This window comes from Lethenteron reissneri, chromosome 25, assembly GCF_015708825.2.
Source record: "Lethenteron reissneri isolate LAM-NWPU_2019-01 chromosome 25, ASM1570882v1, whole genome shotgun sequence".
Classification (NCBI taxonomy): domain Eukaryota; kingdom Metazoa; phylum Chordata; class Hyperoartia; order Petromyzontiformes; family Petromyzontidae; genus Lethenteron; species Lethenteron reissneri.
The window spans coordinates 3,284,206-3,356,294 of record NC_083803.1 but is presented as its reverse complement, the minus strand read 5'-3'; the positions used below and the strand labels follow the sequence as shown (position 1 = coordinate 3,356,294).

General features: G+C 44.7%; 3 protein-coding genes across 3 annotated transcripts; 1 reads left to right on the top strand and 2 right to left on the bottom strand.

The window, feature by feature from the left end:
* Positions 1 to 33,422: 33,422 nt before the first annotated feature.
* PPP1R36 (protein phosphatase 1 regulatory subunit 36) lies at positions 33,423 to 45,344 on the bottom strand. Its single transcript, XM_061558923.1, has 11 exons — positions 44,976 to 45,344; positions 42,220 to 42,284; positions 40,651 to 40,737; positions 39,523 to 39,638; positions 39,324 to 39,393; positions 37,818 to 37,916; positions 37,241 to 37,381; positions 36,330 to 36,372; positions 35,815 to 36,020; positions 35,289 to 35,489; positions 33,423 to 34,580 (listed from the first exon to the last, which is right to left on the bottom strand). The coding sequence occupies exons 1-11, from the start codon at positions 44,991 to 44,993 to the stop codon at positions 34,430 to 34,432; spliced, it is 1,197 nt and encodes a 398-aa protein (XP_061414907.1). The 5' UTR covers positions 44,994 to 45,344; the 3' UTR covers positions 33,423 to 34,429.
* A 917-nt stretch (positions 45,345 to 46,261) lies between these two features.
* ARMT1 (acidic residue methyltransferase 1) lies at positions 46,262 to 50,657 on the bottom strand. The gene is made up of 5 exons (XM_061558922.1): positions 50,532 to 50,657; positions 48,771 to 48,876; positions 48,046 to 48,278; positions 47,770 to 47,935; positions 46,262 to 47,617 (listed from the first exon to the last, which is right to left on the bottom strand). The coding sequence occupies exons 1-5, from the start codon at positions 50,570 to 50,572 to the stop codon at positions 46,844 to 46,846; spliced, it is 1,320 nt and encodes a 439-aa protein (XP_061414906.1). The 5' UTR covers positions 50,573 to 50,657; the 3' UTR covers positions 46,262 to 46,843.
* Positions 50,658 to 55,916: 5,259 nt separating this feature from the next.
* LOC133347031 (zinc finger and BTB domain-containing protein 2-like) lies at positions 55,917 to 67,212 on the top strand. Its single transcript, XM_061558921.1, has 5 exons — positions 55,917 to 56,253; positions 61,919 to 62,136; positions 62,430 to 63,330; positions 63,519 to 63,795; positions 64,004 to 67,212. The coding sequence occupies exons 2-5, from the start codon at positions 61,964 to 61,966 to the stop codon at positions 64,474 to 64,476; spliced, it is 1,824 nt and encodes a 607-aa protein (XP_061414905.1). The 5' UTR covers positions 55,917 to 56,253; positions 61,919 to 61,963; the 3' UTR covers positions 64,477 to 67,212.
* Positions 67,213 to 72,089: the final 4,877 nt, after the last annotated feature.

Sequence of the window (72,089 nt, the reverse complement as noted above, 5' to 3'; positions counted from 1 at the left end):
GGATACTGTGAGAAGAAATTAAACTGCAAACTTTAAATATGAACTTCGATCATGATCCCAACTTAGCAGATACTCCCTACAGGGAAAATTTAAATTTAAAACAGATGCCAGGTAAACTTAAATTATATATTCGCTCAGCATCTACTTTAACATTACTAACCCTTTATAACCTCTGAAGACAACCACAGGAAACTTTCATTTCCATCCTGGTCAGTATAGAACAACGTTTGTCAGACACTCAAACACTGCTGGATTGCACTGAGCTACAAAGAAAATGTTAACAGATTTGACACTTCGTGAGCAATTATTGAACTGTGCTCTCCTTTTTTTCCCTCTTGCTTCCAAAACGGTCTCGTGGCAAATGAAGGTCACCCTGTAACAGTGAAGACAAAAGCCTCCTTGCGGCCTTGAGGAGGGCTCCCATTTAACGGTCAAAGGCAATATCATTGCTCTTATTATTGATCAAACATCGCGTCCTTTTCTGCAGTAAAACGACCTCATCACTTTAGTTGCCAAATGTGTGATTGTATTGAAATGGTGTGCATTAGCTGAAGAGAATACATATAATTGCAGACATGGACTGTGTGAGCAGATGTCACCACACTGCTCAAAGTGGATCTGTGAAGGTGGCGCAACGGTTCTGGAGGACGTGGCCAGGAATCAAATTCACTGGATTCATCACACAGTGCGATAAACCACTGGGTCACTTTGCCACCCCTGACGAGAATATATGGAAGGAATTATACCGCTCCGCCCACCACATGCTATTACCATGCAGGATAATACGTAGCCAAGCTACTTCCAGCTGCACAAACGCCCTTTTATGTGGCTCACAAAGTGCCTCTATAGGTACCATTTGTGTATTGTTTACATTGGTCATTTGCTTAATAATAAAAGCATTTTGTGAAGGTAATGAGAACTGTATATCAAAAGCCACATTCACATTGGCACACTGTTATAAAACTGTAATGTAGACTGCTGGCATAATAATGTCGAATGAGCAGAAGGGGGCAACATGGATTTTTAAATGTACAGTATATTTTTTGTTAATGGAGGGGATGGAATGGTGGAGCAGTGGTTGCGCATGAATAGCAACAGAGGTGAGCGGTAACTGAGCCAGTCTCGGTCTCGCCAACCCAGGCTGACCAGCGTGGTAGAGTACGGTGCAAACAATCCCAATGACTGACAGTGTGGGGAAGCCTTAATCCAGCAGTGCGTTGACAAAGGGGTGGAAATTAAAAACGTTTAAACATTGAAAATTAATACAAGTGAACGCTTAATGATGAAAGTGGCCTTTTGGTAACGTGTGACAATCATACTTTATATGTACGAAAGTATATTATGTGTATGCCGCACATGCACGTGTATTCACACGATAGATCTGTACACATACTTGACCTTTAATGTGGAAGTGAGCCTTTGCCAAGTACAGCAATGGCAAAGGGAATTTGGTTTGGATGCACTTGTGTGTTCCAGTAAAGGCAGTGACACTCGCACAACAAACGAGTGGTATGAGTGCTAAGTAGAGAAACAACAAATCCCTATTCAAGTGAAGTACATTTCACCTTCTCATTTGGATTACACCTACATACCGATTACAATTCCACCCTCTGCCTACTCCACAAAGATGCTGTTCCCTGATCAGGCTAAGTGTTACAAGGGCTCTATTTTTAGCGGCCATACTCAGCTGTGACAATGCACACTGTGTAAGCTTGGGACCCTGAGATGTCCAACGGCAGGGCAGGCGTATAAGCAGCTGAGACAGTCAGGCTGTGGCAGATGGAGCCCTCTTTCACAGCCCAGCAGTGGAGCTTGTCTGCGCAGTGGGGCGTTCACAAGGCCAGGTCCACAATGGCCAGCAACACAGGCGCCCTTTATTGAAGGGTCCCAAACCCTAGTGGTAAAAGTCTTAGATAATTGGGTTTCGCTTACGCATGGTCACACCTACAAAATGAAGTCATTTTTTTTTCACTTTTTATTTGCAACCTATTCTTACTTTTCAGAGGTCTGCTTGCCCATTTTCTATGGCACGGAATGTAATTTATTAGTGGCTACAGTGGTGTAATGTAGCACAGTTTCATTTGGCAGGTTGCTGTAATAGGGACATCATTTTATCCCAGCAGCAATGAAAGTAATGGGCACTGTATAAGCTCAAGAGAGCTGGGAATTATTTCATTGAGCTTTATTTAAGTGCACGTATTTACACTTAAAAATGAAGTGCACATTTTCTAACTAACTCTGTAACGCAATCACTATAATTAAGAACTCATTACAAATGTCTTTGTTAACGAAAAGTTAATAAACTATCAAAAAGTACAAAGAGTAACGTTTTAAAACGTTTAAAATTTCACGCAAAATTACACTGGCTAAAAAAATATTGCTGGCCGTATGCTGATCCTGGGGATTGAGAGAAACACCAAAGAGTTAGAAAACGATGAGGCAGTGAGACGGAAAGGACACGGTGCAGAGATTCACCCGTCAGCAATGTCGAAAACACCACCACATGCGTCTTCAGCACGGAGGAAGGGGGTTCTGCCAGATCATACTCCAGCGGGCTGCAAACGGCAGTCTACCGGGAGGGGAAAACCCATTATGTTAGCAATGGACAAACCAATATGTGTTCCGCACAAGATGGAGAATTGGATGTTTTCAAATGTAAGGCTGGAATATGTCGGAGCAAAGGAGACCCTGGCTTGTGGTGTTGCAGCCCCAGTCGCTGATTGAGTTACACCTCTGCAGTGCTTCTTAGGGCAACACCTGACAAACGTTGCACATTGGAGGCATACTCAATAGTTAATGCTCGTCTTCCCAGGGTACACAATCTAAAAATACCCCGAAGAGTTGGTCAATCTAAAAGCCAGCTGTGCTACGAGTGGAAATCTGGTATGAACCTGCAAATAGCTAATGCTGTACATGATTGAGGGTTTGGGTTTTCAGATAAGCAGAAATGTACCGAGGCTTGGTTAGGTAAGTTTAAAGGGAACAGTGCTGCAGCAAAATGGACCCTGGAGATCACTAACATTGGTGGCCATTATCCCAGAGCCATTTGAAAATGACTCAACGGTCCATTTGAGTTTGTGTGTGATTGGCTGCAAAGAAGATTGGTTGATGAGGCAGTGTCATCAACTGCCAAGGTGCATGAGCTCAGGATGTTTAGAGAGTTTAATACGAGGTGAGGTTACGTAACAGTTCCTTGGGAAGCCTGCGAGAAGCTAGGCCAAGCACTGAATAAAGAGCTCTGGACAAGAACACTTGGGGTGTCATTACTAAAATTACACGAAAATATCAAAGCTGAATTATTATTAACCCACACCACTGCACTTAGCATATTACATTTGACAATTAGTGTGATGTCCCTGTGTAAAATGTTTTGAGAATTAAACTGTAGTAGTCTTATCGCAATGACCATTTCACACAGGAAGACCAACTTAACGGAGCCGATGCTGACAAGTAAATTTCTTTAATATGAGCCACACACTGCCACACGCTAATGACATAACCCACGACCAATAGCCATAATTCAAGCAACTGTGGCAGCTGCTAACCATATCACACTGTGAAATACGGAGCAAAAAAGCGCAATCTCCAACAAAACGCAAGCTCCCAATCTCCTTTCCATATAGTCGCAGCTAAACATAATAAGTCAGAGGCAAATTCTACAATCAGCAATTTAAAATACAGTCCTGTACTTACATAATTAAAAGCAATAAATAAGGAACAAAAATCTACAGTAGATTTCGTCTCATTCATCCTCTCCCCCGCCCCCCAATAGTGACTTCCAGAACAAAATTAGATTTTGGAGGCCGAGTATGCTGACAGATGAGCAGGTGTTTGCTTGATTAATTGGCTGGGTGGTCACTGCAGGCAGGGCCGATTGCCGAATTGGGAATCCTGCGCGCAATCCACTCCGTTTTATGTCTCGGCGTGTGTGTGGCTCTGAGTGATGTCGCGAGTCGCCGCTCCCACAATGCCTCAAATTAATTCCAACAAGCATCACAAACCCTGGTCATGCGGCGCTCAACGTGGTAGAATATTTAAATAAATCATTCCACATACCTGAATATAATTGATTCAGACTGGGATTGAACTCAAAATGAAGTGTGATTTTTTTTGGTATAGGTTCAGGAAGACTGAATGCTTAAATAATGCTGTATTTAGCTTTTAGAGTTTAGCTGTTGGCCTATGATATGTAGAATGTGTGTACTGTAAAACATAGAAAACATACAGTGCGTTGCAGCTGTGAATAAAAGCACTATGCAATAATTCTCAGGAATCCCATTTTTTAAATAAACTACCACCTACTGTGTACATTCCTGCTGGGCATATCAGTCAACCGAGAACACCCGGCCATGGGCAGACAGCTGCTTTACCCCCCCCCCCCCCGTCCCTGAACAGCACGCATAGATACGTTTATTTTAGGTGATAAACTAAGGAAACATTTAAAACTAGGAACGTGGAGACACATTGAGGGCATCCCATTGGAGGAGGCAGAGTTGTCTCATCATCCAGGTCAGGTGTCTCATTGAGTCTAGACGGAAGGAGGCAATTTACATTCACGTGGCTATCACCTCAACCCAGCACCCCCTGGTGTGGATGAAAATAAAACACGTGGCAGACAGCACTGTCTCCTGAAACGAGAATAATCAATGCCCCATTACCGATTGTAAGGTATTTAAAAGTGTGTTCGTTGCCACTGTGCTGTCTGTTTGCGTAAAGGAGGGAGTGCTGCGAGTATTACAGCACGCGAAATTGGGTTGGGGGGGGGCATGCAGAGAAAGGGCCCCATGCCTGGGGAGAGGAGGCGAGGGGGACGTGATGTGGGGGGCCCACAGGGGGCTAGTCCAAGCCACCAGATGCCAGGCCATTGTCTTGCGATTGGGCACAGGGCTCTCAGAGCACTCAGCAGGTTCCTCCTGTGGTCTTCCTACTCATTCTTTGGGGGCTTTAAAGACGGTCATTTTGTGAAGTGGACCGCATGTGGCTAAAGCTGGTCTCTTACCACGTCCAACGGAGCTGCTGTCCTTCGTTTAATGATGATGTGCCGCAGCTGGTTGTTTAAAACTCGTACTACGGCAGGGGAAAGTGCTGGATGCACACAGATGGCTGGAGGCAATTCCAAAAAAACCATTACTACACGCGTTCAAAATCACTGTTGAGGCATTGTTAGCCAGTTGCTTTCACCAACTAGAACAATAACGACTCATCAATTATCATAATCATCTTTAATTGACTATTTATAACCATGTAAGGAGTGAATATACATTTTTTTTTAAAGAAACCTGTATCAAAATGTACGGCAATGCTATGGTTGGAAACATACTTGAGCAAATAGCAATACCGACAGTCCTCGACTTACAAACTCCTGACTTATGAACCAGCTTCCATGAAATATAAAAGAAACTACGTACATTGAATTAAAACGCGAACTTGCACTTGCAAACTGAACTGCAGAACTATTTTGTTCAGCAGAGTAATCATCTGCAAGATGTAACGAGTCGGCCTTGCGCTGGCAGTGAGTGTTTGTGCATGATTGAAAGTGAGTGGGGAGCAGTAGCGTGGCAGTTAGTGCACTGCGCTACGAACCCGGAGTTCGATTCCCGCTGATGAATGGGGGCTCTGGACGGGTGCGAGGGGCTGGTAACCCCTCCACCTTCAATTAACTTACCGTTAAACCACGACGACTACATTTAATTAATAAGCTTGTGCCGGAGGCCCCGGGGGGACAGGCGTCTATGACGTCTCCTGGCCAAACCCCATTTGGTGGAGCCAGGAAACTGAATCCTTATCCTCGGGGCTCCTCCATAATCAACAAAAAACCACTACGTGTGGCCACGTGGAATGTTCGAATGCTCACTGCAGAGGAGAGGCTGCCACTCCTCTGTCGGGAGCTGGACCGGTACCGCCTGGATCTCTGTGTTATTCAGGAGGTCCGGTGGACCGGCTCTGGCTCCTGCGACCATGAGGGGTGGACAGTCCTCTTCTCGGGGCAGGAGACTGCCAAACAACAGGGAGTGGCTCTTCTTCTTAACAGAAGAATGAAGGGGGTGTGGGAGCGTGGCGGTGAGGTGTGGCAAGCTGTAAGCCCCAGGCTACTTTGGGCTCACCTTCCTATCAACCAGAGGCGAAAAGTGGTGGCCGTGGTTACTTATGCCCCCACTGAAGACGAACATCCGTGGAGGGATGCAGGCAAGGCCGATGAGTCAGATGCCTTCTATGACCTCCTGTCACAGGTGCTAGCTAAAGTGGGCCCTCGGGACAGAGTCATCTTGTTGGGTGACTTCAATGCCCGAGTTTGTCATGATGCTGGCACCTGGTCTGGAGTGATTGGAAGGCATGGGCCAAATCAGCTCAATAACAACGGCAGGAGGCTGCTAGATTTTTGTGCAGCCCATGGGCTTGCAATTACCAACACACTGTTCCGGCATCGGCGCATCCACACAACATCATGGATGCATGCCGGGTCCAAGCAAGAACATCTGCTGGATTACATCGTGATGGAATAGCGGATGCGTGCCCATGTCCTTGACACCAGGACCTACCGTGGAGCTGATCTGCCCACTGACCATCGACTTGTCATCTGTAAAATGCGCCTGCCATTCTTCCACTCCGGTGGTGGGTGTACACCCAGGACCCCATTCAAACCCTTAGTGGCATGGTCTCAGCTAGCTGTTGAAAAGTTTCAAGCGAGAATTTCATCATCGCTTGCGGCTGGGGTTGGCATTGTCCCCCACTCCTCCTGATGTCGAGGGAAAATGGGCGAGGTTTAGGACTATGGCTCATGCAATGGCTGCTTTGGGTACAACGTCCAGACCTCCCCAGAGACCCTGGCTATCAGAGGAGGCGTTCAAGCTGATTGAGAAAAAGCGACAGGCCCACTCTCATCGGCTACAGCATCCTACGTCGGAGAATGAGGAGGCTTACCGCAGCCTTCGCTCGGAGATTCGGAGAGCCGTAAGGTGCTGCAGGGATGGGTGGTGGTCGCGGGTTGCTGGGGAGATGGAGCCTGCCTCAGTGGCCCGTGATCACAAATTGCTCTTTAATTCCATCAAAAAAGTAACCTGCAGCGCCACACCTATTACCATCATTAGGGGAAGGAACGGTGATCCAATCTCCGACCCCCAGGAACAGGTTTGCAGATTTGCTGAGCATTTCTGTGAGGTCCTGGGGGAGGGGACATCCCTCAGCCTGGATAACAACGTGGGACAGAGTGGGGACGACCCTGCCGAGGCTGCGGTGCCTCAAATATTGGAAGAAGTCACCCCCTGTGAGTGGCTGGCTGAGGTGCCATCTGTTGAGGAAGTATTGAAGGTGATCCAGAGTCTGAGACCAGGAAAGGCACCGGGCAGAGATGATCTCCCAAGCGAAATTCTGAGGGAGGGTGGCGTTTGTGCAGACTGCCCTACTTGACATAACAACAGTCTAGACCACTGGACGGGTTCCGCAGGACTGGAAGGATGCCCTGGTGGTCCCCCTCTCTAAGAAGAGGGACCGCACAGACTGTAACAACTACAGAGGCATCTCACTCCTCAGTGTGCCGGGAAAGGTCCTGGCAAGGATTATTCAACATCGCCTTGCTAGGCACGCTGAGGAGAGGCTTGCGGAGCCCCAATGTGGTTTCAGGAAAGGGCGGGCTGCACGGATGCCATATTTTATGTCCATCTGCTACAGCAGACGTGTATAGAATTCCAACAAGACCTACATCTCTGCTTTATTGATCTGGTCAAGGCCTATGATACCATCAGTAGGCCTGGGCTCTGGATTGTTCTTTGTGCTTTCGGAGTCCCTGACCCTCTGCTTACGATCATTAAGGACCTTCATGATGGTGAGCGGGCCCAGGTAAAACTACGTGGCCGGGAGTCGGAGCTATTCGCTGTCCACCTTGGGGTGCGACAGGGATGTTCTCTGGCTCCCACATTATTTAACATCTATTTTGACCACGTAGTTCGTGAGACCTTCAATAGCTGTACCGGAGGAATTTGCATCTGGTACAGATACAATGGGAGGCTGATCGATGCCCGGGTGCAATCAAGGGATGGCTCCCTATTGCTCAACCATGTTATGTATGCCGATTATCTGGTAATCGCTGCTCATTCAGAGGAGGAGTTGGAGACGCTGCTGCTGAACCTGGAGCGTGCCACTAAGAGGTGGGGCCGTACCATCAGCCCCACCAAAACGAAGCACCTGCCTGGGTATTTTGTACCATCGGACACTCCACCCCCACAATCTCCCAATTGGTGATGGGGCGGTTGTGGAGAGAGTGGACAGTTTCCCATATCTGGGCAGTGTACATATGACAGGCTCCGGTTTAACAGCGGAGGTCTCACTCCGAATCAGTCGAGTGGCATTATCTTTTCATCGGTTGCGTAACGCTGTGTGGCAGCTACCTGGTCTGTCGCTCCGCACGAAGCTTCACGTCTTCTCGGCCACAGTCATTCCCTCCCTTCTCTACGCTTGCGAAACGTGGACCCCCCTAATGGAATATCTTCGCCGGTTAAAAACATTGAGGCTGGCCTGCCTACGATCCATCCTGGGTTTAACCAGGCTTGATTGTGTGAGCTCACAAATCCTTGAAAGATCTGGACAAAGTCCCATCGGTGAGCTCCTCCAGCAGGCAAGGCTGCGTTGGCTGGGCCATGTAGCCCGCATGCCCAGTCACCGCATGCCTAAACAGCTTTTGTTCGGCCGGATCGAGGGGGCTAAACGGGCGTGGCACGGGCTAGAGAAGAGATGGAGTGATCTGGTACAGGAGGATGTGGAGCTGAGTGGACTTGTCGATGACTGGAACCAGCGGTGTCAAGATCGGCCTCTGTGGAGGCTCGTGAAGGACGCTACTGGGCAGTTGGAGGCAGTCGCCCCTCCAACAACAACGGAGGGCGGAGGAGCGACGCTCACAACGAGTGGAGCGCCGGGTGGCTAAAGCACAGCAAGTTGGCACAGTAGGGGGCACAGGTGGTACATCAGCCAGTCATCTTTGTCAGTCGACCCGTGGCACCTGGGTCTGCCCCGTGACCTCCTGCCAGCGGACGTTCGAGACTTCACGTGGCCTCAAGGTGCACATAGCCTGGCACAAGCGCCACTTAGTGGCGAATAGTGGTTGTTGTTGTTGTGTGAATATGTGCGCGTCTGCCCCTATGTGTGTGTGTGCGGGGAGGGGTCATACAATGTTTAGCGCACTGCCCTACCAACCCGGCTACCTGAGTTCGATTCCCACTCATGACCAGTGGGTCCTGGGCCTCCCCTAGGTTGACTCAGCAGTGTATTTTCATCGGGTGCATAACGCTGCGTGGAAGCTTTTGGTATGTCACTCCACACGAAGCTTCGAGTCTTCTCGGCCACGGTCATACCCTCCCTTCTCTATGCTCGCGAAACGTGGACTCCCCTAATGGAACATCTACGCTGGTTAGAAACATTCAGGCTGTTAGAAACATTCACACACTGTGTGTTAGCCGACTATCTGCGTTTCATTACATTACACTCTCTAATTTGACAAAAATTTTTGTCAAACTCCCTACTTGTCTCCCTAAATTTCTCCTTGTCTGTTCCACACTTAACTTATAATTTAACCATCTTTGGAAGAACGTTAATCAACCAGGCTATGCGTTAACTGTGTGTTAACCGACCCTCTGTGTTGCATTACATTACTCTTCTTAATTTTACGAAATTTGCTTTCTCAAACTTTCGATTTTCTCCTCTCTGGAAAACAGCAGCAGTAACAACAAAAACACTCACAAGGCCCACCAGGTTTTACAACTCTGTAGGCTCATGACTGCATTTCCGAAAATGTAATTTTGCATTCATGCGGTTGAACTTCATAAAAATTCACACAACCTTTCAATGAACCCCCCCCCCATGCTTAATGATGTAGCATTTTATCCATGGAAAGCAATTACTCTAATAGCCCGCAGATACGTAATTGTGTTGCTGCAATTTTTAATTTGGTGACATTTTAAAACTCACAAAATAGATGTTCTTAAAGTTTTAATTCTAAGGATAAAAAGTGTGGCTCAAGAGAAAATTATGTGGCGTTAACTCCTTAGGGAACCAAAGTTGTTTTTGGTGTTGATACGTGATATGATTCCTAATTTTGTGTGTTGCATTGCACTATGTCTGACCTCAGTTTGCTTTTGTTGACCTTTTCCAAAAGCATGTTCTGCCAGGCAGCACTGTGGTAGTGTGCTCCACTCATAATCAGAAGGTCCCAAGGTCAAATCCAAATCGTTGGTTGACTCAGCCTGTAATCCTTCCTGGCTCGATAATATCAAGGCTGCTGTGTGTGGGAAATCAACAGCGTCTGTACTATGGAAAGGCTGCCCACCAATAGCGTTGAGCACCGCCCATTAGTGATTTTAGAATGAAGACACCTTGACTTGAGCTTTTCAAAAATGACAGCCCAACATTACCAATGAACCAAGTCAGTTATTACTTCATAAACACAGTCCATGACTAAACACACAATTCTCAAGCATGCATCACTGAGGCACATTGGTAATTTATAGATTTCAAAATAATTATTCAAGTGACAAGCTGAATCAGACATGAATGAGAACGGCACACAGTATTGCCAAGCTCTCTATGTGTGGAATACGAATACTGGAGTTGTAGTATCAGACACGGCATGTGCAGATTTCCCACCGTACAAAAAGAGTTATTCCACTGGCATGTGTGCATGATCTTCACACCGAGCTTGAAATGTATCTCACAGAAGAGCAGCTGAGCAAGGCCATTTGCCAACAGCAGTTCGTCCTGCATAGCCACAGCCATGCTACACTGATTGATTTCCATCCTAAGACAGAAGACACAGATGTATAAACTGCTTCAAGATCAATTAATTATCATCAACTGTGCTGCACGCTGTTGTCAGTGTAGCACTTGCAGCAACAAGACATCAGTCAGTCCACCACCGCCACAGATATCGTTTGCAAGAGGCACACGGAAGGCTTCCTATTAAATCTTTAAATGTCACCGTTGTGACCAGATCACAGCTGTGTGCTTCAATTAAACCCTAGCCTGTCACAAGCCAAAGGGCAGCAGTCTGCAGGATACCTTCTAAGCGAACATAATTTTAATGGTGCCGGGTTTTTAAAGAAAAAAAAAGTCAATACATCGTTAATAAGCTAGCAAAAGAACACGTCGATAACATTTGCATTATTTGAAAGAAACAAGCACAAATATGCATAATTTCACTTTGACTAATTAAAACACCACATTGCCATCACTTCTCATTAATTCACGCTGCTGTTAATAGACGGAGAATCTAATCAGCAAGTGCAGCCTGTGCTTCATTTAAATATTAAAAGTAGAAATTGGAAACAGATTGCAGAAGGTGAGGGTAGAGACATTGGACAAAAGGGATCTGGCAGCGCTGTGACAGCATCCCCTCCCTGGTGGCCGAGAGGCATCTGTCAGGGCTGACAGGGGGTACGCAGCAGGGACCGGCGCAGGGCTCTCGCCGTCACGACCGCCGTGGTGGAACTTTGGGCCAGCAGGCGCTCGCCCGCTCGCTCGCCCGCCCGCCCGCCCGCCCGCACTCAGCACAGCGCACAGCTTTCTCGTCGAGCCGGGACACGGGTGTCGTGTGCCAAGCAAGGATTTTGTTAAAGCCGCAAACTCACTGGCCGCTTCCATTATTAATCCCTAACAAATTCCAAAACCACCGCGGAATTTCAATAGCTACTGTTACCCAACGCACTCGTGCACGCTTGAGCACAATAGGCTGGCTTTTTTTTTTTATAGAAACGAGCCTCCCTGGAAATCCAGCAGCAGCAATTACAAGTGGCATTTTATTTTTATCACTTAAGTGTAATAATTTCCTCTTTCATGACAATACAATAACTTGTGTTATTACAATGCAGTGTGTATTTAAATTTCTATACAATGCTTGATAGAGCATTTTTTTAATTACAGTAATTTGTTAAAGTTGCAAATTAAACCCACAGAATGATGCCGTTTGTTATTCAAGCTGGAATTTTCCCATATAAGGGAAACTTATCAAGATTTTTTATTCTAAGGACACAATTTTTTCAACGAAACTAACATCAGTGCAGCCAAAGTAATTGTAGTTAAATCCTTATTTAGCTCATCAGCTGTTTGATATGTGCAGCACGCTAGTGGGTACGAATGACTATTACAGCGATTGATGCATAAGATCTTTGTACTTTATTGGAAGACAGTCTTGTGGGTAGGCCTCAGATGTCTACCCCAGTCCTAATCCACATAATCATCATAAATAGATATGATCTAGCCACACCTCGATGAAGGTCCATATCGTCACCATCTCTCGTGGTCGTGGATGCCATAATCAATCTCTTCGTTGCATATAAGCTACGTAAACTCATTGCCCAATCTCCATGGTTCAAGTTCAAGTTAATTTATTAGGTATAGCCCTGTGAGCCATTCGGCTCTTGAATCAGGTGCAACCGCAACAAACAAAAAACAAAAACATGAACAAAAAACATCTTAAGGTGAATATGTGACTGGTGGTCATCCTCTTGGCCATTTCCTCATTTGGCTGCCATTCTGTGACCAGTTAAGTACATCAGCCATCCTTCCCCAGCAAAATAATTTTTCTTTGCAGTCAATATTACAACATGTCTCGAATTTGCATTTTTCTCGAATCTATGTGTTAATATTTCGGTCCCTTGGTGTAATTCCCAGCATGCACCTCAACGCACTTATTTTTGTACTTGTCAGCTTTTATTAAATTTTATTTGTGTCCATATATCCGATCCATTATGTACTGCACTAACAATAAGTCCTGGTTGAAAACTTTTTTTGAGGCATATAGGTATGTTGCTCAAAATGATCAAATTCAAGGCGGTACTCCAAAAGCACTTAATAATTTTTAAGTTTGCAAATCCAAAAAGGAGTCAGGAAATAAGATACACTCTCATCCATACTATTCATGGTGACATAAGTTTCCTTACCTCTTACAGAGTGTTATGCACCGACAAGAAAAGGGATGTTTGCTCTGGCCAGCTTTCAACGCGTCAGGTATTTTGTTATTACATGTAACGGCACATGTATCTGGATTGGCACACAATATTTTCCGAGACATAACTCAAAGGCACAATTCAAACTCTTGAGAAAATTAAGTGGCTTGGGCAGGACAGGTCACGAGAAGGGATGTTAGCCGCTGGTCAAGAATAGTCGCAGCATATCAGCCAATGAATGTAAAGCGTCCGAGAGAACATCCACCGTGGAGATGGAGCGCTGAAATCAGCTCGTGTGCTGGTAAATTGTTACATCACGCAGCAGTGAGATAGGGTAATGGCTTGGGAAGGCTTTCATCCAGCAGTGAATCGATCATGGCTGCTGATGATATTTGCAAAGACATGTCACCCAGCGTTTTGTCCACATGACCGACATGACCCCTGAGTGTGGTAAGGTGCTGACAGCACAATGTGCTTCATCAGGCACATTGTTTTGGAACTCTTTGAACCCCAGGAGAGCCTCCAGGCAGGCATGCGCAAAAAAAGCACATCTACAATATTACGTTCTATACACATGGCTCCCGAAACACAAAGGGCTGCTTGGCTTGGGTTTTTTTATAATCTGAAAGAAGCGAACTGAGCTTTAGCCTAACACCATCACATGTGTGCCTCAGAGGTTGATTTTCTATCTGCTTTAAACTCAAGAATCTGAACCCCATTTATATAATTATCTTTCAACCAGATAAAAAAAACACAATGACCAATAAGACCACATACACTACCAATAGGATACATCCATTATAATCTATTGTGTCTGATCAGAACTCTCTTCAAACCATCGTCCAATGCACTGCAACTAAAAATACAGGACAGCATTTTAATGAATAATTATCAATAACTTATAGTGCTTTATCAAAGCACTGCTTAAGGCCTCCCCAGAAACGTCAGTCCTGTGGGTTATTTCACTACACTGGTCAGCAAAGGTTGGCAGCCCATTATTGTATATATGTTCAATGCTCCAGAAAAAGAAGGTAATACATTTTCATTTGCATCACCGGAATATGTACACATTAAGATGTACATGGTAGTCTGTTTCACAGCCAACTTAAGCACTGTGGGGCCTAGTATGTATCCGCAATATGATATTGTAATTATCTTTTGAAATATTGAGGGATGTCATGATAGCGATGAAAGAGAAATTTAATGAAATGTAGTTCAATCCCAATAGATTCATTTATTTAAACATGTAATCCCTCTACAATACCATGAGGAAAATCAACAAATTTAATAACGTGAGAATGTAATAAATTTCCTGTCCCATCTGCAGAAGAATCGTAAAAAGCCAACAGCCACATACAGAAGTAGTAATGTGTTGCAATCATTGATCCTTCAAACCAGAATTCAATTTGGGGCCACAGCAATGCCACAGAAGACAATGCTAGGGGTTTCGCGCTATGCTATGACTACGAAATGAATATAAAACAGATTTGCCTTCAAGTAAAATATGTTAATAACTTCAAGAATAATTTACCGTTGTTATTCCATGGCTGAATAACAGCCTCCCTAGTGCCATGTCAGTTGTAGGGGGGGGGGGGGGGGTTGATCATACTTCACCGTGCTGGTTAATGCAGGTTATTGAAGGATTAGGGGAGGAGAGTCAAAGACTGGGTCGGAGGTCACTCGCCATTGACATCTGCTATGGCCAAGAATCGAACTCGGGAATTTGTTTTCAAAGTGCAGTGCGCTTAACGCCACACTAACGCGACACCCCTAAATAATTTCAGAAAATGTTGCTTCTAAAACGAATATATTTTAAGGAAAAGCAAGCTTCATCAATACAGTATTGTATTACCTATTTCAACTACGCAATTTTAGTTTTTGCTCGAATATTAAAGTTCTATCAAACGTCGCAGACAGCTTTACTCTTGAATTGTGACTAGTTTTGAAAATAATAATCCTATAACAACTGCTTGTGAAATGCACACCCAGTATTTTGCATCCTAATGGCTGAAGGTTGAAGAGCCCAGCAGGATTGGTGTGGTGCTGCGGCACTGGCAGATGTAGCGTTATGCGGGAAGCATCGTGCCGTCGGGGTTTTTACGAACTGCTAAATCTCTACTCAAACCGGGACAGCTGTGCTCGTGCAAGCGCACGACCGCCCGTGGGTAGAGCGACATGTCACCTGCCATAGTTTGATTTTCACATGAAGCAGACTGCCTCAACTAACACTCACTTATTACTCCTCTAAACCCCAGATTATGGACGTTATATCTGCCCTCTGCGCCGACTGTTTCAACGGTGGCCCGTGATTACTTTGCCAACAGCGATTCATTTCTCGGCTCACAACATCGCTGTTAGAACTTCTCTAACAGCCACGTAACACGAAAACGGCACTACACAAATTTTCCTTCACATGTAATATGCTGCTGACTTCATCCGTGCATATTTTAGCACGAGAAGACACGGAATACGAAAAAGTCAATCTAGGCAGAATGAGTATTTACATGAGTCTGCCACGGGCGATTTGAGAGTGGGTACGTTGTGCTTCTCTAGTGCAGCGCTCTGTGCCGTGGAAGACCTGCACATGTTACGCTTGTTTTTAAGTCAGGTGCACCTCATTGCCTGGCGGGCCCTTTAGAGGCTAAACAAATGGCTTCTGTTCTGTGTTCGGCTACAAAGTGGTTTACAGTACATGTGGCATGCCAGCTTGAAAGCCCCTCCTGCGGTGTGTGTGAGGATGAAGCGGCACGGTCGATGCTCCAGCCCTGGGTCTGGCTGTGGGTGACGGCGTGCATCCAAGCTGCATTAATTAGCTCGGTGAACCCTAGGATGCAAGCTGTGCTGCTCTCTCCTGCTGCACCAATTAAAACTAACAGTTCTAACCTGGTTTAAAATGCACTGCCAATAGACGAAACAAAAAGCTTTCGACTTCTAGTCGGCTATTAAGTTATTTACATTACGCATATACTTGATAAAATTGCTATTTGAGGTCATATAAGGAGACAGACTGCTCATCTCCTTATAATAAAATTGCTACTCTGCACAGGTACCGCTTACAAATTAGCGGGGGTATCCAGCAACGCTTGAGCTGCATCAGCAGCATCATCTTGTGCAGCGCCCACTGATTGGAACTAAAGCTGCGGAAAAATGCGATTACATTACAGCAGTAATTGCACGCTTGCTGAGAACTCTGGCGCGTGCCCGGAATAAGCAATGTGAGCGTGGGTTGGGTACTCGGGAGGAACGTGGACCCGTGGCACAGAAAGGGAAACCTAAATCAGGGCTCCAGAGAGATTAGCTTTGCTATACCTAAATAAACAGCAATTCTGCCCATGTAATAATGCTACAAAATTACCATTTGTGTTTATTTGCCCACATTGTGGTACCTAACCTTTGTTTATGAAGTAGCTCCTCGTGAAATCGTTACCGCATCATTGGAAAAAAAGTTGTTGCAGGAGATTATCAAGAGCAATGACACGTGCTCTTCCAATCTCAAGTTATTCTTTGTTAGAATGGTCTACTTAGAGCTGTGAATATTGTTATATGCCACAAATTCATCGGTGTAATTTTTGTTAAAATATTTGTAATGTACTGTATTATATCTAACTTTCTTTATTCAAGGAATGCAATCAATCTTTTAGATTTGATCAAGAATGCTGAAATTGTATTTGAGATTTTGTTATTACTATATCAACACAGCCTCCACAATATATATCAATAGTGTAAAACTTTGAGCCCGCCTCCTAAATAAAATAATCCCAAAAAATTTAACATTCCAGACTTAAATCGGTAACTATACATGACATCACGTGCCATCACAAAGCGGGGCCGCAGCTGTCATTGAAGTATTTCAATTTAACTTGTCTGTTGAAGAAATAAAATAGACGTTTCCCGTGTACAGGACTCATCTGTCAATGAATCACTGTTCAGAGGGGAGCTCACGCTGAGGGGGAAAAGCTGCCACTCTTTTTACGCCTGATGTTCATGCTTGGCATGCAGTGGCCTACACAGGTATTACGCAAACTGTTAAAAGACACAGACGGTGGTCTGGCAAGAAGTCTTATACTGGTAGGAACCTCCTGGTTACACCAGCCCATAGGGGATTATTGTGTCCGTCCGTCCGTCATGCAGGGAGGGGCTGGGTGGGGAGGGGAGGGTGGGGAGGGGCTGGGTGGGGAGTCTGAGGAGGGTCTGGGTGGGGAGGGGCTGGGTGGGGAGGGTGGGGCTGGGTGGGAGGGGTGGTGCTGGGTGGAGAGGGGAGGGTGGGGAGGGGCTGGGTGGGGAGGATGGGGAGGGGCTGGGTCGGGAGGGGAGGGGCTGGGTGGGGAGGGTGGGGCTGGGTGGGGGGTGGGAGGGGTGGGGCTGGGTGGGGAGGGGCTGGTCACCCCGTGGTGCCCTTATAAAACTCAACGTTTAACCTACTCACGACGGCTTGTGCCCGCCCTCACAGTCGGGCATATTTGCGGAATACACCACGCCGCCGTTGACCCTGGCCATTTACCGAGCAACCCAACGTTCCTACCAGCTCCCTCCGCAGGAATGTGTTTTTAACCGTCCTTCCTGTTGTAGAGCCCTCCTCCTAGAGACAAAGATCGCCCGTGTAACCTTAACAGACATTTGGGGCAAGAGCTGTTAGCGAGCACCTGTGAAGGCCAGAACGTTACACAGGGGGGTTGGGGTGGCGAGCACAACTGCTGACCGCCTTTGTCTCCCCAGTAGCGATGTTTACACACCGCACCAGGTACTCATTTGAGGCCCAGTCGACAAAGGGGAGGCCCAGGACTGGTTCAGATAATAATCGTCACTGTGTTGGCCATGAGCGGGAATGAAACTCGGGCCGCAGGGTTCGTCATGCAGCACGTAATCACTCCACTCCCAGAGACAGACACACACACACTGATTGATTACCATTTGACAAAGACATTACAGTTATCTTCTCCATCTCTCACTGAAGGGATATGAAGAGTTATTTTTGTATCACACATCTTCTGAATAACCATAGTTTGTTATATTATTTTAGATATAATAATGATCATCAAGAGGAAACAAGTAAGCTATTTCTTTAGTTTTCATTACAGCTTAGATCACGTACTGTTACAGTTAATAACTGTAAATCAAACTACATTGCTGCAGAGTATTTGAATACTGGAATGACTCTGTATACAACTATACAGCATTTAGTTTTTTATTTCATGGTTGGTCTATTATAGTCCTATTATTTTCACTCGACTCTAATATGCTACGGACAAACACCAAAATATCTTTATACAGGTGGGTAGAACAATAATAATAATACATTATAGACTTTGTGAGCACATCCAGGAGTCGTGATCTGCATTATCTGGGCAGAAATTCACAGTCCAAAAAAAATCTACCAACAAAAATACTGTACACAAATTACTTTCTGTAAACCACAGCTTCTGGTAAATATTTAAAGAGAGCTGGGCCAATGTGATTCTCGAAAAGATGAAGGTGGTCTGTAAGGACAGGATGATAAAAAAAAAACATTGTTGCTGGTTAAAAATTCTATTTAGTGTACACCTGTAAGCCTGCTCGAGACCCATGGTAATTTCCACTGCACACAGCTGTGACAACCAGTGTTGTGGTAGCGACGATGTTAGATGTCATATTCTGCCAGGGCTGCATGCTGCAATGTAACTGGTCTACCAAACAGCTCACCTCGATCACCGCAGATTTGATAGACTACCCTGGCAGTGACATAACTGTACACGGTGCTGCTCCAATGACGACATGATATATAAGCTGGGTGTGACATGCGCTGTTAGTATTTTTATTAAGAAATAAAAAATACGACAGTATTGTCTGTCACCTTTACAATACATCACAAACTTAATTTACTACAAGCGATATAAATCAGGCCACTTATGTTCTCTCATTTAACAACACAAGCATTCCTATAATTCCCCAAACGCAACGTTAATTACATTTAATTCTCCAGTGCGGATCTTCTTCTTGGGTTTGCCACACTCGGCGGGGGCAGTTCCTATAGGCGCACACTGCCTCGTGCTGTGTGATTAATGCGACCGCACTTACAAGAAAGTTAGATCTTTTTTTTCCCCATTAAGGAAAGCGCTCGGCTTGCAGGTTTTGACTAAAGCGCAAAAAACAGAGGGTCGTTTATCTAAAATTGTGTGGGAATTCTATCCCAGCAGGACCTGCCGCCCCCACCATCACGTGAATTGTAAGTCGAGGCTTGAAGAGCCATCTCGGTGCCTTGCAGGGTGGCCGTGCAGTTGGGCTGAACGGGCGAGGATGAGGCCACCCGTGCAATTGCAGCCACAGTTAGAGAGTGAGTGGTGCGCGCACACACGAGCACCCACAAAGGTGTGTGGTTTTCTTGCTCAGCCTTTTCTATACAACCCCAATCACAGCAGAAAGAGGAGAAGGAAATAGGTCATTTATCATCAGAGGCCATTGCAAGGAAATTCATAAATACTACAGAAGTTTTCGGCAATATTTTCTGGGCCACGACGATTTTTCCGGGCACCTGCACTCATATCCACGTTTTATCACAATGTGTCTGCTATCAATTGCCATAGTGCAAACAGCACATTGTAAATGTGACACACGAGGCGACATCAAAGCAAATACAATTGATCTTTCTGGGTTTGGACAAATGAACCTCTCACAAATTACAGCATCATGTTTTTAAATTTGCATATATCTAAATTTTTTGCCCATGATTTGTATATCTCATGACTTTTAAATAAAATGTTAACATTTTATACAGTACATGATGATGCAATTAATTCTTAGCATGTAATATTTTCTGATTTCATTACCAACCTTGATCGCCGAAATAACACAATTAATATTCAAAAATGCATAACGTATGCATCGGTGCTCATTACAAGACCTGCCATTCTCAATCAGTGTTCATCCCAGGAGGGAAAGTCACAGGAATGCGTGTTTTGCCTGGGAAAGCACTCTGCAATAACGGCATGCAAGTTTGAACAGAAATTGGCAAACGGAAACGTAAAAATAAAATCTTAACTAACAATTCACACATATATAATCACAATATATGTGTTAAAATTTACATAGTTAATTGATGTGGCGGAAATATATCGTGCACAAAATCACGTGGTAATTGAATTTGTTTTAAAAATCCCTTCTCTGTCCTCTGTCAATTTCACCCCTACCGAAGCCTCACGTGAACTAAAAAAGGAACAAGCGTTGGCAATCCATCACATTGATCAGGTTAGCGTTGGTGCAAAGAAACAAATTACAGAATCTTCAGAATAAAATATCTCAATGTCACGTCGAATTTCCTAAAATAGGTGACGGATGACAATTACATTTAGTGACCTGTAAAAAAAAGTTACAATAAAATTCCAAACCTAAAAGTGCATGCACTCAAGACTTACATTTATCATTTGAATAACACTTATATACAGTACAGTGCTGTATATATTCTAAGAGCAGTCATTCAATTCAACACTCCATGTACGGTGCAGTTTGTTGTGTGTGCACTTTAATAAAAACAAGGAAGTTACGGTACTAATTCGGTTTTAAATATGGTACACAGAGTATAATTCATGTTCAAACAACACTTAATTATAGTACTGCAACTTGCATCTAAATAGGGGGATAAAGCTCATTGTGGTTAACGCATATAAAATTGGCTTGGCACATGTCAAAAGTGGCTCGCATTTGTAAAAAAATCATTCTCTTTTTTATATTAAGTTCACTTGCTTGCTTGCTTAGGACCGTGCAAATCTTTCGGTCGTTTTTTAACACACTTCCCGTGATTCAATCGAGCTGACATTTTGCACACAGACTCGTTGTGCGTGACAATTATTTTTCGTGAAAATTTTATTCCAAAATTTTACACTGTTTAGGGAATTTTTTTAAAATATTTAATTACCAATTGCTTAATGGTGGCAGACAATCATCTGACCCATAGGTGGCAGCCATCTCAAGCCAGAGGACGAGAGGACTCTAGCCACCCGTTTCATGATGACGCAAATGTTGACTAACCACATGGCATGAAATCCCTGCCCCCACGCTGTACAATGGAGACTATTTATAGAGAAGCTAAATTGAAGCCGCCAGGTTCTTGAAAGTAGTAAAACGGGTCAACGCTAGTGCCCTCGGGAATATACGGGGCATGTCAAGAGGTGATCTTTCATTTTTAAATCCTTTATATTAACTTCACTTGCTTGCTTGCTTACTCAAGAAAAACAGAAATGAATAATAAAATGAAACCGATGCCACGCATATAAAGGATTTATAGTGAAAAACTTTGTTTTTACGGGTTAATTTTTTTACTGCCTAAGAGCAAACCGACACAGTTCCAGTTTACATCACCATATTTACCTCCCAACATGGCATTATCTCCCAAGGTGATATACATTTCGATTGGATCATTAATCTGCTGTTCAATGTGCATGTGACAATTCACCTCCAACAGTGATCCGATGAATTTTCAAAATTCAGATTTACTATTCAATTTAATCATTCGTGTTTTTCCGTCTCGTTTTTACTGTCCGATTTGCAGTTTCTCTTATTGATTTCGTTTGTACAGTTTTACTCAAATAAATAATATATAAATGTTACTTAATTTGTATATGCAATTTGCATATATTGTAGGTAATCAATGTGTATGTGCAATACAGCATTTGATGCATGCATAGGTGAGCATAAGAATCAATTTTATGCCATGCATGTCACATGCCTGATGTTTGTGGTGTATTTTAATAGCCAAAAGCACAACACTTAATGTAATGGCTTGCCTAGAGCCTTCAATAATTAATCCTGACATCTTTTCCTACCCCTTGTGGAATTGCAGATGCAGTTCAAAATGCAATATATTCCATTAACGCATTTCTCTTTTGTCTAGGTCATTTCAGTTCAGAAAACATTCCGGTGGAAGGTAAGCACAAAGGCATCAGTAATTGAGGCTTCGTGGTCTGGTGGACATTTAACCAAATTTAAAGCAAATGCAGCACCTCGAATGCCATCGCATGATACATAGCATACCCAGACAGAGTATGTATAGAAACCTTCTTGAGCACATACACATACTATTTGCTGCTCTGGATTTCCACGTGATAAGCCACTTCGTTGAGCTATCATTTGTGGTCAGGTCGCTTCTGAAAAATAAGCTAATGGCTCAGTGGACCTTACCTGGTAAGAATGTTTTTTTTTATGAGTATATATATTTTCAGTGATTTGTTTATCTTTCTAATACTTAGCATTCATATCATGGTTTTTGTATTGTTTGTTGCAACGTTCTGACATGCCCCTACTGGGCATCTGTGAAAAACAGCTTTATAGCTCATAGGATTCTCTAAACAGCACAACATGAAAACACATTCGAAGGTCTCTTAGGGTTAAGCACAAACGCCTCTGCTTCTGCGTTAAACTGAGGCACTTTAACATCTCGCTATGGTGGCAAAATGTTACTACCTCGCCTAGTATACAGGAAATTGTGGGTTCAATCCCAAACATGACGCCTGTATATTTGGAGTTTGCACATTCTCTGAGTGGCTGCGTGGATTTTTCTCCAGGTCCTTCGGTTTATCCCTCAAAATTTAAAATCAACATGTGTTTTGAGCATTTGGCTGCCATAAATGTCCACATTATAAGCCACTTCGTTGAGATATTATTTGTGGCCAGGTTGCTTCTGAGAAAAAGAGCTAAATAGCTCAGTGGGCCTTACTTGGTAAAATAAAAAGTTTAGTTCAGTTTTAGAAATAGGGTTAGAAATAGAGTTTGAAACAGAAATGTGTGAAGAACATTGGATTATTTTGTAGTGTTCTTTAAGGAGACAATGTGCAACTCACATTTCCGTGTTATACAAGAGTATAGCCAGGTCATACTTCAGCAGCAGACACGGTCCAGCATAAAAAGGTCTGAAGTGAAAATGTCGATCTGGGGTTAACTCAGCCCATCATCCCTGCTGTGTAAATACATTAATATATATATTTTTCAAATGTTCTTGCTGTGGATTTCACACCTGATGAGGATTGCTTGTGTTGCAGTCGAAACGTGGTGAGAATTTTATTGTTTTATATTTTAATTATTTTATTATTTCCCTTCTACAGTGACTTTACCTGAAAGAACCAAGAATATACATTAATACCACTTTGTGAGAAGTGGTTGTACTTCTGGATAAACCTTCATCCATCGCCATCAACATCAGCCATGTTCTAGCCATTGCTCCTCATGTCATCACCATTCCTCATGGTCCTGTGATGAGCTGAGCCAATCTTATCACTTCATCTCCAAATTGCTTGCAGCTCTGCATTATGAAACATAATGTGACTGTATTCTTTACACAGCGTTTTACTACAACTCTAACGTTGCTGTTGTAACTTCCACTGTTGGGCTAAGGACTATCACATTTTCTTCCATTCATTCCTTTCCTCAGTTCTTATCAAGTAGTGGCCTACAAATGATTTGACACCACACACCACGCACTAAAAATGTGTAAATGAATGCAAATATTAAATAATTCAAAGTAATTTTCTTTGCGAGATAGAATTCTCAATCCGTGATTATAAACAAACACTGGAAAGTGCATACACTATGTATGTACTTTACAATAATATGAATTGATTGAGTCCATGATAATGCCTCCACTGCAATGAAGACATATCATAGAATATATATTAAGAATTGGTAATTATGATCGTGATTTACCTTAATGATATATTTCTTAAAGCAAGAGGGCATGCAGGCAGGATAAGGAGCCATCAGTAATTGCCCTTGCAATCACAACCTGCATTTAAATCTTGGCACAACTAAACTTGGCTTTGGCCAGCCCATCAGCGGCTGGCCCCCCGTGGTTCTCGTTTCACTGTGACACAGGAGCGCTGTGCCAGTTGGGAGGATGACGATGATTTTGCAGTGGGTGGTAGCAAACAAAAAGAGGTCTCCAACCAAGGCACATCCCAATTCTACTAGCTATCCATCAACACTTTTGCGCGCGACAAAAGATGGCACAATGGGAAGTAGTCACAACACTTTGAGAACGAGACAACAGAAAACCCCTAAATCAAATCGCGGTAATCTAACAAATAGATAGAGCCTTGGCTATTTTCATATTTAGAGTGCGCAAATGACTGTGAAGAGAAGCTGTCTCTTAGAAAGATGTCATGAGTAAGAACAATGAATGCTTCAGTATAAATACTAATCATTTACAGACCATTGTCAGTCTACGGCTGTATGAAGGCCTCCCCATGCTGTGTCATTCATGGGGGGTGTTTTTGGCCATACTTCACAACGCTGGTCAGTACCGATTGGTGAATGAGGGTTCCAGGCTACGGTTCAAATATCATCTGCCACTGATGTTATTGATAGCCTGGAATCAAACGTAGCTTCATAAAAGCGTAGTAACCACTGCACCGCTAATCCAGCACGCATTGATAAATGCATCAATAACATTAACTTTTCATAATCTAAAATATAATTCCAGACGTCTGAAATTAGTTATTTTGGAGCAAAGCCACAATAATGACTTCAACAAAATGCGAACTGGTGTGTTTATGGCTGCCTGTGTAATATGAAATTTGGAAATTAGGTCTAAATGGTTTTTGTGATCAAAGCAGACAAAAAGTAGTTTATCTTTAAAAGCAAATATACATCACGAGTGCCCCTTAGTCGAAACCTAGTGAGTCGAAACCAGTCAGCTGGCTTGGACAATTAAAACACGGTGCAAAGGAACCAAGCCGTTAATAAGCATAGGGTACAGTCCTGTGGTTTGCTGCAATTCTTGAAGACTAAGATCAACACACAATATACGTACCGATTCTGAATGCCAGCCTAGAAAAAAATATAACATAACGCAAAATCATAAAACCCTGTTGTTTGCTATGCAGTATTTGGTTACAAAATCTAGATAGCGTATTCTTCATAGAAACACGTCCATGGTTTTTATTCCAAGCCTCTGCATATTCTCCCACCCTTCTGTAAGAGTTTGCAGGCAGCTGTTGAAGTACTACCGTTCATTGCTTTAATTGGAAAGAGGCCAAGGCAAAGCCTCACAGCAGGTCGCCGTCAAACAGAAGAAAACACACAACAGTCCATAAACACATCAACCCACATTGTGCTGAAATACTGAAGCTTTATTTCTTGCATGCGACTGTGAAATTGTTGGGTTACCCTGCTTCCTAAGAAAGCACGCACATTTGCAGAGCCAAAAAAAGGTGACGTGGAAAAGAACGCCCTGTTGCTCATTAGAGTTGAGTTTTCTATTTAATTGAATTTCTGGAACTTGGAGCGAGCTCTAAAATTACTGCCACATCACATTAATTCAGTGTCCTGGACAGCAGAAGTTCTGCCCTTTGAAATTGTTTAATGTCATGCGCACTGTAAACTATTAGCTGTGTAATTATTTTCTTATAAATGTACACGGTACGTCAATTATAGAATTGTAATAATCAAAATCTGAAATGGATTATGTACTGTATTCATCACACCATGAATCCTTTCGGAATGAGCAAATGCGTGTTCAGAAGAGCAATCCTGAATTATACTGATTTACAGTTGTACATTACCACATCACGAAATTACAATTTAGAAAATCAATGCTTTGAAAGCACTGCAATTACACTGCAAAATACTTTGTAGTTTTCCCCCAAGATATGCTGGTGTAAAAGCACACCCGAGGTACAATACAGCACTCTATAGTGCTGCATTTTAACACAATGCTGTAATAACCAGCAAGTAATTAAATTGGCACCAGGGGCACCATTGGCTGCATTTCATTTATTGATTTATATTTCTTAATCTTGATTGCTAAAATATAAAGGAATGCAAATGGCGCTGAAAGATTCAATTGAAAAAAAAACACATTATGATTATCTCTTTCATCATCAGTACATCAAACAGACATTAAATTAGCGAAGGCAATTGTTTTTTCCAGTGCTGCTACCAAACATGAATCGACACGTTTATTGTTTAATGTGATACGGTACTGCAATTGTGGAGGTGTAGTCATGGTAATCAAGTGTTGTACAAAATGTTTACAGGGGAGCTTTGACCCAGTGCCAGCCACTATGTGGCCAGGTCATTCTCAAAGACTCGTGATGCTCAATTACACCAACTCTCTGCAGCAGTCACCGTTGATAAGCGTGACTGGATTGAATGATGTAATCATGATAATACTAAACCGGATGAAGCAGTTGTTCTTAACCTTTACTGCAGCCTTGCATCCCCTTTGGTTATTAATCGTTACACAAGTATGATGTTAATAGATATGTAGGTTTTATGAAACAATTAAGTTGTATTTACGTGCCCGTGCTAAATTTGTATTTCGTTGATTTAGCTTCTAAAAAATGTGGCATGTCTCTCACCCCCAGGGGATGTGTGCACCCCAGGTAAAGAACCACTGGTATTAAGTATCGTATCAAATTGGTAGTGGCTTACCAACGCCATCCACGCTTAACCCACTTCCAAAAATGCAATAAAATCAAATAATCCACATCATTCCAATGAAAAGAAGGAGCGAGCCATTTCATCAGTGCAGCTAAGTGTTATTGCTCTCAACCACAAGATCGTGCAGGGCACAGGATGGAATCTCAAGATTAGCAATTACTTCCCCGAAAGTGACTTGCCAGAATTCCACCTCATTGGTGTCCACGTGACTCCAAAAGGCATCTTCCAGACGGGGAAAAAAGTGACGTGTGGGCTCTGGGCTGTCACACCTACACATTCTGAAGGTTGTCCAATTCTTGCACCTAGAGCCCCCCCACATATTGAGCTCACAAACTGCACCGCGAGCGTGTTCTCTCTCAGTACGCTTGACGGAATGCTCCAGAGGCACACACACCGACACTGGAAGCCGAAGAAGTACAACTGTGCTTCCCCTCACGCAACGAGAAATAATATCTCATCACCCAATCAAACAAAGGAGAAACACATTCCTGCGGAAGGAGCTGGTAGGAACGTTGGGTTGCTCGGTCAATGGCCAGGGTCCACGGCCAGGGTCAACAGCCAGGGTCAACGGCGGCGTGGTGTATTCCGCAAATATGGCCGACTGTAAGGGCGGGCACAAGCCGGCGTGAGTAGGTTAAACGTTGAGTTTTATAAGGGCACCACGGGGTGACCAGCCCCACCCCCCACCCAGCCCCACCCAGCCCCTCCCCTCCCTCCCAGCCCCTCCCAACCCTCCCCTCTCCACCCAGCCCCACCCCTCCCATTTTTGGATGCACGACGGACGGACACAATAATCCCCTTTGGGCTGGTGTAACCAGGAGGTTACTACCAGTAAAAGTGATACTTTAGCAGTACAACTAGAGGTGTTGGGCCTATGTATTAATAGAGTAGCATAGTATGTTTAATACTGTAGTGACAGTACTAAACAATTACTTCCCACTATTGCTGCAGCATTAGGGATTCATTCATATAGTTGTGTACTCTCCTCCAATCAAAGTTACCCTTTGCTCAGATAAAGGGCAAGAACTGCCGAGGTGCATGACAGGGGGAACCAGGGTAGTGTCCCCACCACCCGGCCATGCATTTCACGTAAAAAAAAAAATCAGGCAGTCCACTGGAGGTCAATCTCAGACACTGCATTACGTGATTAAGGTCACAAGGTCCAGTTTTTTTGTTTTAATGGCACAAGCTCTTCGTGTAGAGATACAAGTGCAAAGTGGGTAGTCGTACAAAGATATAGGGCAAACCGGATGCAGAGTTTTTTTTATTTCATTACCAACATAGCATTACGCAAATGGTGAGATGTTCACTGTTTAGGCCATTCAAATTGTTACGAAAACTAAGAACTCTCAAGGTCATAGAAATCTGAAACAAGAGACTGCAATTGTGTGAACTTGACTCCCAAAGTGTCGTAATGCAGCTCATATCTGCTTGAGAAAGAAGCATTTTACAGTGTTTTTGGTCTCAGCAACAACACACAGCATATTTAGACAAATAATTTGCACGAGTATAATTTACAGGAGTAGAGTATGCAATCCTTTACAATAGCACAAACCAAATGAAATCTGCCATACCGATGCAGCAGTTCCAGTGATGGTGGTTTGAGTAAGCGTGGTTATTATGGGCTATACTTTTGGGGGATAAGGTTTAATTGAATGCTGCATGTTGCATTTAGATATTCTTCTTCATATGCAGTGCCATCATTGCATATCGTAGTACAGTATAGTCATTTACTTTGTAGTTTAACACCACGTTATGATTGCATCTCCACGGTACGTATACGTAGATTGCTATCCACTACCAAATGCAAAGGGGTAAATGGAGTTTGTAATTAAAACTGACTGTACGTGAGATGAGATACAGTTCTACATGTCAAGGTCTCCGGCATCAGAATCTCTCTCGGAGCAAACGGTGTAGATTTAGTGGGCAGTTATAGAAAAACAAACTAGACAGCGTTAAATTATTACTCCATTAAAAAAGTACTTGTCCATTGCTATGGGGATAATGAATGTGCTGCTTATAAGGCTGAGAGTTATGGATTTCAGTGCAGCAGCAGCAGGATGAACTAGTATCGGGTTTAAGCTGCATGTGAACTGTGTTGCACTCTGCATAAGGAAACACAAACGTGGGAAGCATCACCCCGTAAATGCACACGTGACTGTTTTGTTGTGACGGGATAGTTTCAGGTGTAACAGCAGTGCTCGCCTCGTTCCATTCATCAAGGTAAAATCACCTTGGGTTCAACCGATACCTGCTGTCTATTTCAGGACCCAACCGGCCAATTCTGTGTGTGACGTGGACACGTGGATGGATGTGTGGATGCCCATCAAATTTACGCCCTCGATCTAAGGCAGCCTGCTTTGGTTAACACAACCCTTGTTGTTGACTTCACAGCAAAGAAATACTATAACCGGCAAAGCATTCTCACTCTTTTTTCGGTAAAGTCACGTAGGTAAAAAATAAAATAAATGAAAACAACTAAATTAAATCACGACGTCCTTTATTTTTTACCTACGTGACTTTACCGAAAAAAACAAAGAGTATGAACCCTTGCAATCACTAAAGCCTCAAATCTAGAAAGCATTCTCAGTTTAACACGTAGGCTTTCGCCACCAATATTCACCATAAGGGGTTTTTTTGGGTTAGATTGCGTAAATATGAATGTATCATTAAACCTGACACAGCTAATTCTTTGCTAGCCTGATGATGTGAGTTGTAATTACTGGTGAAACGTCATCGTCGAATTGTAAATGTTGTGAGTTTACTCTCCAACACACTGGTGTGCTGTACTAGTAACGAATTGGCATGTTTTGTTCACGTGACAAACATTACTAATTAATACCTGTTACCCGTATTCTTGTACAGGGAATTTTAGTTTTCAGGTCCATACGGTGCACATCCGTTTCAATATGGGCAAAAAACTAATTTTTTGCCGATTTGTTTGTGTTTCTCCATTGTGATGGGACGTTGTAGGATGAACGTTGAGATTTATAAGGGCACAAAGTGACCAATAAGGTCTTAATTGGTCTGTAATAAGGTAGGCACTGATAAGGGATTGACAGGTATGCCAATTGGCTGTGTCGGGTGGTGGCAGGTTTAACGACACATTTATATTTACGTGATCCAACCCAAAAGACCTCTTATGGAAAACATTCTCAATCTGCAGGAGCTGCCCTCTCTCTTGGGCAGGTAATTGTCACTAAATGGAAGAAAAAAAGTTAATTAAATTCATGTGCACGTACAAATTGAGATTCTTTTGTTGGGGTTTCCTTTGAACATCCTATGAAATGTAATTTTTGTATGCAATATCACCCTTTGATGTTTAAATAATATGCAATTTTATCACACGCGAGGTGTGCTTGAAGGATTTGTGAACTTAAGCTGCAACGGGCTTGAAAGTGGAGATCAAGTTCTCGTTTGAATTTGTATTCATAAGAACCCAAAGTGACAAACGATGCCTCATTGCTCTAGATACAGGTTTGCAATACAGTACTGTATGTAGTAACCAACTTCACGACATGTTGATATTTCAATTGGATCCGTGTCCCCAATAAACATGCAACGCTAAGCCAACGCTGGCATATTGTTGGAACCCTTGACCCCAACGTTCCATGTTTACCGAGGTCTCCATAGGAAAAATCCCATTCAACTGTGCAAATACAGTCGTCACATATTAACGTCTATACTTAGAGCATCAAGAGTGCTGTGCTGTACCGCATTTCTGCAATGTGGAAAGGCACAAAAATCACGTTGCCTCTGGGCAGCATAGTTATGCGTGTTGCCGCTGCAGTAGTGTGCTGGAGTTAATATCATAATCCAGGCACATGTATCCTCATCAGCATAATTTAACAGGATTAGGCAGTATGAAGCCAAGTGCTGTAAATGCTGCATATTAATCCTCAACAGGCTTGGCGTGAAATCATCACATAAACAAGCAATTGCTCTGTTGAAAGTTAAGAGTGTTTTCCTAAAATATTAACACTACAAGTTTGGGTGACTTTGGTACATGGCTTTAAGCCAAGGACCAACCACGGTGGCGTCAAAAGAGTGTTTGTACGAGCTTGTTTTTAAAAGGATTTTAAAAGCCATTTAAAAACTCTGGCAAAAGAAAAACCCACGTTAGAAGACACCTATTGCTGGTGTGTGTGTGCGTTGTTGATGTTTGTTGAACTCAGCGAGGCATGCATTAGGAAAAGGGTGGCACGTGGTCGTTGCAATGTATTTACCAAGCGAAGCTGTGAAAGATGCAAACACCGTATTTAAGTTTCACTAAAAACTCTACGCATTTCGTAAACAGCACCGCCTTCAATGGGAATATAACCAGTCAACGTTTCAGGCAATGCCCTTCTTCATAGCAATTGCCCAAAATGTCACCTGTTATAAATGTTACCGTTTACGGCTGTGTTATTTACGAATGTGTTGATGTTTTCTTGGATATTATGTGTGCGTGTGCACCACTGTCACTCGCAGCACCATCACCCACACAATTTTTCGTTTATTTGTACAATGCTGAATCGAGTACAGCACTACACAATGCAATTCTAACTACCGTGCAGTAACAATTTGCAGCCGCTTGTCAATCCACTGCTGGATGAAGGCCTCCCCACGCAAATATTGAATCACACTTGAACCACAGTGGCCATCTGCGGGGTTGGCAGGTCACCGGTCCACAACCAGACATAGCATGAAATATGTACCACACATGTAATGTATAGGTACCGTGCTGTGTTTAAAAATGTGGAAATGCCAAAACAATCGCATTCTGCAGGGCTCCCAGCGGGTTTCCGAATGTAATTTCGTTCATATGCATGATTAATACGCACGCTGTCTGCTATTTCAAAGGGTGTGCTGTTGGAATATCTTTAATGTCCAAACAGCGGATTTCACATGCCCTCCACCCTGGAAGAGGGCTCAAGCTGCTGACCGCTCAACAAAACCAACATCCGCCCCCCCACCAACTTTGATTGAGCAACCCGGGTAGCAACCTTTGGAAGTGACAGCCATCACTCCAGAGCCAAGCCAACAATCACTCGAGGTCACGAAACACACGCCACTCGTTCTCTTGTACCAGCCGACCCGTGGTATATAGACAGCGGTAACCCCGTCACATTAGCAAGAGTGGCACAAGTGGGGAAAGCGTTGGGGGGGGGGGGGCGCAGAGCACAGGCATCAATGATGATGCATTATCACAATAATGCCCCCTAAAATATCCCAACAGCTGCACCAGCAATAGGTGTCTTCTAACGTGGCTCTGGGGTCTGGCACAGCTGTCGCTTGTCCACGCCTCCCCTCCGCCCGGTGGGCACAACAACTGGGCACGCACGGGCAGCTGAGGAGGCTATTTCAGGCCACACGTGGCCACAACGGGCCGGAGTGGGTGGCCACCGTGGGGGCCACAACGGGCCGGAGTGGGTGCCCACCGTGGTGGCCACAACGGTCGGAGTGGGTGCCCACCGTGATGACCACAACGGTCAGAGTGGGTGGTCACCATGGGGGCCACAACGGGCCGGAGTGGGTGCCCACCGTGGTGACCACAACGGGCCAGAGTGGGTGGCCACCGTAGTGGCCACAACGGTCAGAGTGGGTGGCCACACGTGGTGGCCACAACGGTCAGAGTGGGTGCCCACCGTGGTGGCCACAACGGTCAGTGGGTGGCAACACGTGGTGGCCACAACGGTCAGAGTAGGTGGCCACCGTGGTGGCCACAACGGTCAGAGTGGGTGGCCACCGTGGTGGCCACAACGGGCGGAGTGGGTGGCCACACGTGGTGGCCACCACGACATTCGTCGAAGCAAAAAAAGCCACGGCGATGGGTGCCACGTCGTGGCCCAAAGCTGCCCACGGTAAAACTGCCTCTTCGCAGTCGTTGGGGAGGGGGGTGGACATGGCTCTGGCTCACCGTAAATTAACTGCGATGATGATGACGGTGGTGGTGGTGATGGTGGTAATTATTGTGACAAATAAAAGTGGTCAGTCAGAACTTGTGTAGTGACGTCTCGTTGCACGCTTATGGTCAAACCAAGGCAGAGATGGTTTCGTGGCCTAGTTGAGGCCGGACTCGGGATGACAACACAAACAAAACGTCTACAGCCAGCGTCGTCAGAATCCCCACATCACACCACCCCTGCCACTTCTGCAGGGCGCTTACCTGCTGGAAGGGTTAGTGACACAGGGAGAGTGTCTTGAAGGTGTTTCCGCAGGTACAGTACTTAAAAAGAGGACCGAATGTCCTCCGCTCAACAAACGGTACGGGGATTTATTTCGCCTCGTCTCTTGCTCTTCCACCATTTCCTCTTGAAACGAGAGCTGCTACTGCACCCCAGTGCTCCGAGTGTGAAATACAGGGATATCCGGCGTCCCTAAGTGTTATAAGGGGCCTGCAATGCCCCCTCGTGGCAACACTCGGGATATTCATCACATTGATGTCCTTTAACACGCAGGTTTTCGCGACCGATATTCATAATACAGTACATGGGGTTTTTTTGGGTTAAGATTCGACACCGCCTGGTATTTCCAGACAGTCTTCCATTCAAGTACTTACCTCGTTCAACCAAAAGCTTCCAATATTGGAGATCGAGTATAGTCGTGGTGATTTGGAGATTTCTCCCTGCAGTGTGTGAGACATCCCCAATACACCTACCCATTAAAAAAAAACTAATAAAATGTGATTTGTATGCATATTACCGTTATTGGTAATTTATTCTTTGACATTTTCAATTTTTTTCTCCATGACAGAAATTGGTTTTCATTCGGCCTAATCCCAGTGAATGGCACCCCTTAACTAATTCATCAATCCATTAGAAAGAGGTGACACTTCGTATCTGGAGTGTAGCCTTAGAGATGGGGCAGGCTTATGAGAAGTTGCAGACAGGATGCAGTGCACTTTCATAATTTAACACCGTAAAATGTATTTCGCAATATTACCAAGGTGCAACATCACATCGAAATACGAGAATGGTGGAAGAATACCATATCGTACGATTATTATGATTTGATATATAACACAATGGCATTCAAAAGATGTGTAAGCTATGCCAAAATTATGTAGCATTATTAATGCGCAATGTACACTGGTAATCTGGCCTGGTGGCTCCGCGGTAGATTAACAAGCTTACTAACACAAGCTTACTAACACAAGCTTACTAACCACAAGACTGTGAGTTAAAATCCTGGTTGAGTGTTACATTAACACATCATATCTCTGATGATAAATGACTTCCGCTTTGTGGGGAAGCCAACAGTTACATGTTTAGCTTCATAATTAGAATGCTTACTGTTTGAGATACACAGGGGGAAGTGCTGTTGTTTTTATCCAAAATAACCAATAACCAATTGATTGGCACCCCTCACAAACATTTACGGCCTTCGGCCAGGAAAGTCACAAAAAATTCACACGAACGACGCATTCATGCAAGCACCCGATGCTCCGTTTTGAAATGAAACATCTAAGAATTGTATTATGTTTTGAATTCGATAATTTTATTTCTTAATTAAAAACTGATATCATTTTACATCTGGAAGACTTAATTGAAAAGGACATTTCGTGTGCTTTTTCTTTCGTGTTTAAGTAGATGGCCTTGCTGGGGGTTCGGTTCGATGCGAACTTTCACCTGTTTGAGATTGCGGGATCGAGATGAGGCGACACAGAGCTGGCCGTGCGAGAAGACCGCCGTCTGCAGATCGATTCCAACATAATCAAACGTCTGTCCTTGCGCCTCCGTCGTTCATGCAGGGGGCGCGTAGGTTTGCAGCGCCCCCTGCATGAAAACGACGGAAAGTGCAGCGTTCATCACAGATAAAGTTGTGCGCTTATATAAGAGTATTAGGGGAGTGACCTTTGAGAACATGTATTATGCAATAACAACCTCTGGGCAATAATACAAAATCTGGAATTGGTTATATAACCTATTGCCTAAAATACATTTGTAAATAATTAAATCACAGGTCATTTTAAAGCAAAGTTTTCAGCCTGTCATTGTGCCTTCTTAAACCCACAGGCATCACTTGGTGGTGTAGGAGTCAAATTGTCCAATTTTATACGAAATATGTTTGTGACAAGGATGATGCCCAAATGGCTGAATTATGATGCTGACAGTTCAGGCTAGATCTGAATCCCCTCCACTGGGTCCTGCAGTTTCCTTCGGCACCATCTCCAGCTCCTCCTCCTTTCCCCACTCCTGCTCTGGCTCCAGTGGCATCAGCGTGCTCACAACAAACAGGCTTAGTGGTTCCCCAATGATGCCCACCCTGCAGGCACAGAAGATGGAAGGAACCAAAATGTTGCATCATGGATAAGTAGCTGAATAAACATGACAGAGAAATCGTGCATTACACGAGTCTATTTGTGTTTACCCTAAATAATGATAATGAGTGACTCAAGTGTGAGTCCTGAGCAGGCACTTCTGAAATCTTGGATTGAAATATGGGTAGTCACCTGTGATAAAAGCAGGATCTCAAGTGTCACTAATAGCTCTACATAAAAAAAATCATTCACAATAGAGGTGCTTATTCACTTAATCTTAAAAAACTCCTACTCTGAGATTATATATACATATAAACATATAAACCATACTCTCTAGTAGGGCATGTGAGAAAGTGTGCTGCTCGCGTGACAATAAAAATGTAATTTAAAAGGATCTCAAAAGTACTGTAGTTTGATTAACTTTTCTTTTGCGGGCAATTCCCTTAACACATGGGGTGTGCACTGCTCTGCAAGAGCTCCAACTGCATAATTTATGCCACTTGGAATAAATTTGGGAAAAATATAATAAAAAAGAATGTCATCACACTTAACCAGAGAAGACTCATGCATAGGGTTTATCGCTTAAAAGGTTTAGCACTAGAGCTTACTGACATCCATGCAGTTGAGACTCATTATGAGGTATGTAAATATAGGAAATGGTCCAACTATAATACTATGAACTATGATATAAGCATTGTGAAATAATAACATACTTAATTTCTGGGCATTCCTCTGCAGCGGGTTTTGTGCTGATCCCTGGAGCTGTTGCAGGGAGTGTAGAGGTATGGACAGGCAAGCGGAGTGGCTTGAATAGGTAGAGGGACTCCTCTTTGGGTGTCGGTAGGAGAGAGACCAATGCGGGAGATCGCTGGGTCACAACGCTCATTATGGCCGGACGTTTTGGGTACATTTTTCTGAAAGAATAAGACGAACAATGGTAAAAGGTCAATTATGTTTGCATATGCTTAACCTATTTTTAAAACATTAATTATAATGCTGCACATACTGTATACAAAGTTTAAAATATTCACCCGTAATATTCTTTGTGGTTACTGTGATATCATATACTGTATGCATCATACTTAATCTTAAAACAGGAATCAATTAAGATAACTTAAAATATACGTACAGATTATAAATCATGTAAACTGTCTTTTCTTGAACAATCACTTTTCATATATAATAGCTACCCATATTATTACATCAAAGCTGATTGGTTGGAAGCCAGAAGCTGTGCACCTGAATTCTGCCTGTGTAATTCTTCTCCTGCCCTCAGGCCCTGCATTGCCAACTTCCTCTTCCTCCTCCAGGTCATCCTCACGTGTCCTCGGGGCTAAGTTGAAGGCATCTGAGCGAAGCAGCCGGCTCAGCTCCTGCTCAATGAGTTCTAGGTCTTGCCGTCGAAAGGTCACCCAGGATGCCAAGATGCACAGCTCGTACAGGTACTGTGTGGTGGTCACAAGCATGCACACATTTTAGGAAATCCAGCTTTAAATATTGTCATTATAAACACAGTTTTTTTTAGCTGCCTGACATATAATGTATATGTTAGACAAGCCTAAACCCAGCAAATAAAAATACTTCATAAATGTTCAGTGCTTATCATAAGTGTGCAGTGCTTATAGGAAACTTCTGTAGATATTCCTTTACATTGCTACTTGTTTTACATTACATACTAACTTCACAGGCAGTTCTTTCGAAGTACAGTAATGTGTCACTGACAGTGTAAGAAAAATAAAAATGGTAATCCTGACCTCATACATGTTTCTGTCACTATGTGTTGAAGAAGTTTTTTTCCTGCAAAATATTTAATAGACAAAGGAAGTTTTTTTTTTAATATATACATTCATGCAACGATTGCTTCAACTATTGTATATCTCGAACATTTACATTTAGTCTTATTTAATTTTGCCACTCCATCATTTTCAGCTGGCAACTCTTGAGGTTTATTATCTTAGGGTAATATCAAAAGTAATATTGCTTAAGTGCTATATTCAATTATTACATTTACAGTATTAATGTGGCACGCATCCTATGAGGTAGTTTAAAAAGTGCATGTGAAGCTCATACAAATAGATCCAAATTATGTTTTATCCTTCCCTTTGAAATCAATATATAACTCTACATCATTGTCTTTGGTTCTTTCGGTAAAGTCACGTAGAAAAATAATAATAGATCACGACGTTTCGATCGCCACACAAGCGACCGTCCTCAGGTGGGATCCCAACTTTACCGAAAGAACCAAAGAGTATGGATTCCTGCAGTCATGAAAGCTTCAAATCAAGATTCAATATCATTGGTTAAAGCTGATAGAAAGGAGGCACCAAAATGGCAGGGCGCGGAAGGGCAGTTAGCATCCATGTACAAGGTTAAGTCATGCTTATGGCATATACATTTCCCCAGCATTCCCCCTATGTACCATGAAGGGTCATAGGGGAACTAATTCCCCCATACTTGAATCACTGCTCAATGGCACTGATAAGAAGAAAATATTTTTTAGAATGCCACGATGATTTTCTTTCACAAGGAGCAGAGCACAATGTCTTATTTTTTTTTACAATTTGAGTCAAAAATGAAAAATAAGTCTTGTTTGATAATTAAGCGGACTCATTCAGAATATCAAGCTTCTACAGAGATACAACCACAGGCTTGGTGCGAGGCTCACGAGCCACAGGCCATGTGGTGGTGCCGCTGGAGGCCGATGCCCAGCAGCAGCACGCAGTAGGTGCACGCCACGTGTTGGTGAGCACGCGCCACAGCCTCCAGCACCTCCGCCAGCTCGCGCTGCTCCGACGCACTTGGCTCCCTGTGGCACACACCAACAGCGTAAACAAAGACACCAGACACAGTGAAATGTAATTTACACGTGGAGTTCAGACATAGTGCACACACACACGCACACAACAATGCAGATTTACACATATATAATTATGTATTGTGAAAGTGAAAATCATTAGTCAGATATATAATGTACGTATGTGGGTTGATAGTACATTATATTTACGGCACCATTGATGACTTTGCAAATACACTGAGCAGTTTATTGAATGGGTCTGGAATAAATACGAGCGGACAGCCCAATGTACATGTTCTGTCTCATGCAGTTAGCATTCCTGAAATTCGTTATGTTTGAATTATACGTGACTTATGCATGCTAATACACATTATATGCCACTCAACGAATGAAATGTAATTTATCTGAGTGTTTATCGAGATTCAGTGTAATGTAATGAGCTACGTACGCCATCAGGGGTTTTGGTCGTTTTTCAAGTGCAATTTTGACAAAGAAACATGACATGTAGCTTAGAAGAGATTTCAAAAAATCATCAAACTGCTGGGTCCTGCAACAACAACAACAAAAAATAAACAAATGATATATTAAAAAAACTGTGCTGTATAATTCATTGAATATAAAAGTTTCAAAGTTATCTAGTTTTTCATGAATATGTAATGACTATAGTGCCTGCATGCGGTGTGAGGGATTAGTGGCCACGGGAGGTAATGACAGGGAAGTCAGCTTACAGTACGATTGCACTAGTGGCCACGGGAGGTAATGACAGGGGAGTCAGTTGGGAATGCGAAGGGACTGGTGGCTATGGGAATGTTCGAGAAGAGAGCGTGGTCACGTGACGGAAGAGGACTGTTCTGCCCCACGGCAGGGGTTTTGCCTCACGGCAGATGGGGGGGGGGGCGGTATGTACACAGGAATTTCCTGTTTTTGATGCTAATTTTGGTCACGTGACTAGGAAGTTGCGATTTAAGATTCCCGTTCAACCACGCGGGCGTCGGCCATTACACACATAATTCAAGGTGGCGGTACACATCGCGTCCCAATGAAGCCAGCCGCAATTGTCCATTGTGGGACTTTAAGAAGCATTGTCTGTAAGTTCGTTGATGTTCTTATATTGGCAATGTTGTTATAATGTTAGAATGACCGTTATAATGATGTAAATGCCTTTATAATGCTGTTAAATTGTTATGATAAATATGAGGCCTAGTTAACAATGAAGCCTGCTACTTTCCTTATTGTGAATGTTACTTGTAATTTAATAAGTCGAGTCAAACTTGTACCCAAGTAACTATATTGCGATCCTGAGAGCAAGGATGACGAAATATCTCATCCACAATTTAGTGCTATGTGTAATACTGTACATTTGGGGTGCAGTGTGATGAATACACGATGTGCCTTCATGTAACACAGCAGCTTATGCTCTTGTATAGTTATTCAGTGGTAATGTAGGGGCCTGGTCTATCCAGGATCTATTGTTTAGAAACATGTTATCTAAGACAATGTTATGATGCTGTGGTGTTCATTCATTGTTGGTGTTTCCGGGTATTAACAGATGCTGTATCTGTGCTGTTTTCTTACCAGTTTTACCTCGTTAAATTCAATAAATGACGTTTTGGAGTCGGATGTTCACCCTGGCTCCGAGGGTTTATTGGACGCGAGGTTAACTACTCAGCTAGCGGTGCAACGCAGCGCACAGTGAGGCCAAGACAAGGACGGTCGAGTCTGCCGGTGGAGCGAGCATCCAGAGTCAGCGAGAATGATCGAGAAGGGCGGTGTGGCCTCGTGTTGATTTATAAGGGAGATGCGCGGGAGACTCGGCTATTGCAGTGGGGGTCTCCGCCTGATGTCAAGTAAACGTTTCTTCAATAAAGTGCCATCTCAAGAGAAGTGTGTCAAGTCGTCATTACAAATGTATAAAACAAATACTTTTAACACTTACAATGGTATTCATACTTACATTATCATATCCACAAACGAAGGTGACAACTGGGCTTCAATAGTTTCTTCCAAAGTGCTGAGTGCAACATCTAGGAGCAGAGAATTGATTTATAGATAATTTACAAATCCCTCAAAAGTAATGTAGAGTATCGCGGTGCACATCGTCAAGAACCATGGCGCAACAAATAAAAGAAGCTAAGCTGGCGTGTTATCCCCACATTTCACATGGTGCATTGTAACAGTGTCAGACTCCTGCTGGGACGCGGGCTGCAGGGAGCCACCACCAGGGCGCCACCCAGTCGAGCTGCTCACACTTCCTTCATACGTCGATGCCCTGTGGAGACATGACAACATGGCAGTGACATCATGCTTCACCAAGAATCTTGATAAGTTAATCCACCCACAATCGTTTATAACTTTAACAAAAATAGCATTATGGAAATAGGTTGTCCTATGCAAAAACTGGTGCTTGCCAGAGGAATGTTGAATAACATCATCAGCCCAATGATCCGATCGAAATTCCTAATTTCGATCGGATCATTGGGGTTTATTAGTAATAAATCGGCATTTTGCGACCCCCACTGCCACTGTGTAGCATATTATTATGTGCCAGGGACTCTATGAGATGATTGGACAATAGTCTGAGTCCATAATTGGCAATAAGTAACGGCAAAGCAGTTATAAGTGACTCCCAGAATTGAGCGTAGTTGCGTATACAGCGCACGACTTCCCTAAAGGCAAACACCTTCAGCGAGCGCGATGCCGATCACACGACGCGGTTCGAATTCGACCCTCGATCGATGGCTGCGCCATCGCCGCACACACGTCGAATAAAAAGCAAGGGACAAGTCCTTACTTACTAACAACTCTTATAATTTTTCACTGCTGGAGGGGATGCCCCCCCTACCTGAAAATCCTGGCTCCGCCATTGCCAATGGAGATGTATGTTTAACTTCTTTCGCACCGTATATAGCCAACCGCGCTAATCGGAGGTGCGGATGTGAACTTCTCAGTATTCTTCTATAGAAGACATAAACTTCTTCTCTTGAGAGCTCTGCTACAGATCTGCCCCTTGACCCTGAGCATCTTCTATGAATTGAAATGAAAACAATTAAAACATACATCCTGATATAATTACACTGCTGGATGAGGGCCTCCCCATGATGTTAATAGTTCAATGCACTAAACACTAGGCAGCTGCTTTAATCCTCTCTATGGATATGCGTCTCTAACATGGACAGAAGTGACCCTTAAATCTTGACTTAAAGCTTTCGTGACTGCAGGAATTAATATTCTTTAGATCTATAGAAGACATAAACCAAATAATACGAAGTGACCCTTCTCACCTGTCGCTGTGCCTCACCCCAACCTCTCGCAGCAGAAGCCCCTTGTGCCTCTTCTTCCTCTCTTTCCCGTCTGGTGATGCGAAAGCACTGCCAGCACAAACCTCAAGTAAGCAATGGGAACATCTCAAACTTTACTTAAAGCTTTCGTGATTGCAGGAATTCATATTCTTGGGTCTTTCGGTAAAGCCACGTAGACAGAAAAAAATAAAAAATATATAGACGTTTCGATCGCAACACAAGCGGTCGTCTTCAGGAAAAGGGGGTTATCTTCTAAAGACAACTGCTTATAAAGGTTTGAAATGGACATAGCCCAAATGCCAGCAGCCAATGCCAATGAAAGTGGTGGGCAGCATCCGCGGCGGTGGTGGGCTTTCCACCAATCAGAAGGCTGCCAGGCAAAAATTAGCATGTCGATGCAAGATCGCCGAGCCTTCTACACGGCGAGTGCGCCAAGGTGGTTATGTTAATGTGAGAGATTAGCATGTTAATCGGAGATCGCCGAGCATCCTCCATAGCAAGCTTGCCAAGGTGACTATGTTAATGTAAGAGATTAGCAAGTTAATGGGGGATCGTGAAGCAGCTGCCTCGAGGATGGCGCGCGAGGTAGCTGTGTTAGTGAGACATTTAATCTGTTAATGTAAAAAATCAGAGAGCCGAAAATAACAACTTACATTGGAAGGTGGTAGGCTGGGAACATCACAGCCAGTTATGACTTAAACTGGTTAATCACATCCTTCCAATGATTGCTCAGTTTGTACCCATCTTCTCGGTTGAAAACGTGCCCGTGTTTTAATATATCTGGATAACTTCATTAACAAATCTTTGTTGATAGCCAGGGGGTTTGCAGAGTACCTTCGTCTTGGAGAAATCAATTTCGTGTGTGCCCACAGCATTAAAACAATGATCAGCCAGGGCTGAGGTATTGGTCCTTATAAACATTTAAAGTGAAGATAAGTTGGCCATAAGTGACACAGGGTACAGAGCAGGGGCGGTTTCTTCATTAGGGCGATTGGGCGACGCACCACCAATGTCATTGAACCACAGAGTCACGCTCGCCGTCACTGTGCCTCTGGATATAGTCCAATTAGCGTCATGTCACGTTCTGTGGAGTACCGCCTCTTTTTGGGCGATTTCCCTCCAGCTGAGAATCGCCCCGAGTGGCCCCATAGACTTAAATTCAAAGATGTTTTTTTTCGACCGGGGGGCGCTGCAATGCATTCTCTATGGCTTCCGGGAGGGCTCGCCTTAATGTGCTTACGTCATCATACGTGCTTACGTCATCATACGTAAGCACGTTTCATCCAACAATATAATTTGTCGCCACCTAGTGGTTTGTTTTAATAGGTTGTATAGAAACAAACAAGATGTATTGTAAGAGTCACTTTATTTTTCATTAATATTAAAGAAGTGAAGTTGCCTTTACATGCTTAAGCTGTTAATTTATCCATTGCATGGGTGGACCTTATCCTTATCAATCATCCAGACATTTGCCCCCCCTGAGAGATTTTGCAGGAGCCGCCACTGGTACAGAGAAGACACGATTACAGGTAAGACCACGCTGCCAGATACCTCACGAACTCCAGAGACTTTGTCTCATCCCTCCAGCACCAGCGTCCAGGAGCACACATTGGGGGCTGCAAACACAGTCCAATAAATCCATCAATCAACACATTTACACATCTACACTCACACTACTGGACCACACATGGAATGTACGTGTACCATCTCGTTGTCAATCTACTGCTGAATGTTTTGTGCCTGTGCTCAGCAACAGTTTTAAATAACTAGAATTTCAGTGGCCTATGGCCACCTTATTCTAGCTCGTGCAGAGGGCTTCTCAGCGCTTTCGCACCTCGACAGTCGCCCCCACTGATGTCCTCTTCCCCAACCCCCCATGTGTAGTAGATACTACTGACTCTATTGTATGTAGGGGGTGTAGTAGATACTACTGACTCTATTGTGTGTAGGGTGTGTAGTAGATACTACTTACTCTATTGTGTGTAGGGTGTGTAGTAGATACTACTGACTCTATTGTGTGTAGGGTGTGTAGTAGATACTACTGACTCTATTGTGTGTAGGGTGTGTAGTAGATACTACTGACTCTATAGTATGTAGGGTGTGTAGTAGATACTACTGACTCTATTGTGTGTAGGGTGTGTAGTAGATACTACTGACTCTATTGTATGTAGGGTGTGTAGTAGATACTACTGACTCTATTGTGTGTAGGGTGTGTAGTAGATACTACTGACTCTATAGTATGTAGGGTGTGTAGTAGATACTACTGACTCTATTGTATGTAGGGTGTGTAGTAGATACTACTGACTCTATTGTGTGTAGGGTGTGTAGTAGATACTACTGACTCTATAGTATGTAGGGTGTGTAGTAGATACTACTGACTCTATAGTATGTAGGGTGTGTAGTAGATACTACTGACTCTATTGTGTGTAGGGTGTGTAGTAGATACTACTGACTCTATAGTATGTAGGGTGTGTAGTAGATACTACTGACTATTGTATGTAGGGTGTGTAGAAGATACTACTGACTCTATTGTATGTAGGGTGTGTAGTAGATACTACTGACTATTGTATGTAGGGTGTGTAGTAGATACTACTGACTCTATTGTATGTAGGGTGTGTAGTAGATACTACTAACTCTATTGTGTGTAGTAGATACTACTGACTCTATTGTATGTAGGGTGTGTAGTAGATACTACTGACTCTATTGTATGTAGGGTGTGTAGTAGATACTACTGACTCTATAGTATGTAGGGTGTGTAGTAGATACTACTGACTATTGTGTGTAGGGTGTGTAGTAGATACTACTGACTCTATTGTATGTAGGGTGTGTAGTAGATACTACTAACTCTATTGTGTGTAGTAGATACTACTGACTCTATTGTATGTAGGGTGTGTAGTAGATACTACTGACTCTATTGTATGTAGGGTGTGTAATAGATACTACTGACTCTACTGTATGTAGGGTGTGTAGTAGATACTACTGACTCTATAGTATGTAGGGTGTGTAGTAGATACTACTGACTATTGTGTGTAGGGTGTGTAGTAGATACTACTGACTCTATAGTATGTAGGGTGTGTAGTAGATACTACTATTGTATGTAGGGTGTATAATAGATACTACTGACTCTACTGTATGTAGGGTGTGTAGTAGATACTACTGACTCTATTGTATGTAGGGTGTGTAATAGATACTACTAACTCTATTGTATGTAGGGTGTGTAGTAGATACTACTGACTCTATTGTGTGTAGGGTGTGTAGTAGATACTAATGACTATTGTATGTAGGGTGTGTAGTAGATACTGACTCTATTGAATGTAGGGTGTGTAGTAGATACTACTAACTCTATTGTGTGTAGTAGATACTACTGACTCTATTGTATGTCGGGTGTGTAGTAGATACTACTGACTCTATTGTATGTAGGGTGTGAAGTAGATACTACTGACTCTATTGTATGTAGGGTGTGTAGTAGATACTACTGACTATTGTGTGTAGGGTGTGTAGTAGATAATGACTCTATTGTGTGTAGGGTGTGTAGTAGACACTACTGACTCTATTGTATGTAGGGTGTGTAGTAGATACTACTGACTCTATTGTATGTAGGTGTGTGTAGAAGATACTACTGACTATTGTATGTAGGGTGTGTAGTAGATACTACTAACTCTATTGTATGTAGGGTGTGTAGTAGATACTACTGACTCTACTGTGTGTAGGGTGTGTAGTAGATACTACTGACTCTATTGTATGCAGGATGTGTAGTAGATACTACTGACTCTATTGTATATAGGATGTGTAGTAGATACTACTGACACTATAGTATGTAGGGTGTGTAGTAGATACTACTGACTTTAATGTATGTAGAGTGTGTAGTAGATACTACTGAATCTATTGTGTGTAGGGTGTGTAGTAGATACAGTACTACTGACTATTGTATGTAGGGTGTGTAGTATCTACTGACTCTATTGTATGTAGGCATATGCCTTCAAAAGACATTTGTTTTTTGGGAGGTCAACAATTTTTGGAAGCCTGTTGAATCAACTTTTTACCCCCACAACTGGGGAGAGCACTTTCTATAACCTTTTCATTCAGGCCTCCTGAAAGGATCTTATACTGTAATTTGGGTGACAAACGAAACGCTGGGCTTTCATAATAGATGTGAAAAAAAGGTCACCGGACCAGATCCTGCACCAATAACAACTCCGACACGTTCGTAAATAACTCTGCATGTTAGAAAGAACGAGTATATAAGAGGCGACGTTTCGGGTGAATGACCCTTCCAGGAAGCAACACAAGTTGCGGCTGTTACTCACCTTCTTCACCTGCTCCATCACGCTGCCTCGATCCCAACCAAACTCGCTCCGACTGCAATCCCTTTAATCCGTTCGCTCACATTTGCGGGCGAAACATCTCTGCCTATCTCTCTCGCATCCCACGGGGCCTCGACAGCCAACAATCCCGTGTTGTTCACTCAACAATAGCAACAACGAACAACAATAAAACACAACCGTGAGCGTCGAATGTATATAACTAAAGAATATATATATCCGGCTCTTGTTGACACGGTCGTTCCCGGGCAACCGAGTAGCCTTGCGTCCTTCCGGAGGGCATCTCACTCTGATGCCCCAACCCCCTTCCCATTGTGACCGCTGCCACGTGAATTCCCAGATGGAAACTTGTTAAAGTTCGCTCCTATCAGCTGTAGAGGGCATTTATCTGATTTGAAGCACGTATCAGCGGGCTTGTATTTACCTTGGTTTACGACCGTTCCAATCTCAGTTTTGTTAATTGTGCAAGACGTTAGCCATTAAAGATCCTGTGCTCGTTGTCTGCAATGTCGATGCCGTCTTTGTGTTTGTTGTGCTCCAGCACCACGGGACCTCCCTTGTAAAATAGTCGGGCAACTTGGTTGATCGGGATTGTCCGTAACAACTCAAATAAACCCAAGTCTGGTACGTACTACAATATACACTGGAGTGATTAAAACAAACACAACTGTATATCAACAGAGTAATATAATGCAAGGTGTATATAGTTTTAGCATTGCTCCTTTTCTGTTAGTCTTAAAATGCTATCATTAAATACAGTAATGCTATACTGTAAATTACACTATTGAACGCCATCACCAACTGGTGGACTAGCTGGGGGCGAATTCGTAGAAGTTGAACAGATTATAGAGAGTGTATCGAAGTGACAAATGCTCGTTGTATGGAAGTGGGTTTTGCAAAAACAATTCTATAGCATCCACTATTTCACACAATACACGAGTTATTCCTGTTTAGGTACGTGGAGACATTTGTACAACGGAGCACTGCACATCTCCATGATATCATCTCTAGGAAATGTTTCCAATAAACACAACTTTCACTACTCATTATACACACCACACATTGCCATTGCAGACATCACACGCGCCTGTGTTTATCACACCCCTCCACCTACGATTAGCACCCACCACCTCTAATTATCACGGTTGGCTGCGTACAATCCGAAAGAAGTTCAACATGCTGTACATACAAATGCAAGTAGAATTCTACGTCAACATCAATCCCAGTGATATGTCCACAATCACGATGAATGATTACACTTCACAATTGGATAGTGTAACTTGTATGAATTTAATCTGACCATTCCAGTTTCAAAACAACGTGCATCACATTTTGCATGTCAAATATTGACAATCGTGACAGAAATCATAAAAGTGCATCGATCCTAATACTGTAATGGATCACAGATTGAAATGAATACCCATTTTGGCTGGAATAAAATCTACAGTATTCCACAATCCATCTACTCAAGTGTTTTTTCTTTAAAGACATATTTCAAAATGTGCAAGAGATTGAAAAACTTTGCTCAGTGTAATGATATGCAAATTGACCATGAGATATGTAAATCAAATACTTCATTCAAAAATAGGAACATATTTGCCACTATTCTCATAAACTTAGAAGCTTCACTATTCACGCAATTATACAATTACAGATGGCATTCTATGGCTATAACTGAAATTCTGTTAATTTCGTAAACATGCACTGCTAGGTTTAAAGGCAGATCACACACCATTGATAAGTCATTAGTTTAGTGGTAACCTTTAGATGACGTCATAGCCCATAGATTTATTGCTCAAATTTAAATCATAAATGAAGCATGAACATTTGGTTTGTAACTTTGTAAAAATAAATCACTGCTTTGCATCAGAGAACTGTATTACGGCATATTCTCCTGACACCATCCAGTCAGGGTCTGCAGCAGTGAGCGTTTCAGCCATCCCAGGCTGCAGACCAACCTGCAAGTCTGCCTTCAGTGCACGCAGACTGCAAAGCGCTGATGGATGGAACCCCTGCAAAGCCGTCTCAAATGCTGTTGTGTGATCCCATTGCCGATCCCCTGTTAGTTTGCGATAGTTGAGGTCGCCTTTGAAAAGGATGAGGTTGGATCGCTGTAGCTCCGCGTACAAGTCTGGTGCGATGGCCTCCATGCTGCAGTACTCGTGCGGCAATGTCCAAAACATGTGGTCATGGTATACCCAAGAGCCATCCTTCAGATGACTACGCCATGCAGCTCCTAGCTTGGAAGACCAACGGTGATTGCTTGCCATCAAGAGGTGGACAGTAAAATTTACGTCTTCTTTGGTGACATCAGAAATGAACCATGGCATACACTTCCCATGAAAGTGTATTTGATCCACAAGTTTGGAAGCTAACAAAAATTCTGCCAATACTAAATCAGTGAAAAGCTCAAAGCCTGCATTATCCAAAACAATGTCTAGCCTAAAGCATTGTGTGCTGCTTGGGTTCTTTTTGAGTTTATCTTCTAGTGTGGCCCACACAGCTTCTGTGTCATCAATAAGGATTTTGGCCTTCAGATCGTTTAAGCCAGTCAGTGGGCTTGCTTTTTGGGGGTTGTCTCTTCCAGCCGATATTGAGAGGTCACACTTGTTGCCCCACAAGCAAACCTAGAAATAAAACATCCAAATGTATTAACACATGTTTACAAATTTACACATGGACTCAACTGTCAATATGTACTGCTATATATAAAACATATACATTAATAATTACGCTCAGATTACGCAGTTTTGTTTTTAAAATAAAAATTGCAACAGACCTGCAGTAGTTGTTGAAATTCTTTCTTCACTTCATCCTTATTCAATCCAGATATTTTATTTAGAACTTCACCAAGATGATCACATAATGAAATGATTGCTTTCTGAGAATCAAAAAAGCTCTTCTCTTTGAGCTCACTGAATACATCATGATCATTGAGCGGTGGGCTGTGAAGAAAATATATTTTCACGTTTACAAATCACATGAAATGTCATGCTAATGCACTTTTTAAAAATCAGAATCATGCTTAAGATTTTGCTCAAGTTAAAATCCTTACCAAAGTGCCACGGCTTCTTGAACTCTGCGGTACATGTAGCACTCCACGTAAAGCCATGCCGAGGTAAACCAGCTAGGCATTGCTGTGAGGGACCGTTGTGCCTCTAGGTATGCATTCCACTCGCCCACATCAGGTCGCCCATCGGTCAAGGGTGTAATAGGCTTGTCTGTAAGAAGCTCGTTACGTAGTTTGGAAAGAAGTGATATGATCTTCTTGTCGGCCTCGCTTCCTTCCTACCAGAGAAAACATTATACCAATGATGCATAGAGGGCATTTGATTCAAAAGATTAACCATGTCTAATATGCCAATGTATACATGGCATTTGTAAAACCAAGGTATACTTCTAAAATGTGTGGAAATACACCAGAGTAAAACTGTTTTGGTACATTTTATATGTTATTCAGTTATAAGTTTTATATAAAATGTCAAATTATTTGAAAATTATAATAGGTTTAACCTCCGGTCGCTTCTTTAATCTGTTTAAAAAAATGTGAACGTTCGTGCATTATTGCCTAATATGCAGTTTACAGTGAATTACCCCGTGACATATTGTTGCGTAAAGCAGACTTTGACCTCGGTCACCATGTGATGCCCTCGGGACTCAATATAATGACATGAAATTGCTGTTTTAGACTGTAGATTAATTAAAAACTAATCACCGTGGCAATACCAAGAAACACTAGTGGCAACACATGGACAAAAAAACACACTGCTCATACAACACCTCGCCATGCTTCTCATGGAACTTCGCGCGGCTCCGATGGAGTCTGTCGATAATTTGCGTGAGGATTTTGGGCAGGCGGTCCTTCACAGTGAGATACGCGAAGGATCTGCGAGAGCCGGCACAATTCACACACATACGATCACTTAACAACGCTGCTCGTTATCGTTGTTGCGGCAAATAAAAGTTAACGCGTTGAGTCATGGCCAGTGAGGAAGGCACTGGGAGTCTCCCGTGTGACGTGGGCCCCCTGCATCTTAGCCGTGAAGCTCCAAGGCCCAGAGGCCATGTCAGGACCTCCTCTCCCGCCCACCGCCACCTCACTACCAGCGCACGGGCAGCACAAGAAGCAAACCTGTTTTAAAAAAATGACGGTGATCCTTGCTCCAATGAGCTGTGGAGGTATTACAAACATGTAGTGGCAAGTGTGGCACCACGCCCAGTGTCAGTGTAATCCATCGTTGGGAGTAAAACCATCGTGGCTGGGATCATTATCACTGCACACTAATAGTTTTCGCACATACACAGCAACGCACAAATACACACACAAAAGACACAGCCAAAGACCGCGATACTAAAATGATCCGCTGTACAGCCTTAATAGGGTTGTGGCGAGTGTTGTGAGCAATAACTTAGACCACACACGTTTAAAAACACACGCGTGTATACACACGTCCACACAGGCTACACACATACACGTGTAGACAGACATGAGTACAGTATACACACAAACGCTTGCGTACACATACGTGCGCGCACCCTAGTGCAGTGTACACACACAAGTGCACGCACGATGAAGCCACTGGAAGCAATGCACTTTTAAATTTACAGGGTGGCCTATAATTCTGAAATCATGATAGGAAAATAACTCATCCATATTTTTTTTGTTTCTGCAGGTCCAATATGCCTCCGAGTAAGGAAGAAGGAGTCCAGATAATTATTCGATGTTGAATTTTAACAGACTGCATGCAGACCCGAGCCAATACCACAGAGCTGTCTTGTTCCTATGATTCAAGACTTATGGGGCATCCTGTCGGTCGTAAACTCATCTCTTTAGAACTGCTCTTTAGTGTTTAGTTCGTCGTCCTTCTCACGCGCCTCCCGATTAGCAACGGGTGGCTCTGTCGTACGGCGCGAAAGACGTTCAACACACGGCAGCATATACAGTACAACAAATATAAAGACAAAGATCCCCCGTATAGCCTCAAGACTGTAGGTGCAAGTGCTGTTAGCGAGCACCTATGAAGACCGGAACGGTGCACGAGGGGGGGGGGGGGTGTGTGGCCAGCACAACACCCGACCGCCTTTGTTTCCCCCAGGGGCGATGTTTACTGCACACCGCAACAGGTTACTAATTTGAGGCCGAGTCGACCTAGGGGATGCCCAGGACCGGTTGCAAATAATCGTCACCGGTGTTGGTCGTGAGCGGGGAATCGCCGGGTTCGTAGCGCAGCACGCTGACCGCGACACTACCGCTCCCTACAATGTACACAACATCAACAACCACCGCCATTCGCCACTAAGTGGCGGTGACGTCACCACGACGCTTGTGCCAGGCCAAGTGCACCTTGAGGCCACGTGAAGTGTCGAACGCCCGCTGGCAGGAGGTCACGGGTCAGACCCAGCAGGTGCCACAGGTCGACTGACTGAGATGACCGAGATGACTGGCTGATGCACCACCTGTGCCCCCTACTGTGCCAACACAACATCTACAACACAAACCAGGTGCACGCGTTGTGGGTGGCGAGGGGGGACCACACGAACCCGACGCGCGCAGCTGAGAGCGGATCGGGAAGCGCCTCCATGGTCCCAGCTGGATGTGTGGAGAGGGGAGGGGTTGGCGGGAGATTTCCGCTTCCGGGTCACGCGCGCGAGCCCACGTGACCGCGCCTGCTTCCCCCACGCTCGCCCCGCCCCCCCACGCTCGCCCCGCCCCCCCCACGTTCGCCCCGCCCCCCCCACGCTCGCCCCGCCCCCACGCTCGCGTGCGCGCCACGTGACCCAACAGCTTTGTTCAGAATGTTGAGGCTGCAGGAGGAAATCCGATGAGCTATGAAGCTTTTTGTTTTTACAGATGTCCGGTCGGGGCGGGTCCGAACGTTATGACAAACAATAAAAAAACACTATAGGAGTGTAAAGTATAGGAAAGGTCAACTAATTATGAAAAAATATAAACAAATAAAACTAGATAATGTTTTACTTACCAGCTCTTATCATAATTAGATTATTTATTTACACTGGAGGAATTCTATGAGCTATAAAGCTTTTTTTTTTACAGATGTCCGGTCGGGGCTGGTCAGAACGTTATAACAACAAATAATACAAAAAACACGATAGGAATGTAATGTTTAGGAAAGGCAAACTAATCACTTCAAAAACATAAAAATAAAACGAAACGTTTTAAAAAATGTTACCAAGTACATCACACTGAGCAATTAACTTATGTTTCAGAAGCGACCTCATCGGAAATTATAGCTAAACAAAGTGGTTTATCATGTGGAAATTTATAGCAGAAAAATAATGTTAATTATATAAATGCAGGTTTCTATTCGGAGAGTGAGCAGACACCTATTCGTGGATGGGATTATATGTCACTATTACGAATCGTAATAATTTATTTTACGTTTAGATATTAAAAATTCGGGGCGTTTATTTCGTACAGGTAAAATGTATCAAAGTGAAACAATAAGACTGACTCTACAGTACAAACTATATAATAGGAACAGAAATGTAATCATGGTATCGCAATCGCAGAAGAGGAAAAACCATGCTTACCGCATGGCCCATGCAACATACGGCTGCAGATTTGCATGCATTTGCCATACCACTTGATTTGCTGGAGGTTATGTCTCAAAGAGTTTTGGGCAAACTCTTTGACCAGATTGCCTAATCACCAGGGCGATTCCCTAATTGCAACGCGACTTTACGCTAAAGTTTCTTAATCTTGGATGTTTTTTTACAAGAGCTCTCGTGCTTATCCCATTATGAACAGGGGAGGCAATACTACTTGTTCATTAAAAAAAATGAACGCACACATTTGTCAGTTGCACTGCCTTTAAATGTTAAGTATGGTATATAATATGCAGCGTTTCTGCCAATGGGCCTTCTTCACAGAGCACATGCCAGAAATGTACTCTGAAGACGTTCCATTACCCAAAAGTCGCATATATTATACTGTCTACGTTGATTTTTTTAGGCCGCAGTGTTATTGACGAACTTGTTGAGTTTTTGTTTTGTTAACTGCTCCAATGCCAAAGCAGCAATATCATCACCAAATAATGCATTTGACCCATAAACGCTTTCAACCTCAGTTGGAAAGCGTTTAGGCCAATTTAGCTTACAAGATTTACATGAACGTAAAGCTAGGTAAAACTATTCCTCCAGATACTGATTATTATCCTCGATAAATGCTTTGTTGAAAGTGGCTGCATTTAAATGTAATGTACAGCCCTCATTCCATCCACTGCTGAGTGAAGGCCTCTTCTCACTACACATTTCAGTCATGGTGGTTGTTTGACCAGACTTCACGCTCGTCAATGTGGGCTGATGAAGAATGGAAGCCTAGACTTTGTACATGTCTTACAATACCCTCCACTAGCCTTAGCCACATAGTACTCTTTGGTTCTTTCGGTAAAGTCACGTAGGTATAAAATAAAATTAATCACGACGTTTCGATCGCAACACAAGCAATCATCATCAGATGGGAAAACCACAGCAAGAAATTCAAATCTAGATTTTAGCCACATAGCTTTGAATTGAGCTCAATTGATGGGTTCATAGCCACCATTCGAAAAGGACACCCCAGACCGCCGCATAGAGCGAGACAGCCTTTAAGCCCCACATACACGGAGCATCCGTGTCTCCCTGGACGTGATGCACGCACGTGCGTCAAGCTACACGTGAATCAAAGCGCACTCAGCTATACAGGGGAGAAATCCGCCCTCCGAGTTGCATGCAGCGAGCGTTAATAATTGTTAACCCGTGCATTGCGCCACGTGTGCGCGCCAATGCACATGCAGGAAGCGCACACAATTTTGTGCTATGAAATCAAACGTGCAGGTTTGATTCAAGGAGATAGGGCAATATGTATCAGAGCGCGGTGAGATTTGGGGAACACGCGGGGAAATGTTGGAGAAAGGGCATGTTGCTCACAGTGCATCAAAACAAGAGGCCAGATGCTCGAGTGTATTGAGCATTTCGCAATCGCTGCCATGGCTCCCCTACTTGTCACTCACCTCGCCACTTGCTGGCTGATTTACAATAAAATGCTTCTCACAAAGCAGTAAATGCCAAACAATGGACATTAAGTATCTTCAGGCCTGGGGTGCAATGATGACACTGGAGGGCCCCTCACGTTCCCAGGTGATGGAGTACACATCATACAACCATATCCCCAGTTGTACTACACATATAGGACGACAATCACAGTTTTGTCACTAGGAATATCTGGTAAAAACATTTTTTTTATTGAACCGAGATATGAATCTACAGACCTTATATGACCTCACCAGGCATTGCTTTCTTTTGTGATAAATACGTGACCAGTCGACCGCAATGTCCAAAGTGCCTCGTGCTGCAGATGTCAGACTTTCAAGCACTTCAACAACATGACTACTGTATAGTGTTTTTCAATTCCAACGCTCTTCTCAATTATATTACATTTGAAATGAATCTACAGCAATCTTTGCAACAAAAACAAACATGATGCAGCGGGTCCCTACTCCAACGAGCTTACATGAAAATTCGGTAGAACACTGCCCCAAAAACATTTAATAAGCATTAATGTCTCTTTCACACGTTCTGTGCTCCAAAGCAAATATATTACTCGAGGCCTCAGCCTCCAATGATTGTACTTCACAGGGTGACTTTGTTAGTTTACAATAACACACATGCATGTTGTACACTGAGTTGCTACTGAATTGGAAAAAATCAACCTCAAGTTTCTAAAACACCAACGCAATGCACACACTTGTTGCCTGGCATTCACACGTCTATTAAGCAATATACTATATATACACACAAATTGCCGTCAACAAAAATGTTCAGCGTTTGTAGAGGTAGGATTCTCAGATGGAAGAGGATTATCTTGAATGACAGTGGCTGTCATATAATGTGCACGAGAAGAGCCACCACTCAGAGTAATGGCACAGCAAGAAGGGTGGCTCTGGGCTCGGTTACGTCGCCATAATGCCACTGGACCTCAAGAGGTCAGGCAGGCCATACAGCCATAGGTAAACTTAAAACTGAGGGTAAACCACAGTGTAGATGGTAATATCGCCAGATGGCTTCAAGTGATTAAATTTAGGCTTTGCCATTTTAGGGTGATGCTTGTTTTTTGTATGCTGGTAATTCCCACAACATAACTCTGGTTTACCGGGAGGCATCTCAAAGGGTCTGCAGCCGGTTGCATTAAACTCCTATCGTGTAAATGTATCCTCGTTTGTCATTAAAAGCCTTATAAATCGGGGGGGGGGGGTAATTATGGAGAGATAAAAAACCACTTCGGATGTTTATGCAACAAACTAAATGTCCTATGCTTAGCTGTGTGTACGGTGGTTGGTTGCGTCAGTTACTTTGTGTGAAATTACCGATTCTTCCCTTCTCCCCCTCTACCTATTGTGGACTGCCTCTATATAACAACAATTTCCATTGTCTCTGCACAGCGTGTAACATTTAGATGCGGCGACATTTAGACGCGGTATGAATTCAAATAGTTGTATATACAGTACTCTAAACTTAGGGAAATATTTGTAAATGTGGTGACACGGACGGAAATGTATCGAGTGCATTGCATTTTCATGCAAAACACGAAGTGGTCAATTGCTGATACAGAGAACGCTTTCCCCAGCCAATTGATTCGCCACCATAACGTGGGTCTGCGGTACTCGTGGCTCGGTGGTAATTGTCACAACAGCATCGGCAGTAGCAACAAGATTTTACTGCAGTGCAGTCGATAATGGGGAGAAAGAAGTCATCGCTGGAACGGCGACACGTCGGGCTCCGTTGTGCAAATCCACTCTCAGCCCCAGCTGCCAGAGTCAGTTTCATTTATTTGGTATAGCCCTGTGAGCCATTCGGCTATTGAATCGGGTGCAACCGCAACAAACAAAAAACATGAACAAGAAAACATCTTAAAGTGACTATGTGCAAACAGAAATTCCAGGAAAATCCAGCAAAATATTCCAGAGCCCTGCAAGCCCCCTTCATGCTCCGGCCTCAATGCCCCCGTGTCTTCACCCGCTGAACCCATCCAAACCATCACCGCACGACCAATCATCCCGCCTACGACGTTCATCCTCCACGTGCAAGTAACTCAGTGCGGCACCGCCAATGTCGCCTCGTGTTCCCCCTTCTGCTCCATTCCTGCCGCAAGCCTTGATCCGGCTACCCCCCCATAACTACCCCCGTCTGGACCCCCAATTCTTCTCTGCACACTCAGCCACTGCTGCACACAAACATATCCGCTTCCTTCACGAACCCCAGCTGCACCACGACCCCCACTATCCCTCCTGCCCACCCCACCCCCACGCTCGCCACACTTCCATATCCGCTGCTCACTCAATAACCAAAACCCCCTCCTCCTTCATCCTCATCCTCCTCTAACCCGCCTGGAATTGCTCGCTCGCTCGCTTCGCTGCCTGCCTGCCTGCACATCTCCATGCCCGGCGGCGCCTGGCGGCCCCGTCGCACGGCTACGTGATAGAGGGGGAGGGTGGGGGTGGGGAGGGGTGGTGGGGAGGTGGGGGAGGTGGAGAGGGAGGGGTGGTGGGGGTGGAGAGGGGGAGAGGTGGTGGGGGTGGAGCGGGGAGGGGTGGTGGGGGAGCGGGGAGGGGTGGTGGGGAGCGGGGAGGGGTGGTGGGGGAGGAGGAGAGGGAGGGGTGGGGGAGGGGAGGAGCGGGGAGGGGTGGGGGAGGGGAGGAGCGGGAGGGGGTGGAGGGGGTAGAGGGGAGGAGGGGTGGGAGAGAGTGGAGGAGGAGCGGGGGAGGGACGGGGGAAGAGTGGGGGAGGGGCAGAGGAGGAGGGGAGGGGTGGTGGGGGAGGAGCGGGGGAGGGGCGGAGGAGGAGGGGGGGGAGCGGTGGAGGGGGAGCGGGGGAGGGGAGGGGCTGTGGTGGCGGGGGAGGAGCGGGGGAGGGGAGGGGCTGTGGTGGTGGGGGGGGGGACGCAGGGCCGCAGCCTTCATCCATCCCAGGGACCCGCGGCCTCCCGACACGGGGCCCGGTCAGTGACGCAGCCTCGCGGAGGGCGGACCGCCGTTCGGACCCCCTCCACCCCCCCCCATTCACCCCCCCCCCCTTCGGACATCGAACGGGGACCGTCGTCGGGTCGCCCTCGGATCTGCGCTTCCACCCCCACACCAACCCCGCCGGGGTCGCGATCAGAGTCGGTGGTGGCGGGGACGACTACGACGACGAGGAGGATCGCGATTGTGCGGCTCGCGAGATCCACCACCACCCCCCTCCACCCCCCTGGGCGGGCGGGCGTGCAGTAAGTGTGTCCCCTTGTGTGTGTGTGCATTGCATTGTTCTCTACATCATTGGTGGACTGCATTGTGTTCTACATCACGTGTGTACTGCATTGTGATCTACATCACGTGTGTGACTGCATTGTTCTACATCACGTGTGTACTGCATTGTGTTCTACATCACGTGTGTGACTGCATTGTGATCTACATCACGTGTGTGACTGCATTGTGTTCTACATCACGTGTGTACTGCATTGTGATCTACATCACGTGTGTGACTGCATTGTTCTACATCACGTGTGTACTGCATTGTGTTCTACATCACGTGTGTGACTGCATTGTGTTCTACATCACGTGTGTGACTGCATTGTTCTACATCACGTGTGTACTGCATTGTGATCTACATCACGTGTGTGACTGCATTGTTCTACATCACGTGTGTACTGCATTGTGTTCTACATCACGTGTGTACTGCATTGTGTTCTACATCACGCGTGTACTGCATTGTGATCTACATCACGTGTGTACTGCATTGTTCTACATCACGTGTGTGACTGCATTGTTCTACATCACGTGTGTACTGCATTGTGTTCTACATCACGTGTGTGACTGCATTGTTCTACATCACGTGTGTACTGCATTGTGAGCTACATCACGTGTGTACTGCATTGTGTTCTACATCACGTGTGTACTGCATTGTTTTACATCACGTGTGTACTGCATTGTGAGCTACATCACGTGTGTACTGCATTGTGAGCTACATCACGTGTGTACTGTATTGTGATGTACATCACGTGTGTGACTGCATTGTGTTCTACATCACGTGTGTGACTGCATTGTGTTCTACATCACGTGTGTGTACTGTATTGTGATGTACATCACGTGTGTACTGCATTGTGTTCTACATCACGTGTGTGACTGCATTGTGTTCTACATCACGTGTACTGCATTGTGATCTACATCACGTGTGTACTGCATTGTGATCTACATCACGTGTGTGACTGCATTGTGATCTACATCACGTGTGTACTGCATTGTACTCTACATCACGTGTGTACTGCATTGTGATCTACATCACGTGTGTACTGCATTGTACTCTACATCACGTGTGTGACTGCATTGTGTTCTACATCACGTGTGTGACTGCATTGTGTTCTACATCACGTGTGTGACTGCATTGTACTCTACATCACGTGTGTGACTGCATTGTGTTCTACATCACGTGTGTGACTGCATTGTGTTCTACATCACGTGTGTGACTGCATTGTGATCTACATCACGTGTGTGACTGCATTGTGTTCTACATCACGTGTGTACTGCATTGTACTCTACATCACGTGTGTACTGCATTGTACTCTACATCACGTGTGTACTGCATTGTACTCTACATCACGTGTGTACTGCATTGTACTCTACATCACGTGTGTGACTGCATTGTGATCTACATCACGTGTGTACTGCATTGTACTCTACATCACGTGTGTACTGCATTGTACTCTACATCACGTGTGTACTGCATTGTACTCTACATCACGTGTGTGACTGCATTGTGATCTACATCACGTGTGTGACTGCATTGTGAGCTACATCACGTGTGTACTGCATTGTACTCTACATCACGTGTGTACTGCATTGTACTCTACATCACGTGTGTACTGCATTGTACTCTACATCACGTGTGTGACTGTATTGTGATCTACATCACACTTTCTTGTGCGCATAGTTACTACACAGAGTAGCGCTTTATATATCGCACTGTGTGTATTGCATCGTTGATTATCTGTAAATCATGGTGTGTGCTGTAGTAGTAATGCAGTCTTTTCTGAAAGTAATGTACCGTATTTATATTGCATGCGTCTCCTCTACTGTGTATACTGCACACATACTTACACTACACCACTACTACAAGTAGTTTCATGCGACATGCACACCATGTCTGTCTACACTGGCCTGTCTGCACTGCCCAGTGTCCCTGTCCCTGTCCCACTGACCCAGTGGAGAAAGAGTGCCCCTGTGCAGACAGAGTCCAGCGTCTCTGTGACACTGTGTCGACATCTCCATCTTCGTCACCCGCGTCTCTCCCAATGAATGTGTCGCCGTGTGCCTCTGCGTCCCCGACATGTTACCACCCACCCCGCCGTCCTGCGCATCTCATTTCGTCGGCGTTGTGTGGATTTAGCGGCGTCTTTGGGCCGCTCGCGTTAATTCGTGGCTTCCTCGACGTTAATTGCCAATTAAGTGCGCCCTGCCACTTGGCTACGCGCGGCGGGTCCGACCGTCCGTGTGTCCCGCGTGGGCCCTGCGGAACATGGCGTTCCATCACGGTGGTTTTGGAAGGGTTTAATTCTGGGTTTTCCGGGGTTTTCTGCGAGGGTTCCGGTTACGGGCGTCAACTTAAAAAGAAGGGGGGCTGGCTGCCTTGGGGGGGGGTTGCGTTCAGGTTGCGGGGCCAAGTCAAAGAGCCCCGGGGAAGGCAGCGAGACACGTTCACGCTGACCTCAACTGAGCCCTCGATAGGTCGCTTTGGAACGCGTCTCTTTGTTGTCCATTGGCAGGGATGGGTCAGGGATGGCTCGGGGTTGGGGCTAAGGGTGAGTGCGGGGGGGGGTGAGGCTGAAGGTATTTTTGTTTGTTTGTAAAGGATAGTTTTAATCAGTCTATATTACCTGTTCCTCCTCCGAAAAGCATGGAAAGACCTCTATCCAGCGGTGGAGTGAGAGCGCTTGACATGTTTTACCCTGCTATGATATGGACCAGAAGCGTGGTAATTTCCAAAGAAAATGGAACGAAAACTGAAAAGGGTACAAATTAACACGAATGGGTGCACGATGTGAATTATACAGAGACATGAGGACATGCAAGTTAGAGAGCCATTATTTCGACTGTTCAGGAAAGCGGGCATGTACAGCACACATCACTGGAAAGTGTGAAGGTCAAATGGTCAAGATTAATGACATGCCCAAGAGGATATCCGCCACAGAGATGGAGAGATACAACCAGTTAATGCGCAGATTCTAGATGGATTGTTACATCGCATGACTGTGAGAGATGGTGACAGTTTGGGAAGGGTTTCATCCAGCAGTGGATTGATGATGGTTGATGGTGAGGATTAGGGCACAGGGCTGTAATAATGTGTGTATGTTAGGGTTAAGTTTTAAAGTTAGGGCTTGGTTAGGGCTCGGAATGAATTATGCTAAGGAGTTTATGATAGGGGTAAGGTTAAAAGGGTTCAGGTATGAATACGGATTGGATTAAGAGTTAATGCTCAAGTGATTATTTTAGTTTAGGATATGGTCAAGACTTAGATTAATAGTTTACAAGGGCACATATTCTGACGTTGACTATGAATGATTTGGTGTAGTTATGACTGGAATTATAGTTAGAATTAAGGATTAAGGCTAGACAATTGGTCAAGGTTATGACACTGGTTAGGGCTAGGATTCAGCAAGTAGGTTATGGAGAGTAAGGTTATAGAGATGTTTATTTATGCTGTTAGGCTCTTTAATGGCTGTCCTGCGATGGTACAGATGTCGGTCTCGAATACGTGTGTCATTTAGTGTATCACTTTTACCAGATTTTCACAATCATGTAATTAGTTAAGCTGCAATATGTGTTGTCATCTAAACTGATGATGTTTCAGCTAAGCTTCCCAACTGGGCTCCTTGATTACATTTACTGTCAGGAATCCTACAGCAAATGTTGTCAACCAAGGGTTTTACTTTTTAAAATGTGAGGACAGTTATAATTTACTGTAAAGAGTATATTGTGTTTATATTAAAATATGCAAATACAACATATTTACTCATTTTTATTTCAGTTGAATTGTAAGACTACTGCTTGCATGTTTTAGAATATACAATGGTCCCTCGGGTTGCGATGCCATCGATTTACGATATTTCGATTAACGATCCGCCTCCAATACTGTCCCGTTGTTTCTATGAACAATTTTTTTTTCGATTAATGATAGTTTACGATATCACGTGGCCGCCAATTTCGGCCAATCAGAGTGGACTCGGCAGGCAATCAGCAAAATGCGTTTATGAGTATTTTGAGAGCAACTGGTTATTTATCCATGTGTCTATTAATGCTTTAATATGTTCTTTCACGTTTATTAAAATTACATATTTAAATATAAACTATATTTTAGGGTGAAAATGGTAAACTTCCAATCATCTTGGAACAAATTAAGCCTTTAACATGTATTCCCTACATTCGATTAGCAATAATTTAAATTAACGATGGGTTTCGTTGAACCAATTAATAGGGGACCGCTGTATTTGCGTGTATTGATATTTATTAACAAAAACAAGAGGATTGACGTTGATAGAGGTCAATGTCTCATTTGATTATAATTTGCCAAGACCAAGTACATTTAAAATGCATTATAGCAGCAATTCTAGCTCGATATTAAATGGTATTTTGAGACTTCAAATGTTGCAATTAGACAATTGTACAAGTTGGAAATTAAACTAAATAAATGCCTGAAATACACATCTCCATACATGATAGTCTCATGCAATATGATCCACTGCATTGCTTTTCAACTTATTGAGGTTACATCATAGTATGACTCATCGCAGCAGCTGGCCAGTCACTGGCAATGAACGCTGCATCAAGATCCAGTTCGCACAAAATATCTGGGAATATTTCCAACAGTACATCGCACACAATTAAAATGCATAATGTGACCAGCCTTATGTTCAACATACAATGTTGACGTAATTTCATTCATACCTGTCGGCAGAGCAGTCATCGAATTGGGTGGCACGGCGCTAGATCAGAGGGGTGCCTTGATGTGTTTAATGGAATACTGTAATTTTCATAAATTATTCAGGATCTGTTTCTCAATGTATAACCCACATTTCTTATTGCACTTATAAAAAGTAATGCGTGGGTCAGGGTGGTGAATAGTTTCCTGTTAGTGCTATTCGCATGTAGCCTACAGAAGGTGACCGACCACAACTGCCTATGTGTAAGCCCTCTCTAAAATGATGCCTCCTCTATGTATGCATGTATGTTGAACTTCTTTCGCACCGTACGTAGCCTACCGTGCTAATCCGAGAACATGCGGGCATTCGTTGGCCATAGGATTTAGTGGTCCATGAGGAAGGTCTGTATGCTGTGTACTAACCAAGGAGCCAGTGGCATTCATACACTAGTCTGGCTCATTTAATTGCGGACCCGGCTCATGAAGCAAGTGTGCCACCCCAGGTCTGGGGAAACACATTCCAGCCTGGCCGTGACCCTGAACGTCTTCCTGCAACCCCTTGTGGCACGGATTGGCTCTTGGGTGCACACATGGTTCAGTAACTACTTCGTGATGCTTAAATTTTAAGTAGGGTTTTTTTTACATTGCACTCACAAATTGAACAATGTAGAAGCAACCAATGCCTTCAGCTGGCCAATGAGTGATTAAACACCGCGTGTATGAGATGATGAGGCTATACACAGCTGTTTTTCCTACGTACCTCCACGGTTACCACTGTCCATGTCTGAACAATTTGCACAAAACCCAAAGTTACAGGAGTACAGACTGCCTCACTCCACTTCCGTTATTTTCAAACATAGTCGCTGAAGTACAGATGGATGAAAAGTAAAACAATTTCAGCTTAATAAGCTCTCTGCAAACCATGTGAATATATCATTGAGTGGCCTTGCATGTGGTGGTGGTGGTGGTGTTGGACACAGTGACGTACATGTGGATGGTGTTGCCGGCGAGGCACAAGGGGCAGCATGGACATTGCCAACCACGGCCTGTTCCTGCTGCAGCAGCTCAACTCGCAGAGGGAGTTCGGCTTCCTGTGCGACTGCACTGTAGCCATCGGTGACGTGTACTTTAAGGCACATAAGGCTGTGCTCGCTGCCTTCTCCAACTACTTCAAGATGCTTTTCATACACCAGACCAGGTATGTACCTGCCATGCTGCTTAGGTTCAGTCCTTTATTTCTCCTTAATTTTTACCCCAAGAAACTAAGCTGCCTTCTTATATCATTTATAAGTGACACAATCGGCAGTTTTGTTAATCATTACTCAGTGATGGTGAATTTTAGTCTTATGATATGTATTGTTATACTTCCGTGTGTTCTACAAGCATATATATATATCTGTATAAAAAATATTTTACTTGTAAGACATGAATATTATATGAATTCAAAGTTTAGGTTTTAAAACATAAACCTGTGTGATCATATTTTTGCAGTGACTGTGTCAAGTTGAAGCCTGCGGACATTCAGCCAGACATCTTTAGTTACTTGCTACACCTTATGTACACTGGCAAGATCATCCCTCAAATGATTGACCCAGTACGGCTTGAGCAGGGTCTTAAGTTCCTGCACGCTTACCCACTTCTGCAGGAGGCCAGCCTGGCTACTCATGGTGCCATTCCTCGCCCAGACCCTTATTTCCCGTGGCCCTCATCTCTTTACGGCATACAGTTGGCTCGCAGCCAGGCCTGTGTCACCGTCCAAGAACAGAAAGTTCATATGATGGCAGCAGGGCTGTCATCCCACTCTGGACCTCCACCACAGTCCCAGCCACAGCAGCAGCAGCCACCATTGCAATCTCAGCCACAGTCTCAGTCGCAGCCTCCGCCTCGGTCAGAGCAGGAGCAAAATGTGATAGAAGGCCCTATCCCAATGTCAGTATCAGTGACACAAGCGCAGACCCACCTTGCTTTACAGCTGCCCCTTCAGTCAACACTGCAACAGCCTTCTCAGTCTGCCCAGCCTTCATGTCTTCCTTACTCACCAGGCATCCTGGCCCAGGACTCAACAGGGGATGAACAGAGAAGCCATTCACTGCCATCACTGGATGGTCAGGTGGAAGGCCAGCTGGTGGTGATATCACCTCGGCCAGCCTCTGCCAGACGTGGGAGTGTGGGAACCAGTGGAGGTGGCAATGCCTGCTTAATTGGAAGTGGCACCAGTACAACATTTCCACGCTGCTATGTTTGTCACATCTGCGGACGGCGCTTTAGCTTGCGCAGCAGCCTACGGGAGCATTTGTACATGCACACTGGCGTTCCCTATCCACAGTCTGCTGTGGGTGGCAGGGGTCGGGGCAGAGGCAGGGGCCGAGGAAGCCTGCGTCGACTTCAGCAGGTGAGCGTGTAGCCATCGTTCCTGTACAGATAATACCGCGTTTTCACTAATCTCTAATAATTGGTGTCCAGATGGACTTTGAACGAAAATGTAACAATTGCTGCGGACATTTATGAAAATAACTAATTTTAGCATTACCAGCATCCAAAGTAATACATGTAATATGCGGTGATGCACCCTGCTGGTAGGGGAGTCCGGAGGAGGAGGTGATGATGGAGCAGGAGGCCGTGGAAACCGAAGTCCTGATCGACGGGGACGGCAGCTACCACGAAGGTTCCAGGGCTTTGTGTTCCCCGGGGGTAGCGGCGTGCGAGGGTCGTCACCAAGCCTCACCCGGGCAGCCGGACAGAGAGGCCGGGACGCCAGGCGGCGCGGAAGGGGCAGTCGACAGCCCACCAACGCCCGGGGGGGGCGAGGACGAGGAGGCAGGGGACGGGGAGTTTGATCTTGGAGAAGATACAGAAGGTAAAATGCACAGTCTTTAACCAGTATAAAAATAATTGATCTTAATGGCTCTAAGAGTAATGTAAATCTCTCCATTGGAAAGTTTTTCGCCCTTCGAAACTTTTGCTGCAATGTGTGCTTGTCTGTAACATGTAATCTGCCACCCTGTTCACGTTAAGTCATGGAGGAATTTATATTTTAAAGCAGGAAACTGACTCTCGTTTTGCAGGTGAGGGCGAGGGAGACAGCGATGGAACAGATGGAGCCATGTTCGAGGGCTATCGACGAGTGGGTCGCACACGCAGGTTCGCCTGCAACGTGTGCGGACGCCGCTTCACGCAGAAAAGCCACTGCAAGGAGCACATGTACATCCACACGGGGAAGCCGTATAGCTGCGGCATCTGCAACAAAACCTTCTCGCGAGCCACGCAGGCGGCGCGCCACGTGTGCCAGTGTCACACGCCCGAGCCGAACGCCGAAGCGAACATCGAGCCGCTCGCCGATCACAACGCCGAGACACCCGACATGAAACCACCCCCCGGACTGGAAGGGATGCTGCTGGGTGACCCACAGGCATGCGAAGAGACGGCCGGAAGGGACAAAAATGATGGCAAAAATGATGGCAAAAGTAACCACGATGGAAAAAACCAGTTTACTTCTTCCGACTGTGCCGAGGAGAACACCCAGTCAATGCCAAAATAATGAAAGGAGAAAATGCATGTGAAAGCTATTGGGTTGAATAATCTTTAAGGTCAACTAAAGCAGTTGTTGCAAGGTGTTTATTATGAGACCTGGGGTTTGAATTTTTAAAAAGACGTTTAACATTTTATGGACAATATGTGTAGTCTCGAACAGGGTTCAATGACACGTTTTAACCTTCAAATAGAAGCAGTGCTTTTTTGTTACATACAGGAATATATTTTTTACTTTTATCAAGTTGAAACTTGAATATTTCGTTAACTTTTTTGTAGTGTGCAAATGTGTTCCTTTTAGTTATGTTTAAATGTGTAAGAGTGACTAGTGAGGGTATACAGTAGCCTGCGTAGTGCCAAACATGAACAAAGCATTGCCTGTGTTCAGGGTGCCTACTGCCAGTGTGCATGTACACTGAAACGTGGGTTTCAGCTGTCTGCTGTAAACTCAATTCCAGTGTTTCCTTGATATTGTTTAGTCATCTTAGTTGTGCTTTTCAACAAGTATATTGAAACATACCATTGCAATCTGCATTTTTAAGTTCATTATCAATTTGGCACATTTCAATGTGCAGGCAGAACTGGAAAGAAAGATTATGTTACCTCACAAATATTTACAACGGTAACGTGGCAGCTGTGAACACAAGCGCAACATGGTGAAAAAAGAGACCTCTCTTAGGAGTGGATGGTGTATAAGCACAAATAAAACTCACAACCTCACAGCGTTAACACTGTGACTATTATAACAGAAAAGGATAGTAGGCTAATATTTGGATGGCAGGGTGGCACATTGGAATACAGCATTATGGGAATGGATTCATGTGGAGTTATCCCCCTGTATGTATGGGTTTGACCCCATAACTAAAAAAACACTACTGAATTGGCCATACATCCCAATGCTCAAAGAGTACCTGCACATTCCTCAATTTGGATTACACATAGCAACATTGCCCCCGACTGCAAAAACGTTGATAGGATCCTCCTTTAAAAGTCTTAAGACTCTGTGAGGTTTTCCTGGGTATATGTGTGATAATACATTTAGTCTATGGCCCTTCATAATTTCATAACAGAGACTGATTTACAATTGAAAGTTTTTCATGCCATATCAAACCCTCCAATAAAAGTAACCTTCCTTTCCCTCCTATGGTGTGAAGGGCCTTCGCCCACAAAGTTCACCAGCACAGGGGCCAATGAGGATAGCTGCTAATTCTAGATGTCCATTTCTGCATTTTATGGGTCGTCAATGTTTGAGATGCCATTTATGAAGAACTGGAGCAGCGGACCACTTAATGAACACTACATAATCATAGATACACATCAACTTTTCACTGGTGTACACTCATTTGAGAAGATTGCTTCCAGGACCATTAGGAGTGTATGCGGTTTCAAAAATATAGGTGAACTAAAATAGCATGTGTCCAAAACCCACAAAAATGAGGCCTGTGCTGTTGTACTAGAGCTGTTAGTCTACTGGTATCAGGCAGTGTTAATGATGGTGAGGAGCTGTTTTGATTTGTGCTTGTTCATACAAAATACAAGACAGGGCACACAGGACATGTTGCATTTTTTGCAGTTTGAACTGCATTTGATGAAAATAGCTTGTGTAATGGTACAAATTATGTCATACACCCCATTCAAGACACGGTTACAACTAATGTGCAGTGAATTGGTAGCCAAAGCCAGATGCAATTTATTTTTTCAATGCCGCCTTCAGTTTTGTGAAATCATGTGACCTTAGTGGAGCATAAATAGGGCGTCACAGTGAATACAAGATAATACGAAACATGTTACTGCATCCAGCTATATCAGTGCAAAACATTGCTTTAAACTGCAGACCAAAGTCACTTGTGGGCATAATTGCTGGAGGATCATTATGCTTGCAACACATCCTTGTGCAACGTGTGGACGTGCTGTATGTTGTCATGTTCAAGACATGGGTGACTTCGGGGTCAATATGTCCGTGTGTTTTGGGTAAAAAGTCTAACTGTAGCAGGTGTAGTTGTGTATTTTGGTAGTGCTTGAGCATACATCCTTTTGTATTTCAGTTTATTAACCAGGTAATGTATGTTGCATGTTTAATTAAGTGCAACTTTATGCAGCATTATTTATCATATACCAAAGTGTTACGATAGTAAAACTACAAAAGAAAAAACTCCCACTTGTATTTTTTTGTCTTCAAAACACAGCCGGTCCTGAATTTGTTTCACCACCACTTTCCATAAGAATACAAATGTTTTATAGAATGAGTCAATGTTGTCAACTTTGGCCATAGTACCAAGTTACTTGCTAAATGTTATCTTATCTATGAACTGGCGCTGGCTGTAAAACCTACCCTGTATCTATGCCTGATATAAGGCCACTCAGCATCTGCTAAGAATTGGTGCCATTTCCATGCCTCAGCTCACCATATACAGTACTGTAAACCCACTCTTGCACACGATGCATTCATTTGCCCACAAGGCTGTTTTGGTGGTGGCTGTTTTTATAATTTGAATGAAAAATAAGTGTGGTAGGGAACACTTTGCGCAGCCATCCCGAGTGGCCACAAATCATGGAATGGTCTACGGGGCATTTTCTGTACGATGGTGCATACAATTAATATTCAACAAGGTATACATTCACCATTAAATAGTTGATATCTTAACAGTATGAATTGACAAAAGTCCCCGTGTAGCCCACACGGATTGCTGAGGTAAGTGCAGTTAACGAGCAGCACCGATGAAGATTGGAACGGCACCAAAACTAAACTTTTTGAAATACAAACTGAAAAATAAAACTTTTTATTTTAGCAGTTAAGGCCCACTGAGCTATATAGTTATTTTTCAGAAGCGACCTGGCCACATATACCACAACGAAGTGGCTTATCATGTGCAAACTTAGAGCAGCTAAATACTCTCAACGCATGTTTCTAAATGTGGAGGGAAAACCGGAGGACCCGGAGAAAAATCCACGCAACCACGGGGAGGACATGCAAACACCAAATATACAAAACAAAACAGCATGGGGTAGTTTGTGTCATCAAACACTCCAACCCCTCAACTCCTCATATCTGGGCGCAGTGGTGCTTATGAGCAGCCTTATCTTTTAATCGGCTGCATAACGCTGTGGAACTCCGTACCGAAACTTCAGGTCTTCTCAGCTTGCAAAACCTGAATCCCTCTGGAGCAGTGGTTCTTAACAGTTACTGCAGCTTAAAACTTTCGTGACTGCAAGAATTCATATTCTATGGTTATTTCGGTAAAGTCACGTAGATGGAAAAAATTATAACAATAAAATAATAAAGTGAATAAAAAAAAATATGACGTTTCGATCGCAACACAAGCAATCAATCGTCTCCTGATGACGATTGCTTGTGTTTCATTTTTTTTTCTATCTACGTGACTTTACCGAAATAACCATATAATATTAACAGCCTTACATCCCTTTGGTTTTCACGCGTTAAAAACATTCATAATGTAAAAAATACATAGGTTTCATGAAACAAAGTAGTTCAACATACGTGGCCGTGCATAATGTGTTTAGATTATTTACCTTCTAAAAAATTCTGGCATGTCTTGCACCCCCAGCAAGGCTGTGCGTGCACCCCAGGTGAAGAACCACTGCCTTGGTAGAACATCTGCGCCGGTTTTAAATGTTGAGGCTGGCCTGCCTACGATCCATTCTGGGATTAACCGGGCTGGATTGTGCGAGCTCACAGATTCTTGAAAGATCTGAACACAGTCCCATCGGTGAGCCCCCTCCGGCACGAGAGGCTGCGTTTTTAAATCCTTTATATTAAGTTCGCATGCTTGCTTGCGTGCTTGCTTGCTTACGACCGTGCAAATCTTTCGGTCGTTTTTTAACCCACTTCCCGTGATCCAATCGAGCTGACATTTTCCACACAGACTCGTTGTGCCAGACAATTAATGTTCGTGAAAAAAAATTCCCAAAATTTTATACTTTTTAGGCAAATTTTTTTTTATTTTACATATACTGTATTCAAATAGAACTCATTCTTGGCTTTGGTTGAACGTCACAGTATAAGAGCCCAGAGCGTAACCCCTCCACAGGTCGTGGCGGAGTAGCGCAGTTGGTAGCGCCCTCGCTTCCCATGCCAAAGGTCGCGGGATTGATCCCTGCGTCCTCCACAGGCGAATATATTTTTAAATCCTTTATATTAAGTTCGCTGCCACGCATATAAAGGATTTATAGTGAAAAACTTTGTTTTTACGGGTTATACTTATTCTGGTCTTGAAAGCCCTCCATGGCCCAGCCACCGCATGCCCAAGCAGCTTTTGTTTTGCCGGATAGAGGGGGCTAAACAGGCACGACGCGGGCTAAATAAGTAATATTTAAAAACTTTAAAAAACACGCTTTAATGAAAAGTACCGTACGAGTAGTGGCAGAACTCCACGACTCCAGGAAGTGGCCCCAAGGCTTGCCATAACGTAAGGGACCATGGTGATTTACAGCCAACGTGAGTTGAGCGTGGACAATTAGACCCAAGCCGAAACATAACATATAAAAAATATTTTTAAAAATATATATTCTATTTTGAATTATAGATGATAGTATTGTTACCAGTATGACATAAGTATACCAAGTTTGCAATCGATACGACATTGGGAAGTGGGTTAAAATTGAGTTACAAGATTTGAGGATACGACAACAGACGGTACGTTTATACTGGTGTTGTATCGTAGACGGAGGTACTCGGAGACGGAGGTTGAGTTAGGGGCTTCCGCCAGGGTTTATTAACACTTATCACTATCCCTGGTTCCCTCTTTACCCCTTCCACTATCCCCGTTCCTCCAGTGACCCCGCTTACGTTACGGGGTCTCCCTTATATACCCTCGGAGGGGTGATGTCGCGTGCACTGCCCAGCGCGTGCGACCCCACGTCCCGTGAGGTCACCGCACCTGACAGCGCACACGACGCCACCACTCTCCACTACTCCTCTACATCACCCCCCCCCGTAAAAAAAAAACAGCCGACCCGGCTGCAATCAACCTTAGGGCAGCACGGCCCTTCAAGCAGAACAGTAACAACAAAAAAACAAAACAAATAGAGCCCGAAGGCCTCATCCGCCGGATAGCGCCGAACGGGCGCCAGGGGCTAGGCCCGCTGAACGGCCATCAGGGCCGTCACCGGAGCCGCACCCCCCTCGAGCGGGTATGCGCTGCTGGCCCGCTCCCTCGTGCGGTGTCCGCCACCCGTGCAGGTGGGCCGTCAGCGGGCAACAGGCCCACCGCCGTGGCCTCCGGTGCCTGGGGGGTCTCTGTCGGCCTCACTCGGGAGGGGCCTGGGGGCACACACACAGGTCGGACGTCACCTCCGTCAACGAGACCCGGCCGGTCAGGCACGCCGGATACATCATCAGCCGGCCGCTCCGGAATTGGGGGTGGATCCCCCAGGGTAGATGGAACATAACGTTTGAGCCGGGACGGGTGCACTATCCACTGCCTGCGACCGAATCGAATCCGGACGCATTGCGGCCGGCGGACCTCCACAACCTCCACGGGTCCCTGCCAAGGGCGATGCAATTTGGCCGATGTGCCAACGGGGACCTGGGGACAATGCAGCCACGCTTTTTGACCCGCTACCCACGGGAGGCCAGCTGCCTGGTGTTTTGGCAGCCGCTCATTAGCCGCCTGCCGGCTTGCGGAATTCTCGGCAGCGGCCTGTCGCGCCTCGCGCAGCCGGTCAAGTGCGACCTTCAAAGGGGTCGGCACCGACGACCCCTTCTTGGAGGAGCCAACGTCCATCTGGACGTGCACCGGGGGCTCCGGTTCCCTACCGTACATTAAATAAAAAGGCGAAAATCCCGTGGAGGCATGAGGGGCCAACCGATACGCCGCCAAGACCCCCGGGACGAACAGGTCCCAGTCTGACTGGGACGTGTTCACCTGGTGGCACAGCATGGACGTAAGGGTGCGGTTCAAGCGCTCTACCATCCCATCTGACTGGGGGTGGTAGGGCGAGGTGCGGATTTTCTTGGTGCCAAGGAGGTCACACACCTCCTTGAGCAACCTAGACGAGAAATTCCGCCCCTGGTCAGTCAACAATTGTTCCGGCGCGCCCTTGTCAAACACGTATCCCTGGACGAAGGCCTCGGTGATAGAAGAGGCCAACTGATCGACCAAAGGCCATGCCATGGGCCAACGTGTGAGGTACTCAACGCCCACCAAGAGGTATTTGTGGCCCCGTTGGGATGCAGGGAATGGCCCCAAAATGTCGAGCGCCACGAGCTCATTAACGCGAGAAACCCGGATGGACTGCAGCGGGGCCCGGTCCTGGACAACTGGGGCCTTCCTCCGCGCGCAGTCGTGGCAACCCTTCAAAATCAGTGCTACGTCACCCTCAACACCCGGCCAGTAATAGTCCCGCTTAAGGGTCAATAAGGTCTTGTGGTAGCCAAGGTGCATAAGCTTCTCGTGAATGGCTCGGGTTAATTTACCACGCAGGCTAGTGGGCACAACCACACAATAGCGTTCCAATTGGGCATCCCAACGCATGAGTAGTCCGTCATGCACGGCGATCGCCGGGGCAGCCGACGAAGCTAAGCTCCGGGCGTTATGTCCGACACGGCGCCGTAGCTTCAGCAGAGAGGAATCCTCCATCTGCAAGCCGGACCATACCTCCCGGGGAAGTCCAAGGCCGAAATCTGCGGTCGACGCCGCACCTGGAGGGGTGTCCGCCTCGGCCGACGCGACCAACTGGGCCGCGGCGTCCCCTGGGGCCTTGCAACGGCTAGAGCCCAGGGCGCAAGCACACCCGCCGCCTGCCGGCAATCGGGATAAACCGTCCGCATTTCCATGCTGTGTCCCCTTCCTATGGATTACATCAAAAGGGTAATCCTGGAGCACTTCGAGCCAGCGAGACAGCTGACCCGAGGGCTGACTAATCTTCAGCGAATATTGCAGGGCCGCGTGGTCGGTTCGGACCGTAAACAGCCTACCGTACAAATATGGTCTATACAACTGAACAAAATAAACTATGGCCAAAAGCTCCCTCCGGGTCACACAATATCGCTGTTCCGTCGAGGACAGAACGCGACTGCCATAGGCTACCACCCTCTCAACCCCGTCGACCACCTGGGCCAGGACAGCCCCAATTCCCGTGTCGCTGGCATCGGTATCGAGCAGGAAGGGTTTCGTAAAATCCGGGTACCCCAAGGGCGGCGCATCCGCCAAGGCCGTGCGAAGCGCCGCAAAAGCCGCCTCCTCCTCCGCGCCCCAGTGAAACCTTTGTCCTTTGGCGGAAAGGGCGTGCAGTGGCTTCGCAATTGTCGCAAAATCGCGGACAAACCGGCGATAGTACGATGCGAATCCAACGAAGCTACGCACCTCCGCGACAGATGTGGGAGTCGGCCACGTCCGGACACAAGCCGTTTTATCCGGGTCCGTGGCGACACCTGACGTGCTAACAATGTGTCCCAAATACCTCACCGATGGTTGTAGCAAGTGGCATTTCTGGGGTTTGAATTTCAAGCCAGCAGCACGCACTTTGACGAACACCGCCTCAAGGCGTTGCAAGTGCTCGCCAAACGTACGGCCAAAAACAATAACGTCATCCAAGTAGATTAGACAAGACTCCCACTGCAGCCCCGCCAAGACCATCTCCATGAGACGCTGGAAGGTGGCC

Coding starts and splice junctions, on each gene's coding strand:
- LOC133347031 (XM_061558921.1), top strand. CDS start 61,964: ATGGACATTGCCAACCACGGCCTGTTCCTGCTGCAGCAGCTCAACTCG. Junction 63,331..63,518: donor GCCTGCGTCGACTTCAGCAG/GTGAGCGTGTAG, acceptor CCCTGCTGGTAG/GGGAGTCCGGAGGAGGAGGT. Junction 63,796..64,003: donor TCTTGGAGAAGATACAGAAG/GTAAAATGCACA, acceptor CTCGTTTTGCAG/GTGAGGGCGAGGGAGACAGC.
- ARMT1 (XM_061558922.1), bottom strand. CDS start 50,572: ATGGAGGCGCTTCCCGATCCGCTCTCAGCTGCGCGCGTCGG. Junction 48,279..48,770: donor TCCATGAGAAGCATGGCGAG/GTGTTGTATGAG, acceptor TTTCTCTGGTAG/GAAGGAAGCGAGGCCGACAA. Junction 47,936..48,045: donor CAAGAAGCCGTGGCACTTTG/GTAAGGATTTTA, acceptor TTTTCTTCACAG/CCCACCGCTCAATGATCATG.
- PPP1R36 (XM_061558923.1), bottom strand. Junction 37,382..37,817: donor CGACCAAAACCCCTGATGGC/GTACGTAGCTCA, acceptor TGTGTGCCACAG/GGAGCCAAGTGCGTCGGAGC. Junction 34,581..35,288: donor GAGGAATGCCCAGAAATTAA/GTATGTTATTAT, acceptor CTGTGCCTGCAG/GGTGGGCATCATTGGGGAAC.